This window comes from Lampris incognitus, chromosome 17 (assembly GCF_029633865.1).
Source record: "Lampris incognitus isolate fLamInc1 chromosome 17, fLamInc1.hap2, whole genome shotgun sequence".
In the NCBI taxonomy this organism is placed as follows: Eukaryota; Metazoa; Chordata; class Actinopteri; order Lampriformes; family Lampridae; genus Lampris; species Lampris incognitus.
In genome coordinates this window covers 947,301-1,019,389 of record NC_079227.1, presented here as the reverse complement: position 1 = coordinate 1,019,389, position 72,089 = coordinate 947,301, and the positions used below count along the sequence as shown (strand labels likewise).

Genomic DNA, 72,089 nt, shown 5'->3' with positions numbered 1-72,089 from the left:
TGGTACTGACTATGTTTCATATGGTAAAACATCTGGTACTGACTATGTTTCATATGGTAAAACATCTGGTACTGACTATGTTTCATATGGTAAAACATCTGGTACTGATTATGTTTCATATGGTAAAGCATCTGGTACTGATTATGTTTCATATGGTAAAGCATCTGGTACTGACTATGTTTCATATGGTAAAACATCTGGTACCGACTATGTTTCATATGGTAAAACATCTGGTACTGATTATGTTTCATATGGTAAAGCATCTGGTACTGATTATGTTTCATATGGTAAAGCATCTGGTACTGACTATGTTTCATATGGTAAAACATCTGGTACTGATTATGTTTCATATGGTAAAACATCTGGTACTGATTATGTTTCATATGGTAAAACATCTGGTACTGACTATGTTTCATATGGTAAAGCATCTGGTACTGACTATGTTTGATATGGTAAAACATCTGGTACTGATTATGTTTCATATGGTAAAACATCTGGTACTGATCATGTTTCATATGGTAAAACATCTGGTACTGACTATGTTTCATATGGTAAAACATCTGGTACTGATTATGTTTCATATGGTAAAACATCTGGTACTGACTATGTTTCATATGGTAAAGCATCTGGTACTGACTATGTTTCATATGGTAAAACATCTGGTACTGATTATGTTTCATATGGTAAAGCATCTGGTACTGACTATGTTTCATATGGTAAAACATCTGGTACTGATTATGTTTCATATGGTAAAACATCTGGTACTGATTATGTTTCATATGGTAAAAAATCTGGTACTGATTATGTTTCATATGGTAAAGCATCTGGTACTGACTATGTTTCATATGGTAAAACATCTGGTACTGACTATGTTTCATATGGTAAAACATCTGGTACTGACTATGTTTCATATGGTAAAACATCTGGTACTGACTATGTTTCATATGGTAAAACATCTGGTACTGATTATGTTTCATATGGTAAAGCATCTGGTACTGATTATGTTTCATATGGTAAAACATCTGGTACTGACTGTGTTTCATATGGTATAACATCTGGTACTGGCTATGTTTCATATGGTAAAACATCTGGTACTGATTATGTTTCATATGGTAAAACATCGGGTACTGATTATGTTTCATACGGTAAATCGTCTGGTACTGATTATGTTTCATATGGTAAAACATCTGGTACAGACTATGTTTCATATGGTAAAACATCTGGTCCTGATTATGTTTCATATGGTAAATCATCTGGTACTGATTATGTTTCATATGGTAAAACATCTGGTACTGACTGTTTCATATGGTAAAACATCTGGTACTGACTATGTTTGATATGGTAAAACAGCTGGTACTGATCATGTTTCATATGGTAAAACATCTGGTACTGACTGTGTTTCATATGGTAAAACATCTGGTACTGACTGTTTCATATGGTAAAACATCTGGTACTGACTATGTTTCATATGGTAAAACATCTGGTACTGACTATGTTTGATATGGTAAAACATCTGGTACTGACTATGTTTCATATGGTAAAACATCTGGTACTGACTGTTTCATATGGTAAAACATCTGGTACTGACTATGTTTCATATGGTAAAACATCTGGTACTGACTATGTTTCATATGGTAAAACATCTGGTACTGACTATGTTTCATATGGTAAAACATCTGGTACTGACTGTTTCATATGGTAAAACATCTGGTACTGATCATGTTTCATATGGTAAAACATCTGGTACTGATCATGTTTCATATGGTAAAACATCTGGTACTGATCATGTTTCATATGGTAAAACATCTGGTACTGACTATGTTTCATATGGTAAAACATCTGGTACTGATCATGTTTCATATGGTAAAACATCTGGTCCTGACTATGTTTCATATGGTAAAACATCTGGTACTGATTATGTTTCATACGGTAAAACATCTGGTACTGACTATGTTTCATATGGTAAAACTCTGGTACTGACTATGTTTCATATGGTAAAACATCTGGTACTGACTGCGTTTCATATGGTAAAACATCTGGTACTGATCATGTTTCATATGGTAAAACATCTGGTACTGATCATGTTTCATATGGTAAAACATCTGGTACTGACTATGTTTCATATGGTAAAACATCTGGTACTGACTATGTTTCATATGGTAAAACATCTGGTACTGACTATGTTTCATATGGTAAAACATCTGGTACTGACTGTTTCATATGGTAAAACATCTGGTACTGATCATGTTTCATATGGTAAAACATCTGGTACTGATCATGTTTCATATGGTAAAACATCTGGTACTGATCATGTTTCATATGGTAAAACATCTGGTACTGACTATGTTTCATATGGTAAAACTTCTGGTACTGATCATGTTTCATATGGTAAAACATCTGGTCCTGACTATGTTTCATATGGTAAAACATCTGGTCCTGACTGTGTTTCATATGGTAAAACATCTGGTACTGACTATGTTTCATATGGTAAAACATCTGGTACTGATTATGTTTCATATGGTAAAGCATCTGGTACTGATTATGTTTCATATGGTAAAGCATCTGGTACTGATTATGTTTCATATGGTAAAACATCTGGTACTGACTGTGTTTCATATGGTAAAACATCTGGTACTGGCTATGTTTCATATGGTAAAACATCTGGTACTGATTATGTTTCATATGGTAAAACATCTGGTACTGATTATGTTTCATACGGTAAATCGTCTGGTACTGATTATGTTTCATATGGTAAAACATCTGGTACTGACTATGTTTCATATGGTAAAACATCTGGCCCTGATTATGTTTCATATGGTAAAACATCTGGTACTGATTATGTTTCATATGGTAAAACATCTGGTACTGACTGTTTCATATGGTAAAACATCTGGTACTGATTATGTTTCATATGGTAAAACATCTGGTACTGACTATGTTTCATATGGTAAAACATCTGGTACTGATTATGTTTCATATGGTAAAACATCTGGTACTGACTGTTTCATATGGTAAAACATCTGGTACTGACCAAGTTTGATATGGTAAAACATCTGGTACTGACTATGTTTGATATGGTAAAACATCTGGTACTGACTATGTTTCATATGGTAAAACATCTGGTCCTGATTATGTTTCATATGGTAAAACATCTGGTACTGATTGTGTTTCATATGGTAAAACATCTGGTACTGACTGTTTCATATGGTAAAACATCTGGTACTGACTATGTTTGATATGGTAAAACATCTGGTACTGACTATGTTTGATATGGTAAAACATCTGGTACTGACTATGTTTCATATGGTAAAACATCTGGTACTGATTATGTTTCATACGGTAAAACATCTGGTACTGACTATGTTTCATATGGTAAAACTCTGGTACTGACTATGTTTCATATGGTAAAACATCTGGTACTGACTGCGTTTCATATGGTAAAACATCTGGTACTGATCATGTTTCATATGGTAAAACATCTGGTACTGATCATGTTTCATATGGTAAAACATCTGGTACTGATCATGTTTCATATGGTAAAACATCTGGTACTGATCATGTTTCATATGGTAAAACATCTGGTACTGATCATGTTTCAAATGGTAAAACATCTGGTACTGACTATGTTTCATATGGTAAAACATCTGGTACTGATCATGTTTCATATGGTAAAACATCTGGTCCTGACTGTTTCATATGGTAAAACATCTGGTACTGACTATGTTTCATATGGTAAAACATCTGGTCCTGACTATGTTTAATACGGTAAAACATCTGGTACTGACTGTGTTTCATATGGTAAAACATCTGGTACTGACTATGTTTCATATGGTAAAACATCTGGTACTGACTATGTTTCATATGGTAAAACATCTGGTACTGACTGTGTTTCATATGGTAAAACATCTGGTACTGATTATGTTTGATATGGTAAAACATCTGGTACTGATTATGTTTCATTCATCTGCAAAACCACGTGAACCTTACCGCATCCAAAGCTACACCACGTAGACCTACAGTCTCCAAAGCCTCTTCACCATATAAACCTACACTCTCCAACGCTTCTTCACTACTTAAAGCTACAGTCTCCAAAGCCTCTTCACCACTTAAACCTACAGTCTATAAAACCCTTTCATCACTTAAAACTACAGTCTCCAAAGCCTCTTATCCACGTAGACCTACAGTCTCCAAAGCCGCTCCACCACGTAGACCTACAGCCTCCAAAGCCTCTTCACCACGTAGGAATACAGTCTCAAAAGCCTCTTCACCACTTAAAGTTACAGTCTCCAAATCACCACGTAGACCTGCAGTCTCAAAAGCCTCTTCCCCACGTAGACCTACAGTCTCCAAAGCCTCTTCACCAATTAAACCTACAGTCTCCAAAGCGTTTTCAATTCAATTCAATTCAATTTTATTGTCATTAAAAACAATGTGCAGGCACATGTTAAAAATGAAATGAGGCCGTACTACGTACACCTACAGCCTCCAAGACCTCTTCACCACGTAGATGTACAGTTTCCAAAGCCTCGTCACCACTTAAACCTACAGTCTCCAAAGCCTCGTCACCACTTAAACCTACAGTCTCCAAAGCCTCGTCACCACTTAAACCTACAGTCTCCAAAGCCCCTTCACCACTTAAACCTACAGTCTCCAAAGCCTCGTCACCACTTAAACCTACAGTCTCCAAAGCCTCGTCACCACTTAAACCTACAGTCTCCAAAGCCCCTTCACCACTTAAACCTACAGTCTCCAAAGCCTCGTCACCACTTAAACCTACAGTCTCCAAAGCCTCGTCACCATTTAAACCTACGGTCTCCAAAGCCTCGTCACCACTTAAACCTACAGTCTCCAAAGCCCCTTCACCACTTAAACCTACAGTCTCCAAAGCCTCGTCACCACTTAAACCTACAGTCTCCAAAGCCTCGTCACCACTTAAACCTACAGTCTCCAAAGCCTCGTCACCACTTAAACCTACAGTCTCCAAAGCCTCTTCAACACGTAGACCTGTAGTCTCCAAAGCCTCTTCACCACTTAAACCTACAGTCTCGAAAGCCGCTTCACCACGTAGACATACAGCCTCCAAAGCCTCTTCACCACGTAGGAATGCAGTCTCAAAAACCTCTTCACCACTTAAAGTTACAGTCTCCAAATCACCACGTAGACCTGCAGTCTCAAAAGCCTCTTCCCCACGTAGACCTACAGTCTCCAAAGCCTCTTCACCACTTAAACCTACAGTCTCCAAAGCGTTTTCAATTCAATTCAATTCAATTTTATTGTCATTAAAAACAATGTGCAGGCACATGTTAAAAATTAAATGAGGCCGTACTACGTACACCTACAGCCTCCAAGACCTCTTCACCACGTAGATGTACAGTTTCCAAAGCCTCTTCACCACTTAAACCTACAGTCTCCAAAGCCTCGTCACCACTTAAACCTACAGTCTCCAAAGCCCCTTCACCACTTAAACCTACAGTCTCCAAAGCCCCTTCACCACTTAAACCTACAGTCTCCAAAGCCTCGTCACCACTTAAACCTACAGTCTCCAAAGCCCCTTCACCACTTAAACCTACAGTCTCCAAAGCCTCGTCACCACTTAAACCTACAGTCTCCAAAGCCTCGTCACCACTTAAACCTACAGTCTCCAAAGCCTCTTCAACACGTAGACCTGTAGTCTCCAAAGCCTCTTAACCACTTAAACCTAGTCAAGTCAAGTTTATTTATATAGCACATTTAAAACAACCACAGTTGAACCAAAGTGCTGCACAAGCTTAAAATGCAATACAAAATAAGTGACACATTGTGGCAGGATGAGGAAAAACACAGGAGACGAAGGAGAGTTTGAACTTTATTCCTCAGCTCCAAAACCAACCTGAAAGAGGAACAACCCTGCACCAGAGAGCCCGGGAACGTAAACCAGGCCCCCAGCTCACAGCCCTGCTCGGTGAGAGGCACAGCCCCTAGTGTCCGCCACAACATATAAATATAAAAATATATGTAAAAAAATACATAATAAAATTAAAATGTAAACAATAAAACATAAGAGTAAAAGTACATTTCCACAATAGAATCACATTGTCAAGCTCAACTTGAATCGAATGCCAGCGAGAAGAGATAGGTCTTTAACAAAGATGTAAAAGTCTCTAGGGTCTGAGCAGACCTTATGTGTATTGGTAGTTTGCTCCAGAGATCAGGGGCAGCTACTGCAAAGGCTCTGTTGCCCCTATTCTTAAGCCTGGATCTGGGAACATGTAAGAGCATCTGGTTTGTTGACCTGAGTGCTCTGGCTGGTGTATGATGATGCATTAGCTCAGATAAATAAGATGGTGCCAGCCCATTTAACGACTTAAAAACAGTAATAAAATCTTAAACTGGATCCTAAAACAAAGCTGTCACCACATAGGCTCCAAAGCCTACGTGGTGAAGAGGCTGTGGAGACTGTAAACCCTCAGCCTAAAAGTCTCTTTGCCACATAGACCTACAGCCTCCAAAACCTCTTCATCATGTAGCTTTACAGTCTCCAAAGCTTCTTCACCACTTAACCCTACAGCCTCCAAATCCTCTTAACCAAGTAGATTTACAGTCTCCAAAGCCTCTTCACCACTTAACCCTACAGCCTCCAAATCCTCTTCATGACATAGACCTACTGTCTCCAAAACCTCTTCACCACCTAAACCTACAGTGCCTCTTCACCATGTAGACCTTGTCTCCAAAGCCTCTTCACCACTTAAACCTACAGTGCCTCTTCACCATGTAGACCTTGTCTCCAAAGCCTCTTCACCACTTAACCCTACAGCCTCCAAATCCTCTTCACCAAGTAGATTTACTGCCTCCAAGGCCTCTTTGCCATGTTGACCTACTCTCCAAAGCCTCTTCACCACGTAGACCCACAGTCTCCAAATCCTCTTCACCAAGTAGATTTACTGTCTCCAAAGCCTCTTCACAACTTAAACCTACAGTCTGCAAAGCCACTTCATCACATCGACCTACAGTCTCTAAAGCTTCTTTGCCATGTTGACCTAGTCTCCAAAGCCTCTTCAACACTTAAAGTTACAGCCTCCAAATCCTCTTCGCCACGTAGACCTACTGTCTCCAAAGCCTCTTCACCACTTAAACCTACAGTCTGCAAAGCCTCCTCATCACATAGACATACAGTCTCCAAAGCCTCTTTGCCATGTTGACCTAGTCTCTAAAACCTCTTCACCACTTAAACCTACAGTGCCTCTTCACCATGTAGACCTACAGTCTCCAAAGCCTCTTCACCACTTAAACTTACACTCTCCAAAGCTGTTTCACCACATAGACATACAGCCTCCAAAACCTCTTCACTATGTAGACCTACAGCCTCCAAAACCTCTTCACCACGTAGACCTACAGCCTCCAATACCTCTTCGCCGTGTAGACCTACTGTCTCCAAAGCCTCTTCACCACTTAAACCTACAGCATCCAAAGCTTCACCACGTAGACCTACAGTCTCCAAAGCCTCTTCACCACTTAAAGCTACAGTCTGCAAAGCCTCTTCATCACGTAGACCTACAGTCTCCAAAGCCTCTTCGCCACTTAAACCTACAGCCTCCAAATCCTCTTCGCCACGTAGACCTACAGTCTCCAAAGCCTCTTCACCACTTAAACCTACAGCATCCAAAGCTTCACCACGTAGACCTACAGTCTCCAAAGCCTGTTCAACACTTAAACCTACAGCATCCAAAGCTTCACCACGTAGACCTACAGTCCAAAGCCTGTTCACCACTTAAACCTACAGCATCCAAAGCTTCACCACGTAGACCTACAGTCTCCAAAGCCTCTTCACCACTTAAACCTACAGCATCCAAAGCTTCACCACGTAGACCTACAGTCTCCAAAGCCTCTTCACCACTTAAAGCTACAGTCTGCAAAGCCTCTTCATCACGTAGACCTACAGTCTCCAAAGCCTCTTCACCACTTAAAGCTACAGTCTGCAAAGCCTCTTCATCACGTAGACCTACAGTCTCCAAAGCCTCTTCACCACTTAAACCTACAGCCTCCAAAGCTGTTTCACCACATAGACCTACAGCCTCCAAAACCTCTTCACTATGTAGACCTACAGCCTCCAAAACCTCTTCACCACGTAGACCTACAGCCTCCAATACCTCTTCGCCGTGTAGACCTACTGTCTCCAAAGCCTCTTCACCACTTAAACCTACAGCATCCAAAGCTTCACCACGTAGACCTACAGTCTCCAAAGCCTCTTCACCACTTAAACCTACAGCATCCAAAGCTTCACCACGTAGACCTACAGTCTCCAAAGCCTCTTCATCACGTAGACCTACAGTCTCCAAAGCCTCTTCACCACTTAAACCTACAGCATCCAAAGCTTCACCACGTAGACCTACAGTCTCCAAAGCCTGTTCACCACTTAAACCTACAGCATCCAAAGCTTCACCACGTAGACCTACAGTCTCCAAAGCCTCTTCACCACTTAAACCTACAGCATCCAAAGCTTCACCACGTAGACCTACAGTCTCCAAAGCCTGTTCACCACTTAAACCTACAGCATCCAAAGCTTCACCACGTAGACCTACAGTCTCAAAAGCCTCTTCACTACTTAAAGCTACAGTCTGCAAAGCCTCTTCATCACGTAGACCTACAGTCTCCAAAGCATCTTCACTACTTAAAGCTACAGTCTGCAAAGCCTCTTCATCACGTAGACCTACAGTCTCCAAAGCCTCTTCGCCACTTAAACCTACAGCCTCCAAATCCTCTTCATCACGTAGACCTACAGTCTCCAAAGCCTCTTCACCACTTAAACCTACAGCATCCAAAGCTTCACCACGTAGACCTACAGTCTCCAAAGCCTCTTCACCACTTAAACCTACAGCATCCAAAGCTTCACCACGTAGACCTACAGTCTCCAAAGCCTCTTCACCACTTAAAGCTACAGTCTGCAAAGCCTCTTCACCACGTAGACCTACAGTCTCCAAAGCCTCTTCGCCACTTAAACCTACAGCCTCCAAATCCTCTTCGCCACGTAGACCTACAGTCTCCAAAGCCTCTTCACCACTTAAACTTACAGCATCCAAAGCTTCACCACGTAGACCTACAGTCTCCAAAGCCTCTTCGCCACTTAAACCTACAGCCTCCAAATCCTCTTCGCCACGTAGACCTACAGTCTCCAAAGCCTCTTCACCACTTAAACCTACAGCATCCAAAGCTTCACCACGTAGACCTACAGTCTCCAAAGCCTGTTCACCACTTAAACGTGCCTTAAACACGGCATCCCACAAGCAGCAGAAATACCCTCCCTTCTTCTCAGTTCTGTCATGGGATCAGTGGGCAGATCTGCACCTTAAGGCAGCGCAGTGTGTGCTGCTCATATGCCAAGTATAACACACCTTCAGCATTTCCCACACTGACACCTCATGAAACCTCCATACACACACACTCACACACACACACACACACACACACACACACACACACACACACACACACACACACACACACACACACACACACACACACACCAATAAATACACACACACACACACTCACTCCAAAAATACATACTCACATACACACTCACACACACACACTCACACACACACACACACACACACACACACACACACACACACACACACACACACACACACACACACACTGGCGTCATGGCATCAAAGCTAAAAATAGCTCGGTGCTCCCGCAGGTTCAGCTCCTTTCATTGCTTTACATGGACAACGGCTGTAACCAAGACAACAGGCAGCCGTTTCCTTTTTTCCCCGTCACAGCTTTGCCATGGCAACAAGGAAAATTGTGTAAAATAATCATGAGATGGAGTGGGATGCAAGTGTATGTGGCTACATTAATAAATTACGGGTGCAGGTGAAGTGATAGCAGCTGAGTTACAGTGGAGATGTGTTACCAGCAGGACTGTGTGAAGAAGATCTACCAGCAGGACTTTGTGACGAAGATCTGTCAGCAGGACTGTGTGACGAAGATCTGTCAGCAGGACTGCGTGACGAAGATCTGTAAACAGGACTGTGTGATGAAGATCTGTCAGCAGGACTGTGTGAAGAAGATCTGTCAGCAGGACTGTGTGAAGAAGATCTGTCAGCAGGACTGTGTGAAGAAGATCTGTCAGCAGGATTGTGTGATGAAGATCTGTCAGCAGGACTGTGTGAAGAAGATCTGTCAGCAGGACTGTGTGAAGAAGATCTGTCAGCAGGACTGTGTAACGAAGATCTGTCAGCAGGACTGTGACGAAGATCTGTCAGCAGGACTGTGTGATGAAGATCTGTCAGCAGGACTGTGTGAAGAAGAGCTGTCAGCAGGACTGTGTGAAGAAGATCTGTCAGCAGGACTGTGTGATGAAGATCTGTCAGCAGGACTGTGTGACGAAGATCTGTCAGCAGGACTGTGTGAAGAAGATCTGTCAGCAGGACTGTGTGACAAAGATCTGTAAACAGGACTGTGTAACGAAGATCTGTCAGCAGGACTGTGTGACGAAGATCTGTCAGCAGGACTGTGTGATGAAGATCTGTCAGCAGGACTGTGTGAAGAAGAGCTGTCAGCAGGACTGTGTGAAGAAGAGCTGTCAGCAGGACTGTGTGATGAAGATCTGTCAGCAGGACTGTGTGAAGAAGAGCTGTCAGCAGGACTGTGTGAAGAAGATCTGTCAGCAGGACTGTGTGATGAAGATCTGTCAGCAGGACTGTGTGAAGAAGAGCTGTCAGCAGGACTGTGTGACGAAGATCTGTAAACAGGACTGTGTAACGAAGATCTGTCAGCAGGACTGTGTGACGAAGATCTGTCAGCAGGACTGTGTGATGAAGATCTGTCAGCAGGACTGTGTGAAGAAGAGCTGTCAGCAGGACTGTGTGATGAAGATCTGTCAGCAGGACTGTGTGAAGAAGAGCTGTCAGCAGGACTGTGTGAAGAAGATCTGTCAGCAGGACTGTGTGATGAAGATCTGTCAGCAGGACTGTGTGAAGAAGATCTGTCAGCAGGACTGTGTGACAAAGATCTGTAAACAGGACTGTGTAACGAAGATCTGTCAGCAGGACTGTGTGACGAAGATCTGTCAGCAGGACTGTGTGATGAAGATCTGTCAGCAGGACTGTGTGAAGAAGAGCTGTCAGCAGGACTGTGTGAAGAAGATCTGTCAGCAGGACTGTGTGATGAAGATCTGTCAGCAGGACTGTGTGACGAAGATCTGTCAGCAGGACTGTGTGAAGAAGATCTGTCAGCAGGACTGTGTGACGAAGATCTGTAAACAGGACTGTGTGACGAAGATCTGTCAGCAGGACTGTGTGACGAAGATCTGTCAGCAGGACTGTGTGAAGATGTTCTATCAGCAGGACTGTGAAAACCTACAGTCTATAAAGCCTCTTCACTACTTAAACCTCCAGTCTCCAAAGCCCCTTCACCACTTAAACCTCCAGTCTCCAAAGCCCCTTCACCGCTTAAACCTACAGTCTCCAAAGCCCCTTCACCGCTTAAACCTACTGTCTCCAAAGCCCCTTCACCGCTTAAACCTACAGTCTGCCAAGCCTCTTCACCACGTAGACCTACAGTCTCCAAAGCCTCTTCACCACTAAAACCTACAGCATTCAAAGCTTCACCATATAGACCTAGACGCCAAAGACTCTTCACCACTAAGGTCTACAGTCTGCAAAGCCTCTTCACCACGTAGACCCACAGTCTCCAAAGTATCTTCACCACTTAAAGCTACAGTGCCTCTTCACCACATAGACCATGGCTCCAAAGCCTCTTCATCACTTAAACCTACAGCATTTAAAGTTTCGCCATGTAGACCTACAGTCTGCAAAGCCTCTTCGCCATTTAAACCTACAGTCTCCAAAATACTTTCACCACTTAAACCTACACTCTCCAAACCCTTTCACAACTTAAACTTTCAGTCTCCAAAGCCCCTTCACTGCTTCAACCTCCAGTCTCCAAAGCTGTTTCACCACATAGACATACAGTCTCCAAAGCCCCTTCACCGCTTAAACCTACAGTCTCCAAAGCCCCTTCACCGCTTAAACCTACAGTATCCAAAGCCCCTTCACCGCTTAAACCTCCAGTCTCCAAAGCCCCTTCACCACTTAAACCTCCAGTCTCCAAAGCCCCTTCACCGCTTAAACCTACAGTCTCCAAAGCCCCTTCACCGCTTAAACCTACAGTCTCCAAAGCCCCTTCACCGCTTAAACCTACAGTCTCCAAAGCCCCTTCATCACTTAAACCTCCAGTCTCCAAAGCCCCTTCACCGCTTAAACCTACAGTCTCCAAAGCCCCTTCACCGCTTACACCTACAGTCTCCAAAGCCCCTTCACTGCTTAAACCTACAGTCTCCAAACCCCCTTCACCGCTTAAATCTACAGTCTGCCAAGCCTCTTCACCACGTAGACCTACAGTCTCCAAAGCCTCTTCACCACTAAAACCTACAGCATTCAAAGCTTCACCATATAGACCTAGACGCCAAAGACTCTTCACCACTAAGGTCTACAGTCTGCAAAGCCTCTTCACCACGTAGACCCACAGTCTCCAAGGTATCTTCACCACTTAAAACTACAGTGCCTCTTCACCACATAGACCATGGCTCCAAAGCCTCTTCACCACTTAAACCTAAAGCATTTAAAGTTTCGCCATGTAGACCTACAGTCTGCAAAGCCTCTTCACCATGTAGACCTACAGTCTCCAAAGCCTCTTCACCATTTAAACCTACAGTCTCCAAAATACTTTCACCACTTAAACCTACAATCTCCAAACCCTTTCACAACTTAAACCTTCAGTCTCCAAAGCCCCTTCACCGCTTAAACCTACAGTCTCCAAAGCCCCTTCACCGCTTAAACCTCCAGTCTCCAAAGCCCCTTCACCACTTCAACCTCCAGTCTCCAAAGCCCCTTCACCGCTTAAACCTCCAGTCTCCAAAGCCCCTTCACCGCTTAAACCTCCAGTCTCCAAAGCCCCTTCACCGCTTAAACCTCCAGTCTCCAAAGCCCCTTCACTGCTTAAACCTCCAGTCTCCAAAGCTGTTTCACCACATAGACATACAGTCTCCAAAGCCCCTTCACCACTTAAACCTACAGTCTCCAAAGCCCCTTCACCACTTAAACCTCCAGTCTCCAAAGCCCCTTCACCGCTTAAACCTCCAATCTCCAAAGCCCCTTCACCACTTAAACCTACAGTCTCCAAAGCCCCTTCACCGCTTAAACCTACAGTCTCCAAAGCCCCTTCACCGCTTAAACCTACAGTCTCCAAAGCCCCTTCACCGCTTAAACCTACAGTCTCCAAACCCCCTTCACCGCTTAAACCTACAGTCTGCCAAGCCTCTTCACCACGTCGACCTACAGTCTCCAAAGCCTCTTCACCACTAAAACCTACAGCATTCAAAGCTTCACCATACAGACCTAGACGCCAAAGACTCTTCACCACTAAGGTCTACAGTCTGCAAAGCCTCTTCACCACGTAGACCCACAGTCTCCAAAGCCTCTTCACCATTTAAACCTACAGTCTCCAAAATACTTTCACCACTTAAACCTACAGTCTCCAAACCCTTTCACAACTTAAACCTTCAGTCTCCAAAGCCCCTTCACTGCTTAAACCTCCAGTCTCCAAAGCTGTTTCACCACATAGACATACAGTCTCCAAAGCCCCTTCACCGCTTAAACCTACAGTCTCCAAAGCCCCTTCACCGCTTAAAACTCCAGTCTCCAAAGCCCCTTCACCGCTTAAACCTACAGTCTCCAAAGCCTCTTCACCACGTTGACCTACAGTCTCCAAAGCCTCTTCACCACTAAAAACTACAGCATTCAAAGCTTCACCATATAGACCTAGACGCCAAAGACTCTTCACCACTAAGGTCTACAGTCTGCAAAGCCTCTTCACCACGTAGACCCACAGTCTCCAAAGTATCTTCACCACTTATAGCTACAGTGCCTCTTCACCACATAGACCATGGCTCCAAAGCCTCTTCACCACTTAAACCTACAGCATCCAAAGCTTCACCACATAGACCTACAGTCTCCAAAGCCTGCACCTTAAGGCAGCACAGTGTGTGCTGCTCATATGCCAAGTATAACACACCTTCAGCATTTCCCACACTGACACCTCATGAAACCTCCATACACACACACTCACACACACACACACACACACACACACACACACACACACACACACACGCACACACACACACACCAATAAATACACACACACACACACACAAACACTCACAGACACACACTCACACACACCAATAAACACACACACACACACACACACACACACACACACACACACACACACACACACACACACACACACACACACACACACACAGACACACACACACACACACACACACACACACACACACACACACAGCTCTTCATCCACACATATGGACTGGCGTCATGGCGTCAAAGCTAAAAATAGTTCGGTGCTCCCACAGGTTCAGTTCCTTTCATTGCTTTACATGGACAACGGCTGTAACCAAGACAACAGGCAGCCGTTTCCTTTTCCCCCCGTCACAGCTTTGCCATGGCAACAAGGACAAATGTGTAAAATAAACATAAGATGGAGTGGGATGCAAGTGCATGTGGCTACATTAACAGATTATGGGTGCAGGTGAGGTAACAGCAGGAATGTGTGAAGAAGTTCTATCAGCAGGACTGTGTGAAGATGTTCTATCAGCAGGACAGTTAAGATGTTCTATCAGCAGGACTGTGTGAAGATGTTCTATCAGAAGGATTGTGTGAAGATGTTCTATCAGCAGGACTGTGTGAAGATGTTCTATCAGCAGGACTGTGTGAAGATGTTCTATCAGCAGGACAGTTAAGATGTTCTATCAGCAGGACTGTGTGAAGATGTTCTATCAGCGGGACTGTGTGAAGATGTTCTATCAGCAGGACTGTGTGAAGATGTTCTATCAGCAGGACTGTGTGAAGATGTTCTATCAGCAGGACTGTGAAGATGTTCTATCAGCAGGACTGTGTGAAGATGTTCTATCAGCAGGACTGTGTGAAGAAGTTCTATCAGCAGGACTGTGTGAAGATGTTCTATCAGCAGGACTGTGTGAAGATGTTCTATCAGCGGGACTGTGTGAAGATGTTCTATCAGCAGGACAGTTAAGATGTTCTATCAGCAGGACTGTGTGAAGATGTTCTATCAGAAGGATTGTGTGAAGATGTTCTATCAGCAGGACTGTGTGAAGATGTTCTATCAGCAGGACTGTGTGAAGATGTTCTATCAGCAGGACAGTTAAGATGTTCTATCAGCAGGACTGTGTGAAGATGTTCTATCAGCGGGACTGTGTGAAGATGTTCTATCAGCAGGACTGTGTGAAGATGTTCTATCAGCAGGACTGTGTGAAGATGTTCTATCAGCAGGACAGTGAAGATGTTCTATCAGCAGGACTGTGTGAAGATGTTCTATCAGCGGGACTGTGTGAAGATGTTCTATCAGCAGGACTGTGTGAAGATGTTCTATCAGCAGGACTGTGTGAAGATGTTCTATCAGCAGGACTGTGAAGATGTTCTATCAGCAGGACTGTGTGAAGATGTTCTATCAGCAGGACTGTGTGAAGAAGTTCTATCAGCAGGACTGTGTGAAGATGTTCTATCAGCAGGACTGTGTGAAGATGTTCTATCAGCGGGACTGTGTGAAGATGTTCTATCAGCAGGACAGTTAAGATGTTCTATCAGCAGGACTGTGTGAAGATGTTCTATCAGAAGGATTGTGTGAAGATGTTCTATCAGCAGGACTGTGTGAAGATGTTCTATCAGCAGGACTGTGTGAAGATGTTCTATCAGCAGGACAGTTAAGATGTTCTATCAGCAGGACTGTGTGAAGATGTTCTATCAGCGGGACTGTGTGAAGATGTTCTATCAGCAGGACTGTGTGAAGATGTTCTATCAGCAGGACTGTGTGAAGATGTTCTATCAGCAGGACAGTGAAGATGTTCTATCAGCAGGACTGTGTGAAGATGTTCTATCAGCGGGACTGTGTGAAGATGTTCTATCAGCAGGACTGTGTGAAGATGTTCTATCAGCAGGACTGTGTGAAGATGTTCTATCAGCAGGACTGTGTGAAGATGTTCTATCAGCAGGACTGTGAAGATGTTCTATCAGCAGGACTGTGTGAAGATGTTCTATCAGCAGGACTGTGTGAAGAAGTTCTATCAGCAGGACTGTGTGAAGATGTTCTATCAGCAGGACTGTGTGAAGATGTTCTATCAGAAGGACTGTGTGAAGATGTTCTATCAGAAGGACTGTGTGAAGATGTTCTATCAGCAGGACTGTGTGAAGATGTTCTATCAGCAGGACAGTGTGAAGATGTCCTATCAGAAGGACTGTGTGAAGATGTTCCATCAGCAGGACTGTGTGAAGATGTTCTATCAGCAGGACTGTGTGAAGATGTTCTATCAGCAGGACTGTGTGAAGATGTTCTATCAGCAGGACTGTGTGAAGATGTTCTATCAGCAGGACTGTGTGAAGATGTTCTATCAGCAGGACTGTGTGAAGATGTTCTATCAGCAGGGCTGTGTGAAGATGTTCTATCAGCGGGACTGTGTGAAGATGTTCTATCAGCAGGACTGTGAAGATGTTCTATCAGCAGGACTGTGTGAAGATGTTCTATCAGCAGGACTGTGAAGATGTTCTATCAGCAGGACTGTGTGAAGATGTTCTATCAGCGGGACTGTGTGAAGATGTTCTATCAGCGGGACTGTGTGAAGATGTTCTATCAGCAGGACTGTGTGAAGATGTTCTATCAGCAGGACTGTGTGAAGATGTTCTATCAGCAGGACAGTTAAGATGTTCTATCAGCAGGACTGTGTGAAGATGTTCTATCAGCAGGGCTGTGTGAAGATGTTCTATCAGCAGGACTGTGTGAAGATGTTCTATCAGCGGGACTGTGAAGATGTTCTATCAGCAGGACTGTGTGAAGATGTTCTATCAGCAGGACTGTGTGAAGATGTTCTATCAGCGGGACTGTGTGAAGATGTTCTATCAGCGGGACTGTGTGAAGATGTTCTATCAGCGGGACTGTGTGAAGATGTTCTATCAGCAGGACAGTTAAGATGTTCTATCAGCGGGACTGTGTGAAGATGTTCTATCAGCAGGACAGTTAAGATGTTCTATCAGCGGGACTGTGTGAAGATGTTCTATCAGCAGGACTGTGTGAAGATGTTCTATCAGCGGGACTGTGTGAAGATGTTCTATCAGCAGGACTGTGTGAAGATGTTCTATCAGCGGGACTGTGTGAAGATGTTCTATCAGCGGGACTGTGTGAAGATGTTCTATCAGCGGGACTGTGTGAAGATGTTCTATCAGCAGGACTGTGTGAAGATGTTCTATCAGCAGGACTGTGAAGATGTTCTATCAGAAGGACTGTGTGAAGATGTTCCATCAGCAGGACTGTGTGAAGATGTTCTATCAGCGGGACTGTGTGAAGATGTTCTATCAGCGGGACTGTGTGAAGATGTTCTATCAGCAGGACAGTTAAGATGTTCTATCAGCGGGACTGTGTGAAGATGTTCTATCAGCAGGACTGTGTGAAGATGTTCTATCAGCGGGACTGTGTGAAGATGTTCTATCAGCAGGACTGTGTGAAGATGTTCTATCAGCAGGACTGTGTGAAGATGTTCTATCAGCAGGACTGTGTGAAGATGTTCTATCAGCGGGACTGTGTGAAGATGTTCTATCAGCGGGACTGTGAAGATGTTCTATCAGCAGGACTGTGTGAAGATGTTCTATCAGCAGGACTGTGTGAAGATGTTCTATCAGCGGGACTGTGTGAAGATGTTCTATCAGCAGGACTGTGTGAAGATGTTCCATCAGCAGGACTGTGTGAAGATGTTCTATCAGCAGGACTGTGTGAAGATGTTCCATCAGCAGGACTGTGTGAAGATGTTCTATCAGCAGGACTGTGTGAAGATGTTCTATCAGAAGGACTGTGAAGATGTTCTATCAGCAGGACTGTGTGAAGATGTTCTATCAGCAGGACTGTGTGAAGATGTTCTATCAGCAGGACTGTGTGAAGATGTTCTATCAGCAGGACAGTTAAGATGTTCTATCAGCGGGACTGTGTGAAGATGTTCTATCAGCAGGACTGTGTGAAGATGTTCTATCAGAAGGACTGTGTGAAGATGTTCTATCAGCAGGACTGTGTGAAGATGTTCTATCAGCAGGACAGTTAAGATGTTCTATCAGCAGGACTGTGTGAAGATGTTCTATCAGCGGGACTGTGTGAAGATGTTCTATCAGCAGGACTGTGTGAAGATGTTCTATCAGCAGGACTGTGTGAAGATGTTCTATCAGCAGGACTGTGTGAAGATGTTCTATCAGCAGGACTGTGTGAAGATGTTCTATCAGAAGGACTGTGTGAAGATGTTCTATCAGCAGGACAGTTAAGATGTTCTATCAGCAGGACTGTGTGAAGATGTTCTATCAGCAGGGCTGTGTGAAGATGTTCTATCAGCAGGACTGTGTGAAGATGTTCTATCAGCGGGACTGTGAAGATGTTCTATCAGCAGGACTGTGTGAAGATGTTCTATCAGCAGGACTGTGTGAAGATGTTCTATCAGCGGGACTGTGTGAAGATGTTCTATCAGCGGGACTGTGTGAAGATGTTCTATCAGCGGGACTGTGTGAAGATGTTCTATCAGCGGGACTGTGTGAAGATGTTCTATCAGCGGGACTGTGTGAAGATGTTCTATCAGCAGGACTGTGTGAAGATGTTCTATCAGCAGGACAGTTAAGATGTTCTATCAGCGGGACTGTGTGAAGATGTTCTATCAGCAGGACTGTGTGAAGATGTTCTATCAGCGGGACTGTGTGAAGATGTTCTATCAGCAGGACTGTGTGAAGATGTTCTATCAGCAGGACTGTGTGAAGATGTTCTATCAGCAGGACAGTTAAGATGTTCTATCAGCAGGACTGTGTGAAGATGTTCTATCAGCAGGACTGTGTGAAGATGTTCTATCAGCAGGACTGTGTGAAGATGTTCTATCAGCAGGACTGTGTGAAGATGTTCTATCAGCGGGACTGTGAAGATGTTCTATCAGCAGGACTGTGTGAAGATGTTCTATCAGCAGGACTGTGTGAAGATGTTCTATCAGCAGGACTGTGAAGATGTTCTATCAGCAGGACTGTGTGAAGATGTTCTATCAGCAGGACTGTGTGAAGATGTTCTATCAGCAGGACTGTGTGAAGATGTTCTATCAGCGGGACTGTGTGAAGATGTTCTATCAGCAGGACTGTGTGAAGATGTTCTATCAGCGGGACTGTGTGAAGATGTTCTATCAGCAGGACTGTGTGAAGATGTTCTATCAGCGGGACTGTGAAGATGTTCTATCAGCAGGACTGTGTGAAGATGTTCTATCAGCAGGACTGTGTGAAGATGTTCTATCAGCAGGACTGTGTGAAGATGTTCTATCAGCGGGACTGTGAAGATGTTCTATCAGCAGGACTGTGTGAAGATGTTCTATCAGCAGGACTGTGTGAAGATGTTCTATCAGCAGGACTGTGTGAAGATGTTCTATCAGCAGGACTGTGTGAAGATGTTCTATCAGCAGGACTGTGTGAAGATGTTCTATCAGCAGGACTGTGAAGATGTTCTATCAGCAGGACTGTGTGAAGATGTTCTATCAGCAGGACTGTGTGAAGATGTTCTATCAGAAGGACTGTGTGAAGATGTTCTATCAGCAGGACTGTGAAGATGTTCTATCAGCAGGACTGTGTGAAGATGTTCTATCAGCAGGACTGTGTGAAGATGTTCTATCAGCAGGACTGTGTGAAGATGTTCTATCAGCAGGACTGTGTGAAGATGTTCTATCAGCAGGACTGTGTGAAGATGTTCTATCAGCAGGACTGTGTGAAGATGTTCTATCAGCAGGACTGTGTGAAGATGTTCTATCAGCGGGACTGTGAAGATGTTCTATCAGCAGGACTGTGTGAAGATGTTCTATCAGCAGGACTGTGTGAAGATGTTCTATCAGCAGGACTGTGTGAAGATGTTCCATCAGCGGGACTGTGAAGATGTTCTATCAGCAGGACTGTGTGAAGATGTTCTATCAGCAGGACTGTGTGAAGATGTTCTATCAGCAGGACTGTGTGAAGATGTTAAGATAGAAAGAACTGTAACACAACATGTGAGCATTGCATTTCCACAAGTGACAGCACAAACGACTACATCACAGTGCACCAGCTGACAGCTAGATACTTGTGCTGAAGAGTGGTTTAAAAACCAACATTCATGGCATCCGCTGACTACCAGTCCTTAAGTACTCATACTTATTTTAGAAACATCCTCTCCCACTGTGCTGTGTGACAAACTTTCTTCTAAGACCACCTGAAGCCATCTGCATGGTGTCTCATTGAGGGAACCGGTCCACATTTAATATGCAGTGCATTGTATAGAGGGAGGCACTTCTAATGAACTGCTGGACAAATTCAGGTGCCTCGTAGCAGAACAGGAAGAGGCTTTTACTCAGTCGGGCTCTGAGCATTCCTCTCCAAACATCCTCCACTGTGGCCCACCTTACCCCAGAGACAGTACACAAGGTGAATCTGATGTGGTTTTCTTTCAAAACATTCACATCAATTAGCATAAGACCATTTTTAATGCTCATTACATGATATGGAATGGTGTCATGCATAATCACACACGTGTGTGTGTGTGTGTGTGTGTGTGTGTGTGTGTGTGTGTGTGTGTGTGTGTGTGATATGATAGGGCATGAGATGGCTTAGGAAAGAACATATATGAGCTGTTTCCGACATGAAGCAGGTTTCCTCAGGTAACTCAGACCTGCAGGTGACAGAGAAACTTTCTATTAACGAGCTTTTAAAAGTTGAAATTTTAATGATTAACCGTTAACTAACAAACCCATCAGCAATGGGGGCAACAGTGGCTCAGGAGGCAGAGCAGGTCGTCTGGTCTCTGGAGGGTTGTCGGTTCCTTCCTCAGCTCCTCCTTGCAAAACGTCCAGGTGTCCTTCAACAAGACACCTGACCCCTAACTGCTCCTGATGAGTTGCTTGTCACCTTGCACGGCACACTCCGGCGTGGTGGTGGTGTGTGTGTGTGTGTGTGTGTGTGTGTGTGTGTGTGTGTGTGTGTGTGTGTGTGTGTGTGTGTGATTCATTGATTGTAAAGTGCTTGAGTGGCTGTTTCAGCTAGAGAAGTGTTGTACATATGCATAAATCCACTATGTGGATTTGAAAAGAGGATCTGCGCCTCTTTTCAAATCCAGACAACATTTTAAAAACTTCCTCAACCATGATCATCTTTTAAGATAGTGCTATTCTTCATTTTTATTATACGTCATCCTACTGACAGGAGATTGATCTTTTGGTTGCTTGTAAACTAGCCAGCACTGAACACATTGCTCACTCCTCTGAGGAGGTACTGGACTGCGTGGTGCTGAGCTGTAGTTCATGTAAGCTCCCTGCTAATACTCCTCACACGTCCAGAGGAGAAGACGTGGACAAAGAGGAGGAAGAGATTTGGGTGCCATTGCCAAAGTTGCAACGGCACCCAAATGTCACCCAAATCTCTCATGAGAGAATCTTCATGGGGCCAAAGTCCCTGCAGCACCAAGACAGAGTCCCTGCAGGATGCAATCACACAATTACAATGCTGCTAGCTTGCTGGGAGGTTTCAGCTGTCGCCACGGTAATGGGCAGCATGGGGGCAGACCAGAGCTGAGGTATGCAAAAAGCAGGTCATGTGTATGAATGAGAGTTTATTCATCCCCACGTCAACTGCCTCACTATGGAAACCAAATCAGAGTCCTACCACGCCACCTCTGTATCCTCTGAACAACAGCTGATCAGGACTCCTGCTTCATGCAATGCCCTCACTGAAAATACATGCAATGCCCTGCACTGAAAATACATGCATTGCCCTCACTGAAAATACATGCAATGCCCTGCACTGAAAATACATACAATGCCCTCACTGAAAATACATGCAATGCCCTGCACTGAAAATACATGCAATGCCCTCACTGAAAATACATGCAATGCCCTGCACTGAAAATACATGCAATGCCCTGCACTGAAAATACATGCAATGCCCTCACTGAAAATACATGCAATGCCCTGCACTGAAAATACATGCAATGCCCTCACTGAAAATACATACAATGCCCTCACTGAAAATACATGCAATGCCCTGCACTGAAAATACATGCAATGCCCTCACTGAAAATACATGCAATGCCCTCACTGAAAATACATGCAATGCCCTGCACTGAAAATACATGCAATGCCCTCACTGAAAATACATGCAATGCCCTGCACTGAAAATACATGCAATGCCCTCACTGAAAATACATGCAATGCCCTGCACTGAAAATACATACAATGCCCTCACTGAAAATACATGCAATGCCCTCACTGAAAATACATGCAATGCCCTGCACTGAAAATACATGCAATGCCCTCACTGAAAATACATGCAATGCCCTCACTGAAAATACATGCAATGCCCTGCACTGAAAATACATGCAATGCCCTCACTGAAAATACATGCAATGCCCTGCACTGAAAATACATGCAATGCCCTCACTGAAAATACATGCAATGCCCTCACTGAAAATACATGCAATGCCCTCACTGAAAATACATGCAATGCCCTGCACTGAAAATACATGCAATGCCCTGCACTGAAAATACATGCAATGCCCTGCACTGAAAATACATGCAATGCCCTGCACTGAAAATACATGCAATGCCCTCACTGAAAATACATGCAATGCCCTGCACTGAAGAGAGTTTTAGTAGAGTGCAGTTTGGTCTGCCTCAGTCTCTACCCTCTGATAATAAAGCCTGTAATAAAAAATCTGAAACGACCAAACCTGAAATAACCAAATCTGTATTTACCAATTATGTCAACCAAATCTGTAACAACATTGATCTGTAATAACCAAACCTGAAATAACTAAACCTTGGCCATCAAATGCAACATTACGTTTCAGTTCCCAGTAAACCAGAGAACATGAAGAAGTCTGAAGTTCCTTTAATCCCAGTTTAAAGCTCTCTAAATAGCAGACATGTCTAACTGGGGTTTCTTATGGAACTCCACTGTGAGATTTTCCAGCTCTTATTTACAAGCATCAGTGAAAGCTAAAATGTCTGTGAACTGGGCTAAACGCTGATCTAGACACAGCTTTGACTTGGAGAGAAACATTTAGTACGAGAAGTGAGCATCCAGCAGAGTGCGGATCCCCACCAAGCGTATCTCGCCACGTCCAGTGCTCAGAATGGGTGACAAACCACCCCTTTTTTCGCCTACATATCTCCCCTTCGCTGGTGCTTGGGCTTAGGCAAAAAACCAGCTGAGGAGTTAGCACTCAATTGCGGTATAAAACGGGTTTTTGAAATGAGTTTGAATCACTGCAATTACAAGAGGTCCTTGATCATACAGTCATAACTATGCACAAAAATGATTAGGCTGACAGCCCCAGTAGTACGTGAGATTAGCAACGGACAGATACACGCACACACAAGGACAGACAAACCAGTGTTTTTCCTGCCATTATAACACTTTTGTACGGCACCCAAGTCGATTGAATGGGAAATATGGAACAAAGAGTTTTTAATATGAGGAGTTGTTCCTTATCCGATGTGAGGGACTAAGGACAGGGTGTTGTGTTGCTGTAAAGCCCCTTGAGGCAAATTTGTAATTTGTGATATTGGGCTACACAAATAAAATTGATTTGACTTAATATGCAGCAAGCTAAAATATTTACCTAATAAAAAGGTTTTGCCTGTCAGTCTGTGGATGTGCAGCCTCCTAGGCGGGCCCTCGGACAAACGCGAGCAAGTCTACTAACTAACAACTTGCACATTCCAAAATGCAAAGGTTTGCTATGTGACCATTTTGGTCTAACCATAACCCTGTCATTATTTCATAATATAATAAAGCTGGAGAACCGTTTACGCTCACGCATGACTCACATCTACAGTTGACTCAGATAGGACAGAGACAAGAATATTCAACACTTGCTGTTTTAACGTTGACTGGGTACAGACCATTGTATCCGCCCACTACACCGAGCTGACTGGTTCTGGTAGACTGGGTACAGACCATTGTATCTGCCCACTACACCGAGATGACTGGTTGTGGTAGACTGGGTACAGACCATTGTATCTGCCCACTACACCGAGCTAACTGGTTCTGGTAGACTGGGTACAGACCATTGTATCTGCCCACTACACCGAGCTGACTGGTTCTGGTAGACTGGGTAGACCTTTGTATCTGCCCACTACACCGAGCTGACTGGTTCTGGTAGACTGGGTACAGACCATTGTATCCGCCCACTACACCGAGCTGACTGGTTCTGGTAGACTGGGTACAGACCATTGTATCTGCCCACTACACCGAGATGACTGGTTGTGGTAGACTGGGTACAGACCATTGTATCTGCCCACTACACCGAGCTGACTGGTTCTGGTAGACTGGGTACAGACCATTGTATCTGCCCACTACACCGAGCTGACTGGTTCTAGTAGACTGGGTACAGACCATTGTATCTGCCCACTACATCGAGCTGACTGGTTCTGGTAGACTGGGTACAGACCATTGTATCTGCCCACTACACCGAGCTGACTGGTTCTGGTAGACTGGGCACAGACCTTTGTATCTGCCCACTACACCGAGCTGACTGGTTCTGGTAGACTGGGTACAGACCATTGTATCTGCCCACTACACCGAGATGACTGGTTGTGGTAGACTGGGTACAGACCATTGTATCTGCCCACTACACCGAGCTGACTGGTTCTGGTAGACTGGGTACAGACCATTGTATCTGCCCACTACACCGAGCTGACTGGTTCTAGTAGACTGGGTACAGACCATTGTATCTGCCCACTACACCGAGCTGACTGGTTCTGGTAGACTGGGTACAGACCATTGTATCTGCCCACTACACCGAGCTGACTGGTTCTGGTAGACTGGGTAGACCTTTGTATCTGCCCACTACACCGAGCTGACTGGTTCTGGTAGACTGGGTACAGACCATTGTATCTGCCCACTACACCGAGCTGACTGGTTCTGGTAGACTGGGTAGACCTTTGTATCTGCCCACTACACCGAGCTAACTGGTTCTGGTAGACTGGGTAGACCTTTGTATCTGCCCACTACACCGAGCTGACTGGTTCTGGTAGACTGGGTACAGACCATTGTATCCGCCCACTACATCGAGCTGACTGGTTCTGGTAGACTGGGTACAGACCATTGTATCTGCCCACTACACCGAGCTGACTGGTTCTGGTAGACTGGGTACAGACCTTTGTATCTGCCCACTACACCGAGCTGACTGGTTCTGGTAGACTGGGTACAGACCATTGTATCTGCCCACTACACCGAGCTGACTGGTTCTGGTAGACTGGGTAGACCTTTGTATCTGCCCACTACACCGAGCTGACTGGTTCTGGTAGGCTGGGTAGACCTTTGTATCTGCCCACTACACCGAGCTGACTGGTTCTGGTAGACTGGTGGTAGACTGGGTAGACCTTTGTATCTACCCACAACACCGAGCTGACTGGTTCTGGTAGACTGGGTACAGACCTTTGTATCTGCCCACTACACCGAGCTGACTGGTTCTGGTAGACTGGGTACAGACCATTGTATCTGCCCACTACACCGAGCTGACTGGTTCTGGTAGACTGGGTAGACCTTTGTATCTGCCCACTACACCGAGCTGACTGATTCTGGTAGACTGGGTACAGACCTTTGTATCTGCCCACTAGATCGAGCTGACTGGTTCTGGTAGACTGGGTACAGACCTTTGTATCCGCCCACTACACCGAGCTGACTGGTTCTGGTAGACTGGGTACAGGCCCTTGTATCCGCCCACTAGACCGAGCTGACTGGTTCTGGTATGGCATCGTGACACCGTGACATGGAACGTATCGTCTCGGTTGAAAAAGCGATTATCCAGTGAGTGCTGCGGGGGCGGGGCGGGGGCGGGGCTAATGATAGTCAGGGCTGGACTACCGCCCCTGTCAAGCGTTGTCAGGTTGCGCGCTGGAACCAAGGAGGCGCAATAACAACAATGGCGACCTCTATACACAAGACAGACGCTGCTGTCGGCGCTGTTGTAAATGGATTAAAGAAATCGCTCTGCATCTTACTTTGTTTTTCTTTGCTCCTCCGTTCCAGTCTATAACCCCTGGCAAAACCAGTACGTCGGCATAGCTTACATGTCAGATCCAGGCAGATAGTGTCTAGTGGTTGGCCAGGAAAAACAAAGCCCCTCCCCCATGGACACCAGGTGGCGTCAGGGCCAGACTAAATGGATGGATACAATAGACCCTATTTTTCGGGGGGCCTGAATGCACATTTTGATATTTGGTAAACAACAAAATGACCTTTAACTGCCGCATGGCAACTATGCTCATTAATTTAGTTAGGTATATGTTCTAGCTTATCCACTGACATTGCGGTATTCGTACGCAATTTCTTAGGCATTTGTTTATTTATTCATACTGGAAAGCATAGTGTTATATCGTTTATTATATTGTTTGTTGTTGTTTATTATATTGTTTGTTGTTGTTTATTATATTGACGACAGCCATGGGAGCAAGTCCATGAACACTGGGTGTTAAGTTTGTTACGTTAACTTTTGTTGGTGCCTATAATACGGTTATTACGGTAGCCTGTTTTGTTAGTCTCTTCTACTGCAGCCTTTACGGTAACCCTCCTGTTAGGAGGAAGGCGCGCTGCTAGTGAAAGGCACTTGTTGAAATGTTCGGTAGGCTGTGGCCACTTGCTGTTGAGAGCGCAAATAAAACTCAGTTAAATAAGTACAGTTGTCTTATTTGAAACTAACATTGGTAGCAGAGGATGGTGGCCTCGAATGACTTCAGACAGCCTCCTGGATTTGATGAAAAGAAGCCGTATGAAAACTGGAAAAATGAAGTGGAAATATGGAGACGGGTGACGAACTTGGACAAGAAAAAGCAAGCGTTGGCTGTGGCTCTATCGTTGACAGGTAGAGCGAGGGATACTGCTTTAGGAATAAATGTGGATGATCTAAATAAGGATGATGGAATGACCACTTTGATTGGGGAACTTGACAAGGTTTTTTTGAGAGAAGAGAAGGACCGGGCCTACGAAGCCTATTCTGAGTTTGATCGAATATTGAGGGAAAATGGCGTCTCGATGGTGGACTTTATTGTTGATTTTGAACAGAAATACAACAGGATCCATAAATTCGAGATGGTTCTGCCCAACGCTGTTTTGGCGTTTAAACTACTGGATACAGCAGGTCTTGATGTGAAAGACAAGCAACTGGCATTGACTGCATGTGGTAAGCACACTTTTGATGATATGAAGTCAGCACTGAAACGCATATTCGGAGAAAAACATGAGCAGAAGGCGGGAGCCATTAACGTGAGTCAGGATGCAGCCTACTACACAGATCAAAGAAAACCGCATCCACGAACCCAAAGTGTGCAAGCTAGAGGACCACTCGCAGGCACAAACCCACTTGATAAGTACGGAAGACCAACAAAGTGTGGGATTTGTCAAAGCACATTCCACTGGGTGAAAGATTGCCCACATAAGAAAGAACACGTAAAGATGACAGAAGAAAATAAATGCACAGAACCTGATGAGTGTAATGTAACGCTGTTTTCTAAGGAATCGGATACGGAAATATTCATGGTTGAGGCTCTGGGATCAGCTGTCATTGACACGGAGTGCACAAGGACTGTCTGTGGTGAAAAATGGCTGAATAACTATGTAGGGGGACTAAATGAGAAAGAAGTACAGAAAATAGTTAACACAGAGAGTAGCAAGCCTTTCAAGTTTGGGGATGGGCGAGTTGTACATTCGACAAAAAAGGTCAAGATACCAGCCAAGATAGGAGAAACAAAATGCTGCATAGAAACAGAAGTGGTCCCATCTGACATCCCTTTACTGCTGAGTAAAACGTCGCTAAAGAGAGCAGGAGCTGTGCTGAACTTGGAGAACGATACAGCGATAATGTTTCAGCAACCGATAGCTCTGGAGATGACCTCCTCAGGACACTACTGTCTGAACATAATGGATAATGAGTCCCCATGCGATACATATGAGAATGTGGTCCTGGCCATCACAGAGAATATGACTAAGGAACAAACACACAAAGCCTTACTGAAACTTCACAAGCGATGTGGACATGCATCAGTTGACAAACTGAAGAAGCTGCTGATAAATGCTGGAAACACTGATGATGAGAGCACTGCTATTCTAGAAGAGATAGTAGGAAAATGTGAGATATGTCTTAAGTACAGCAAGCCTAAGCCCAAGCCTGCTGTTGGTCTGCCCATGGCCTCCCGATACAATGAGACTGTGGCAGTAGATTTACATGGGTTAGAACCGAATGTGTGGTACCTGCACATTATCGATCACTTCACACGCTTCAGTGCGGGTGGCATTGTGACTTCAAAGAAACCAAGTGTGATAGTGAAATGCTTTGTACATTCCTGGATCAGTGTCCATGGTCCACCGGAGCGTCTCTTCAGCGACAATGGCGGCGAGTTCAATAATGAGGAAATAAGAGACATGGCAGAGAACTTCAACATCGAGATAAAGACGACTGCTGGCTATAGTCCATGGAGCAATGGCTTGCTGGAACGCCATAACCAAACGCTCACAGAGATAATGCTGAAGGTAAAACTTGACAACGGAGTTGACTGGAAAACTGCACTGGATTGGGCACTCATGGCAAAGAACACAGTGCAGAACGTACATGGCTTCAGCCCACATCAGCTGGTGTTTGGACAGAATCCGAACCTTCCCTCCCTCTGTATTAGTGGATCAGCCACCTGCTTTGGAGGGAACTACTATGAGTGCATGGGTGGGACAGCACATAACAGCATTACATGCAGCAAGGAAAGCTTTCACAGAGGCAGAGTGCTCAGAGAGAATTGGAAGAGGTCTACAAAAGCAACTTCGCCCAACAGATGAGAAGTATGAAACTGGGGACAAGGTGTTCTACAAAAGGACAGACTGTGTTGAGTGGAAAGGTCCTGGAGTCGTGATAGGACAAGATGGGGTGGTGATCTTTGTATGCCATGGTGGGACTTATGTCAGGGTTCATCATTCTAGACTGCGGAAGGTTGATAAGAGTGAAGTAGGTGCTAGTGGGGGTCTAGAGCACCCTGGGGAGAATGTTACTGAGGGCAATATGAATGTACCTGTTACTGATAGTGATGTGGATGTTGTTAACAATGACAGTGGGAACATACCTGGTACTGATTGTGACATAGATGTTGATATGAACAATGACGGTGAGGCTGGGGGTGTTACAGACAATGATACAGATGTCACTGAAGGTAACAATCATAAGAATAATCAACAGACAGACATAAGGGTAGGAGCCTCCCTAGGGCTGAAAACAGGTCAAACAACCAGCTTTGTGGATAATGTAACAGGTGCGTCTTACAGAGCTAAAGTGAAGGGAGGAGCAGGAAAGGCTACAGGAAATAACAGAAACTGGTACAACCTACAGTACTTAGAACCATCTGACATCGCTGGTACTATGGGGTCAGCTGATCTTACTAAGGTAGACAATCTTCAGGTTAATCCACTGGATATTGTAGAACTATGCTTTGATATGCAGGAAAATGATGTATTAGTCACAGATGGTGTTTCATTTGATAAGGCTAAACTAGATGAAATCAGTAGCTGGAAAAATAATGGGGTGTTTGAGGAGGTAAAAGATATGGGTCAAAGGCATGTGTCCACTAGATGGGTATGTACACTGAAAGAAACCCCTGATGGTATAATACCCAAAGCGCATCTTGTGGCTAGGGGTTTTGAAGAATTCAACACTAAAGATCTACAGAAGGACTCACCTACATGCTCATCAGAGTCCCTCAGACTACTCATGTCAGCTCTATGTCAGAAAGGTGGACATTAAACTCTATGGACATCAAGTCAGCTTTTCTTCAGGGAATGGAGCTGTCTTGGGACATCCACGTTGGCCCACCTCCTGAGGCTAAAAGTGAGGGAGCATTGTGGAAGCTCAAAAAATTTGTCTATGGACTCGCTGATGCATCACTCTACTGGTACAACAGAGTCAAAGCAACGATGCTGAAAACAGGGGCCACAATGTCACAAGTTGATCCTGCTGTTTTCTACTGGGTTGATGAAGATTGTAATGTGACTGGTGTCCTTGCCTGTCATGTGGATGATTTTATCTGGGGTGGCTCTCACAAATTTGCCACCACAATCATTCCCCATCTCAATACAGTTTTCCAAGTGGGACGTGAAGAACAGGACAACTTTCGCTATGTGGGGATGGAACTAGCCACAGTAGATGGATGGAGAAGTGCACATGCAACAAGAGATCTACATAAAGAGTCTTCAGCCCATTCTCATAGACTCATCAAGAGCGTTGCAGCGTGATGCTCTTCTCACAGAGTGTGAGACTGACAAACTAAGGTCAAAGATAGGACAACTCCTATGGGTGGCTAGACAGAGTAGGCCAGATATCATGTTTGATACATGCGCCCTTGCAGCCAATCTAAAACATGCTACTGTACAGACCATGCATGAAGCAAATAAGGTAGTAAGAAAACTGAAATCAGAATGTGTCACCCTAAAGTTTCAGAACTTAGGAAATGAGGACTCTTTGAAGTTTGTTGTTTTCAGTGACGCTTCCATGGGAAACCTCCCAGATGGGGGAACACAAGGAGGACACCTCATCGTGCTGATGGGCGAGGTAGGAAGATTCTCGCCAATCTGCTGGCAATCAAAAAGGATCAGAAGAGTGGTTCAGAGCACGCTGGCAGGAGAGACACTTGCCCTTGCTGATGGTATTGATAATGCCATATTTCTGTCCTCCCTCTACTCTGAACTTACCACAGGAAAGGTCCAACAGCACACCCTACCTGTGATGAGTGTAACAGACAACTACTCCCTTGTGGATGCCATCAAGTCCACTAAGTCAGTGACTGAGAAACGACTGAGACTAGAAATAAGTGGCATCAAAGAACTTATCCAGAACAAAAGGATTCATCGTATTCTGTGGTCAGCTACAAAGGAACAGCTGGCAGACTGTCTGACCAAAGGGGAGCCACTTCCCTGGTATTGCTTAAGGCACTGAATAATGGACAATGGAAGCTAGACGACTGAGTCTGACTGTTGATAACTGAACATTGGTTTTGTTTTCCTGAAATATTATCCTTGCAGTTTTTGTTTTTAAAAAAAAGAGGGGAGATTGTTAAGTTTGTTAAGATAACTTTTGCTGGTGCGTATAATACAGTTAATACGATAGCCTGTTTTGTTAGTCACTTCTACTGCAGTCTTTACGGTAACCCTCCTGTTAGGAGGAAGGCGCGCTGCTAGTGAAAGGCACTTGTTGAAATGTTCGGTAGGCAATAAGTGCACTTGTCTTTTTTGAAACTAACACTGGGAGGGCATGCAGCGGGCCCCCTGTGCCCCCCGTCCATAGGGTCAGTGGTTGTGTCAGGAAGGGCATCCGACGTAAAACTTTGCCAAATCATTATGCGGACTGACAAGCCCATACCGGCTCGGTCGTGGCTCCATGCCAAACTCGGTCGAGGCCCAGGTTAACACCGACCGCCATTGGTGCTGTGCCCGGTATGCTCTTGTCAATCCGCATGATGATTTGGCAAATTTGTACATTGGATGCCCTTCCTGACACAACCACTGACCCTATCAGAGGAGGTTTCTAAAAGACAACAGGTGAAGCAGGGCTTCACCAAAAAACAAACAATAACCTCATCCTAAACCCCACAAAAACAAAAGAACTCATAATTGACTTCAGAAAACACAACACCCCCCCCCCCCAGCCTCTCTCCATAAATGGTGAGTGCGTGGAGGGAGTCCACTCATTTAAATGCACTTTATCCCATTGCTGCTCCTTTATTAATCTTGTCTTGCTATGGTGTACTTTATCCCATTGCTTTTTTAAAAATCCTTCTTGTCTTTTTAACGTGTGCTTTTTATTTATTTTATTGTTGCACCACAGTGGAGTTGCACTCCCAGTTTTGTTGTATTGAAAAGTACGATGACAATAAAGGCATTCAATTCAATTCAATTCTTTTCTCGACCTGAAAATGATTGACACCCGTCTAACCAATCAGAGAACACCAGTTCAGCCTCTCCGATCCTATATTGACTCCTCCAATCTTCATCCCACCTTTTGGTATTTGAAGCACGGGGAAAGATAAGAAAGATAAGAAAAATAGATTAGCCTAAGATAAATTACTGGTTACTGTAGTAGTTTTTGGTGGTTCTTGTGTGTGTGTGTGTGTGTGTGTGTGTGTGTGTGTGTGTGTGTGTATATATATATAGTAAATATTATAATAATTAATTTATCCGTTCAGATCTTTATTGTTCAACTTTATTGTTCATCTTTGTATTTGCATTTTTGATCTTGCCCTTGTGCAGTAGCCCTGTACTGTACGCTCACGTTAGTTGTTCTAACTAGCTTAGCTAGCTGCTAGCTAAGCTAGCTTCTGTCCTGTTGCAATTTGTGCAAAGAAGAGTTATGATGGGCCGCAGGGATGCTGGAGCCTACGACTCTGAGAGCAGGATAAGCGGTTTGGATAATGGAATGGAATTACGATGGATGCAAACTTCGTGGACCGGATCCTACGGGAATCTTTTCTCCTATGAGGAAAAGCTTGGAGTGACAGGAGGCACAGGACAGACCAGAGCCCCCATCCAGCTGGTGCAGAGAGTGGGCTCGGTAAGTCAGAGGTTTAAGTGTTCTGGGTATGACAAGGTGGCGTGGCTGACAGGCAGTGTGCTAACAAACCACTTGTGTTGCTGGCCTTGTGTGATGTGTAGGAGTCCTGCTGCAGCAGATGGGTGGTCTTCAGGCTGCAAGAGCTGCATCTGAGGAGGATCTGCCACATGTTGACGGATCTGTTAAGCTTCATGAAGAATCAAAGCAGCGTGTCAGTGCTGCCGTGCAGTCAAGTCTGTTGGGAAATGACAGGGTTGATACTCGCGAAGCATAAGGACAGGGTCCGGAAACACCGGGACATTGTGAGCAGGTTGACTGACTCGGTGTTGTTATTGGGTCGTCGGGAGCAGCATTTAGGGGGCATGATGAGAGTGAAGAGTCCGATAATAAAGGAAACTACAGAGAGACGGTAGAAGTGTTTTCCCACTATGATGATGTTCTGGCTGCTCATTTAAAATCAGTGAGGGATGTGTTAAACATATAACGGGCGGGGGGGGGGGGTTGGGGGGGGTTGCTTCACCAAAAATGTTGGCCAACAGCTGCCACTGAACCGATGAACGGGGGCACAGGTGAAGCGCTGAATGCCATCCCAGTTTTCATGGCCTTGCACCCATGTCTGTCGCCTGTCACTAACGTTCAGTACGTAAAAGAAATAAATATATATATATATATCCATCCATCCATCCATCCATCCATCCATCCATCCATCCATCCATCCATCACCCCAACCGCTTATCCTGCTCTCAGGGTGGCGGGGATGCTGCAGCCTATCCCAGCAGTCACTGGGCGGCAGGCGGGGAGACACCCTGGACAGGCCGCCAGGCCATCACACACACACACACACACACACACACACACACACACACACACACACACACACACACACACACACACACACACATTCACACCTCGGGACAATGGAATATGGCCGTTTCACCTGACCTACATGTCTTTGGACTGTGGGAGGAAACCGGAGCACCCGGAGGAAACCCACACAGACACGGGGAGAACAGGCAAACTCCACACAGGGGACCACCCGGGACTCAAACCGAGGACCTTCTTGCTTTGAGGCGACTGCACTAACCACTGCGCCACCGTGCTGCCCAGTATATATATATATATATATATATATATACACACACACACACATATATATATATATATACACACATAGTATGTTGAAATAAAGTTTTAGATTAGATTTTATAATTTTAAAATAACCTATTTTAAAATATATCTACTACTACTACTACTACTACTACTACTTTCAGCTGCTCCCGTTAGGGGGCGCCACAGCAGATCATCCGTTTCCATCTCTTCCTGTCCTCTGCATCTTCCTCTGTCACACCAGCCACCTGCATGTCCTCCCTCACCACCTCCATAAACCTCCTCTTTGGCCTTCCTCTTCTCCTCTTCCCTGGCAGCTCCATATTCAGCATCCTTCTCCCAGTATACCCAGCATCTCTCCTCCACACATGTCCACACCATCTCCATCTTGTCTCTCTTGCTTTGTCTCCAAAGCGTCCAACCTGAGCTGTCCCTCTAATATACTGGTTCCTCATCCTGTCCTTCTTCATCACTCCCGATGAAAATCTTATCATCTTCATCTCTGCCACCTCCAGCTCCACCTCCTGTCTTTTCATCAGTGCCACTGTCTCCAAACCATACAACATAGCTGGTCTCACTACCATCTTGTAAACCTTCCCTTTAACTCTTGCTGGTACCCTTCTGTCACAAATCACTCCTGACACACTTCTCCACCCACTCCACCCTGCCTGCACTCTCTTCTTCACCTCTCTTCTGCACTCCCCGTTACTTTGGACAGTTGACCCCAAGTATTTAAACTCATACACCTTCATCACCTCCACTCCTTGCATCCTCACCATTCCACTGTCCTCCCTCTCATTCACACATAGGTGTTCTGTCTTGCTCCTGCTGACTTTCATTCCTCTTCTCTCCAGTGCATACCTCCACCTCTAGGCTCTCCTCCACCTGCACCCTACTCTCACTACAGATCACAATGTCATCCGCGAACATCATCGTCCATGGAGACTCCTGCCTGATCTTGTCCATCAACCTGTTCATCACCACTGCAAACAAGAAGGGGCTCAGAGCCGATCCTTGAACCCATCTGTCATTCCGCGAACCCCGGTCTCCATTGGGCAACTGCATCGACACAAAGCTGATGCTTAGACCGCTACACCACCGCGGACCCCATCATCTCTCCTCTTGACCAAGTCTATTTTAAAATATATGCTAAACATTATTTATCCATCCATTATCTAAACTGCTTATCAGCAGGCATTGGGCGGCAGGCGAAGAGACACCCTGGACTGGCTGCCAGGCCATCACAGGGCCCCACACACACACACACACACACACACACACACACACACACACACACACACACACACACACACACACACACACACACACACACACACATTCATACCTAGGGACAAGTTAGTACGGGCGATTCATCTGACCTACATGTCTTTGGACTGTGGGAGGAAACCGGAGCACCCGGAGGAAACCCTGGTGACACCATGATGTCATACTTCTACGCAGGCAGAGAGATAGAACTGATGGTGGATGCTAGCCCTGTTGGACTTGGTGCAATCCTCTGTCAGAAAGATGAAAAAGGGGTGAAGAACAGAATAGCATATGCTAGATGGTCTCTCGGCGATGTGGAGAGGAGATACTCACAGACAGAAAAGGAAGTGCTGGCTATTGTGGGCAGCTGTGAGCATTTCCACCTGTACATCTACAGTCATCCTTTAACTCTTTTGACTGAGCATATAGTGCTGGAAATCATATGGAACAATCCCAGGTCAAAACTACCCGTCAGCATTGAGCGATGGGGAATGAGGCTTCAGCCCTACAGCTTTCTAGTGGAATATAGAAAGGGAGCTGAAAATCCAGCTGACTACATGTCGCGTCACCCCATCCAATCTCAGACAGGTGACAGCACCCGTGCAGCAAAAGTAGCAGAGGAGTATGTGAACTTCATTGTGAGTCATGCAACACCTAAAGCCATGACACTCACACTGAGATCAAGACAGAGATACTTAAAGAGCCAATCCTTCAAGAGGTTAGTGCTCATGTCAGACACAACCCATGGCACAAAACTGACAAGTCACAACATGCTGACATATTAAAGCAGTTCAGACAAGTTGGCAGTGAACTAACAACCTCACATGCATGAGACATTGTGCTGCGGGGCACTAGAATAGTGATTCCCACTGCCCTACAGGGTAGAGTGTTACAGCTAGCCCATGAAGGACACCAGGGCATTGTCAAAACTAAAGCACTACTCAAAACTAAGGTTTGGTTTCCAGACAGTGATCGCAAAGCAAAGCAGTAGTACACAGTTGTCTCGCATGTCAGGTAAATATACCAGTTGCACATACTGGGCCACTAAAATTTGCTTGTCATCGCAGATGATTATACACGCTGCCCAGTTGTCGAGAGTGTGAAGTCAACTTCAGCTAACACAGTCATTCTGGTGATTGACAAAGTTTTCTCCATGTTTGGCATCTTCAGAATTGTGAAAACTGACAATGGTCCACCATTCAAAAGTGACCAGTTTCCCAGTTTGCAGAATATCTAGGACTCCATCACCGCCGGATCACACCACTTTGGCCTCAAGTCAATGCTACAGCTGAAAGATTCATGCGCATGCTGGGCAAATCTGTTGGTGTGGCCAAAACACAAGGAATTCCCTGGAAACAACATCTGAACATATTCCTACGTGAGTATCGATCCACACCTCACAGCACAACAGAAAGCGCACCTGCCGAACTGTTGTTTCAACGCAAGGTGTATACAGAGAGTCCTTCACTCACACTGTAAGTAACAGTTCAGACTCTAAAGTGAGAGCAAGGGACGATAAGGCTAAAGCCAAGTTGAAACCTCATGCAGACTCTCATCGTCGGGCTACACCACACGCATAATAAGCTCACCACACCATATAACTGCAAACCATACACTGTGACCAAAGTCAAAGGCTCCATGGTTACAGCAGCCAGAAATGGACACTTCATCATCAGGAATTCTTCATTCTTCAAGAAGATAGCTTCAAAGCTATTGGACATCCCACCAGATCCTGGCGATGATGATTGTAATTACAGTGATGTTTCTACTATCACACAAATGCCAAGGTGTCCCTCAAGGCAGAACACATGCCCTCCCGCTTACCTACAGGACTATATCTAGCTTATGTACTATTAAGCATGTGGACAATCTCTTCGCTATATATAATACACGTGTTTAGAGATATGGACACAACTTGAAATGTTGTGAACTTAAAAGGGGCTGATTGAGTCATATTTGAGAGAGTAAGTGATGTTCCATTACAAAAATAGTTGTAAGGCATCTTTATTATATATTTTATTCTGTGACTTATGTGTTCAGGCCTATAGTGTGAAGGCAAAGCATCAGAGTGGTAATTGCTCAAAAAAAAGGCAACGTTATATTCACAGCATACAGCATAGATGGCATTGTTCACAATGACACTATGCTACCCTGTGGACGTAGAGAAGAAGGACAGGTGGTCATTCACGAGCCAGAGCGAACCACGTTAATAAAGTACGTTGTTGTTCAGTAAGAAGTCGTCCGTCTGGTGCATAAGCACAAAACAGAAACGTTACAGCTCATAGAATAAAGAACAGCTCACAGAATATGAATAAAGAACAATGGTGAAGCACGAGAACAACGTTTATATGGCAATACCTGGCCTAGTAATACATCGCCATTATAAGTCAGTCACTCACCATTACACGTCTTCATTGAAGAGCAATGCATGTTATTTTGATTGTCGGCAAAGGCATTGATGATTTCATCAGTGTCCAGATCGTTTGTCCTCCTGGTGTTTAGGGCCAACAATGCCAGCTTACTGTTCCTGCTTCATTGTGAATTCCATCCATGCCGCCATTGAAAATGTGTGCCCCACACTTCCGTTATGAGCCTTAAACTTGGCTGTAGCTTTTTAACTCAAGTCAATTTTATTTGTATAGGCCAATACCAGTTTTGGAAGCCAGTGATGGTGAATGATGACTCCGAACGAAATCTGTGCTGACATGGTCATAAAAAATGCCTGCATGCCAAACAAACAGCTACGTCTTTGGTGATGCTATATTCCAGCCAGACATCTGCCCCACTAGGGACAATACACCCTGGACTAACTATCCCTATACGAACATAAAGGACTCATATAAAGTGACTCCCTGCCCCCACCTGGGGCAGTCTGGCCATCCCTGCCTGTTCCTGGTCCCAGCCTACAAACCCCTAACAAAACGGGTCAAGCCAGCAGTAAAGACAATCACTGTCTGGCCAGAAGGAGCAGTCTCTGAACTCCAGGACTTTTTTGACAACACAGACTGGAGTATTTCTGCACATTCAGCTACCCATGGCTCCCATATAGACATTAATGAACAGACATCTGCCATACTAGCCTACATTAACTTTTGCATTGAGTGTCACAACAAAAAAATCAGTCCGCACCTTTCCAAACCAGAAACCCCGGATGACCAGTGAGGTCCGGCAGCTGCTGAAAGTCCGGAATGCAGCGTTCAAGTCAGGTACCTGTGAGGCCTACAGCGCAGCCAGATCCAACTTCAAAAAGGGCATCAGAACAGCCAAACATAAATATTCCCTACGAATAGAGGACCACTTTCACAATAACTCTGATCCTCGGCAAATGTGGCAAGGCATTCAGTCTATCACAGACTACAAAAGCTCCAATAGCAGTCCCACTGTCCATGATGCCTCCCTGCCAGACAAGCTAAATCATTTCTATGCCCGCTTCGACAAGGACAATACTGACCCAGACACAAAAATCCCCAGCCACCCAGAAAACCAGGTGCTCACTCTATCAGTCGCAGAGGTCAGAGAATCACTGTGCAGAGTGAACACACGGAAGGCCACCGGACCAGATGGCATACCGGGTTGGGTCTACTGGGAATGGTCTGACCAGCTGGCTGAGGTCTTCACAACCATATCTAACCTCTCACTGTCCCAATCCATAGTCCCAGCATGCTTTAAGACCACCTCTATCATTTCTGTCCCCGAGAAATCAACATCCACATGTCTGAATGACTACCAACCCATAGCACTCACCCCCATTGCCATGAAGTGCTTTGAGAGACTGGTTCTGGCTCACATCAAACCCCCCCCACACACACATTCAACCCAAATCAGTTCTCCTACCGTCCCAAAAGGTCTACGGAGGATGCCATTGCCACTGCCCCGCACTTTGTTCTGACCCACGTTGAACTTAAAAACACATACATTCGGATGCTGTTCATACAAACCCCAATTCCAATGAAGTTGGGACGTTGTGTAAAACGTGAATAAAAACAGAATACAATGATTTGCAAGTCCTTTTCCACCTATATTCAATTGAATACACTACAAAGACAAGATATTTAATGTTCACACTGATAAACTTTATTGTTTTTTGCAAATATTCACCCATTTTAAATTGATGCCTGCAACATGTTCCAAAGAAGCTGGGACAGGGGCAACAACAGACTGGGAAAGTTGAGGAATGCTCAAAAACACCTGTTTGGAACGTTCCACAGGTGAACAAGTTAACTGGAAACAGGCGAGTGTCATGATTGGGTATAAAAGGAGCCTCCCTGAAGAAAGGCTCAGCCGTTCACAAGCAAGGATGGGGCAAGGTTCACCACTTTGTGAACAACTGTGTGAGCAAATAGTCCAGCAGTTTAAGAACAACGTTTCTCAACGTACAACTGCAAGGAATTTAGGGATTTCATCATCTCCAGTCCATAATATCATCACAAGATTCAGAGAATCCAGAGAAATCTCTGCACGTAAGCGGCAAGGCTGAAAATCAACACTGAATGCCCGTGACCTTCGACCCCTCAGGCGGCACTGCATTAAAAACGGACATCGCCCTGTAAAGGATATGACCACGTGGGCTCAGGAGCACTTGGGAAAACCATCATCAGTTAACACAGTTGGTTGCTACATCTACAAGTGCAAGTTAAAACTCTACCATGCAAAGCCAAAGCCAGATATCACCACCACCCAGAAACACCGCCGGCTTCTCTGGCCCGAGCTCCTCTGAGATGGACTGACGCAAAGTGGACAAGTGTGCTGTGGTCTGACGAGTCCACATCTCACATTGTTGTTGGAAATCATGGACGTCGTGTCCTCCAGGTTAAAGAGGAAAAGGACCATCCAGATTGTTATCAGCCCAAAGTCCAAAAGCCAGCATCTGTGATGGTATGGGGGGGGGTGTTAGTGCCCATGGCATCATGGGTAACTTGCACATCTGTGAAGGCACCATTAATGCTGAAAGGTACATACAGGTTTTGGAGCAACATATGCTGCCATCCAAGCGACGTCTTTTTCAGGGACGTCCCTGCTTATTTCACAAGACAATGCCAAGCCACATTCTGCAGGTGTTACACCAGCGGGGCTTCGTAGTAAAAGAGTGCAGGTACTGGACTGGCCTGCCTGCAGTCCAGACCTGTCTCCCATTGAACATGTGCGGCGTATTATGAAGCACAAAATACGGCAACGGAGACCCCGGACTGTTTAGCAACTGAAGTCGTACATCAAGCAAGAATGGGAAAGAATTCCACCTACAAAGCTTCAACAATTAGTGTCCTCAGTTCCCAAACGCTTATTGAGTGTTGTTAAAAGGAAAGGTGGTGTGACACAGTGGTGAACATGCCCGTCCCAGCTTCTTTGGAACGTGTTGCAGGCATCACATTCACAATGAGTGAATATTTGCAAAAATACAAAGTTTATCAGTTTGAACATTAAATATCTTGTCTTTGTAGTGGATTCAATTGAATATAGGTGGAAAAGGATTTGCAAATCATTGTGTTCAGTTTTTATTTACGTCTTACACAACGTCCCAGCTTCATTGGTAACGGGGTTTGTAGATTACAGCTCTGCTTTCAACTCTATCATCCCCGCCAAACTAACCACCAAACTCCTCTCCCTTGGCCTCAACCCCTCCCTCTGTAACTGGATCCTGGACTTCCTGACCAACAGACCTCAGTCTGTTAGGTTAGGTGACCACTCCTCCTCCACCCTGACCCTCAGCACAGGTGCCCCTCAAGGCTGTGTTCTGAGCCCCCTCCTTTTCTCCCTCTTTACACACGACTGCCTGCCAACTCACCCTTCAAATGTTATAGTTAAGTTTGCGGATGACACCACAGTCATTGGCCGTATCTCCACCAATAATTAGATGGCCTACAGGGACAAGATTCAACACCTCACATCATGGTGCACTACCAACAATCTGTTTCTCAATGTGCAGAAGATGAAGGAGCTGATTGTGGACTTCAGGAGGTCTAGAAGCTGCAGCCATTCCCCCATACACATCAATGGGGTGGAAGTGGAGCGTATTTCCAGCTTTAAATTCCTTGGAGTCCACATCAGCGAGGAATGTTTCTGGACATCAAACACCCAGGCCCTTGTGATAAAGGCCCAACAACGCCTGCATTTCCTGAGGAGGCTGAGGAGCGCCCGTCTAGCCCCCAAAATTCTCACCAACTTCTACCACTGCACCATAGAGAGCATGCTGACCATCTGCATCTCAGTGTGGTACAGCAGCTGCACCTCAGTAGACCAGAAAGCTCTGCAGCGGGTCGTCAAGGCGGCCCAACATATCACCGGTACCCAGCTCCCAGTCATAAAAGACATTTATCACAAACGCTGCCTTCGAAGGGGTCTGAGAGAGAGAGAGAGGGAGAGGAGAGGAGAGGAGAGGAGAGGAGAGGAGAGGAGAGGAGAGGAGAGGAGAGGAGAGGAGAGTTGGCCTGAGACAGCAGCATCCCTGGTCGAGCAAGATGCAGTCACTCTTTACAGACGAAGCTAAGCGAGACGCAACGAGAACGAAAACTAATTTACATATAAACAGTAAATTCATAACAGAGTAGCACTGATCTGAAAACAGAACTTTAGTCTAAACTTGTAAAGAAAAAAGAGACGCACTGACAATGAAAACCAATTGACATGCAAAATGTGAATACAACCATAATGGCAACGCACTGGACATCGAGTTAAACAAAAAATTACGATAGCAAATGTTTTAATGCTGCAAATTTAAGTTACATTTACAATTTCCGACTGAAAGTTTTCTTTTCATTTATGTATTTATTTATTTTTGCCTAATTCCAAACTAGTGAGATACATGTGCCTATCGGTGCTCGCATATCTTTTTAATTCTTGGTGGTGCTGAAGAGAGGACCACTCGCAAGTCCTGTTCAACAGAGAGCCGTGACCTCCTGTTGTTCATGTGAAGCAGAGTAGAGAATGCCAACTCACACAGGTAGGTAGACCTCCTGTTGTCCTTCATGTGAACCAGAGTAGAGAATGCCAACTCACACAGGTAGGTAGACCTCCTGTTGTCCTTCATGTGAACCAGAGTAGAGAATGCCAACTCACACAGGTAGGTAGACCTCCTGTTGTTCATGTGAAGCAGAGTAGAGAATGCCAACTCACACAGGTAGGTAGACCTCCTGTTGTCCTTCATGTGAACCAGAGTAGAGAATGCCAACTCACACAGGTAGGTAGACCTCCTGTTGTCCTTCATGTGAACCAGAGTAGAGAATGCCAACTCACACAGGTAGGTAGACCTCCTGTTGTCCTTCATGTGAACCAGAGTAGAGAATGCCAACTCACACAGGTAGGTAGACCTCCTGTTGCTCTTCATGTGAAGCAGAGTAGAGAATGCCAACTCACACAGGTAGGTAGACCTCCTGTTGCTCTTCATGTGAACCAGAGTAGAGAATGCCAACTCACACAGGTAGGTAGACCTCCTGTTGCTCTTCATGTGAACCAGAGTAGAAAATGCCAACTCACACAGGTAGGTAGACCTCCTGTTTTCCTTCATGTGAACCAGAGTAGGGAATGCCAACTCACACAGGTAGGTAGACCTCCTGTTGTTCATGTGAAGCAGAGTAGAGAATGCCAACTCACACAGGTAGGTAGTGGGGGAAAGGAAGACGTTGCTCAATAGCGTGGCTGGAGATGGCTGGGTACTCTGATGCAGAAGCCAGCCCAAACTGATCCAGTGGGAGCTCACTAAATTTGAGCTTCAATGTGTGGTCCATATGGAGCTCTGCACATTCCTCTCTCTCTCTCTCTCTCTCTCTCTCTCTCTCTCTCTCTCTCTGGGGCAAATTTGTGATATTGGGCTATACAAATAAAATTGACTTGACTTGACTTGACTCTCTCTCTCCAAATGAGCTTTTCTGTCCTTGTCCTCTATGTCGGCCACATGTGGAAAATAGTGCTCAAACCTCTCTTTTAATGTCTGAAGGTGTGCGGCAAATACAGCGCGCTCCCTGGTTGCCTGCGGCGTGGCTGATGCCAGTGGAAACATGTCCATGGAGCCCTGCTCCAAAACCTCGAGCCACAGGGTAAGCTTGCCCATAAACCCCTGAATCTTGTCTGTGGATGACAGAATGTTTTCATTCCTGCCCTGAAGCTTGGAGTTCAACTCGTTAAGATGCCCAAATATGTCTGCAAGGTAAACCAGCTTGGTACACCACCTCTCACAAGTCTGGAGCTGCAGTTAAATCCAGCTGTTCGTCCAGTTGTGCAGCACATCATCTAACAGAGGAAGGTCATGGTCTGTCTCCTCATGTCAAAACACATTTCAAGCCACTACAACACACACTTCCCTTCTGTTCTGCGATGTCTTCCTGGCAATGGCTTGTTAACAGTCTGTAACTTATTACATATGACTGACATGAAAGTGAAACTAATGGAAAGTGTGTATCTTCTGTGAGGCACTGACGAGCCCCTCACACATCACTGGACACATTCTACAAAAATTCACATGTATGATGTTGTACTACATGTAAATCAAATCAAATCAATTTTATTTGAATAGTCCAATATGACAAATTATAAATTTGCCTCAGGGGGCTTAACAGCAACACAACATCCTGTCCTTAGACTCTCTCGTCGGGTAAGGAACAGCTCCTTAAAAAACCCTTAACAGAGAGAAAAACGGGAAGAAAGCTCAAGGAGAGCAACAGAGGAGGATCTCTCTCCCAAGACGGACAACATGCAGTGATGTTGTGTTTACGCAATTTACACAATACAGCTTTGAAAGAGGATAACACAATTATAATGGGCTTATAATTTTATGAAGAATATGATGAGCAGGATGCCAAGCAGAGTCCAGACGCTATGTTGTACTATGTTGTACTACATGTACTATATTTTACATGTCCCACAGTGTGTGCACTAACATCGGGTGTGTAGTGTATATAATGTAGTTTAGTGTAGTGTAGTGTAGGTAATGAAGTGTATACTGTAATGTAGTGTAGTGTGGTGTAGGTAATGTAGTGTAGTGTAGTGTAGTCTACTGTAGTGTAGTGTATGCAGTGTAATGTAGTGTAGTGTGGTGTAGGTAATGTAGTGTATATAATGTAGTGTAGTGTAGTGTAGTCTAGTGTAGTGTATGCAGTGTAGTGTATGTAGTGTGGTGTATGTAGTGTAGTGTATATAATGTGGTGTAGTGTATGTAGTGCAGTACAGTGTATGTACTACAATGACCACGACCATCCTAAGAAACTCTTTGAAACCTTCTCTACACTTCTTCAACCCCACCTCCTCCTCCTACTTCCTCCCTCCTCCCTGATGACTTTGCTAACTTTTTTGACAAGAAGGTAAATCACATCAGATCCTCCTTTTCTCACCACCCAGTTAGCGCTCCTTGCACTAGCCCACCCTCTGCATCCTCCCTCGCCTGTCCATGTTCCACCCTATCCCACCTTGCTCCCCTCTCCCCCGACGAGGTCCTCAACCTCATCACATCCAGTCACCCCACTACATGCTCCCTTGACCAGGTCCCCCCCCCTCTTCTTCAGTCTATAGCACCTGAACTCCTTCCCTTTCTAACCCACCTCATCAACACCTTCCTCCAGGTAGGATGCTTTCCATCTGCCTTCAAGACTGCTAGAGTCACCCCCCTTCTCAAGAAACCATCACTTAACCCCTCTGACGTCAAAAACTACAGACCGGTTTCCCTTCTACCCTTTCTATCCAAAACTCTCGAACATACCATCTTTAACCAACTTTCTTTGTACTTCCACCAGAACAGCCTCCTGGACTCCAACCAGTCTGGGTTCAGGGTGGGTCACTCAACAGAGACGCCCCTCCTTGCAGTGACAGAATCGCTGCAATCTGCGAGAGCAAACTCTCTCTCCTCTGTCCTGATACTCCTGGACCTGTCAGCTGCGTTGACACAGTGAACCACCAGATCCTCCTCTCTACCCTCGAGGGGCTGGGTGTCACAGGCTCTGCACTCTCAATGTTTACATCCAACCTGACGGGTTGCTCCTACCAGGTGACATGGAGGGGATCTGTGTCAGAGCCTCGCAGACTGACTACAGGCGTTCCACAGGGTTCGGTTCTGGGTCCTCTCCTTTTCTCCCTGTACACGACATCCCTGGGTTCTGTTAATCACTCGCATGACTTCTCGTACCATTGTTATGCCGATGACACCCAGCTGATCTTGTCCTTTCCTCCCTCTGACACACAAGTAGAGACATGCATTGCTGCGTGCTTGACTGGCATCTCAGAGTGGCTGGTGACACACCACCTGAAGCTCAGTCTGGACAAGACAGATCTGATGTTCCTCCCGGGGAACGGTTGCCCTCACCGAGACCTGGCCATCACCATTGACAACACCGTGGCGACGCCAACTCGGACTGTGAGGAATCTGGGTGTGATCCTGGACGACCAACTGTCGTTTGCTGCAAACATTGCATCGGTTGCTCGCTCCTGCAGATTTCTCCTCTATAACATCAGGAGGATTTACCCATTCCTCACCGACGAGACGGCACAGGTGCTCATCCAGACTCTGGTCATCTGGACAGCTGGACTACGGCAACTCCCTCCTTGCTGTTGACCCGGCGTCGACCATCAGACCTCTGGAGCTTGTTCAGGAAGCTGCAGCTCGTCTGGTGTTCAACCGCCCTAAGTTCTCCCACACAACTCCCCTTCTCATGTCCCCACACTGGCTCCCAGTAGCTGCTCACATCCAGTTTAAGACTCTGGTGCTAGCCTACAGGGCAGTGAAAGGAACAGCTCCTTCCTATCTCCAGCCCATGGTCAAACCCTACACCCCCGTCTGACCACTTCGCTCTGCTGCCTCGGGACACCTGGGTGCCCCGTCGCTCAGAGGCCCCTGCTGCCGATTGGCCCAATCACGGCTCTTTTCTGTCCTGGCCCCACAGTGGTGGAATGAACTCCCCACTGAAGTCAGGACAGCGGAGTCGCTGCCCATCTTTCGATGCAGGTTGAAAACTCACCTCTTCAAGAACTACTACCCTGTTACTTGTTCTTAGCACTTATTGTATTCACTCATTAAAGAAAAAAAATCTCTTTCTTGCACTTTTACTTTAGCACTGGTTTTGCTCTTAGATGCTTGTTTAGATGCACTTATGACCTCTGATGACTAGTAGTTCTCCTGATCTCCTACGTGACATGATGCACTTATTGTAAGTCGCTTTGGATAACAGCGTCGGCTAAATGACTGTAATGTCATGTAATGTAATACAGTGTATGTAGTGTAGTGTCGTGTATGTAGTGTAGTGTAGTGTAGTGTGGTATATGTAGTGTCGTGTATGTAGTGTAGTGTAGTGTAGTGTGGTATATGTAGTGTAGTGTAGTGTAATGTAGTGTATGTAGTGTGGTGTATGTAGTGTAGTACAGTGTATGTAGTGTAGTGTAGTGTAGTCTAAGTCTCTGACTAGTTCTGTTGTGACCTCTGATGGACTCGTGACTGTGTCTAAAGAGTTTCATGCAGCATAAAGCCCAACCACAACATGACCACAACATGACTGTAGTATATGGGTTTGAACATGTACACGGAGTAATACGGTGGTGAGCCTATACTATAGGTAACACGGCGAGAGGCCAGTAGGCGTGCTCTAAGGCGGATGTACGTAAGCAGAACTGTCGGTTAGGATACGCATGCACGGTTGTTGTTCTTTATTCCTGAATAAAGTTCATAAAAAGGACTACCCGCCAGTCTCCTCATCAGTAAAAACCACAACATGACCACAACATGGAGCATGAAGCCCAACCACAACATGACCACAACATGCAGCATGAAGCCCAACCACAACATGACCACAACATGACCACAGTATGCAGCATGAAGCCCGACCACAACATGACCACAACATGACCACAACATGCAGCATGAAGCCCGACCACAACATGACCACAACATGCAGCATGAAGCCCAACCACAACATGACCACAACATGACCACAACATGCAAGATGAAGCCCAACCACAACATGACCACAACATGACCACAGCATGCAGCATGAAGCCCAACCACAACATGACCACAACATGACCACAGCATGCAGCATGAAGCCCAACCACAACATGACCACAGCATGCAGCTTGAAGCCCGACCACAACATGATCACAGCATACAGCATGCAGCCCAACCACAACATGACCACAACATGCAGCATGCAGCATGTAGCCCAACCACAACATGACCACAGCATGCAGCATGCAGCCCAGCCGCAACATGACCACAGCATGCAGCATGCAGCATGAAGCCCAACCACAACATGACCACAGCATGCAGCATGAAGCCCAACCACAACATGACCACAACATGCAGCATGCAGCATGAAGCCCAACCACAACATGACCACAGCATGCAGCATGAAGCCCAACCACAACATGACCACAGCATGACCACAGCATGCAGCATGAAGCCCGACCACAACATGACCACAGCATGCAGCATGAAGCCCAACCACAACATGACCACAGCATGCAGCATGAAGCCCAACCACAACATGACCACAGCATGACCACAGCATGCAGCATGAAGCCCGACCACAACATGACCACAGCATGCAGCATGAAGCCCAACCACAACATGACCACAACATGACCACAGCATGCAGCATGAAGCCCAACCACAACATGACCACAACATGACCACAGCATGCAGCATGAAGCCCAACCACAACATGACCACAGCATGCAGCTTGAAGCCCGACCACAACATGATCACAGCATACAGCATGCAGCCCAACCACAACATGACCACAACATGCAGCATGCAGCATGTAGCCCAACCACAACATGACCACAGCATGCAGCATGCAGCCCAGCCGCAACATGACCACATCATGCAGCATGCAGCATGAAGCCCAACCACAACATGACCACAGCATGACCACAGCATGCAGCATGAAGCCCAACCACAACATGACCACAGCATGCAGCATGAAGCCCAACCACAACATGACCACAACATGCAGCATGCAGCATGAAGCCCAACCACAACATGACCACAGCATGACCACAGCATGCAGCATGAAGCCCGACCACAACATGACCACAGCATGCAGCATGAAGCCCAACCACAACATGACCACAGCATGCAGCATGAAGCCCAACCACAACATGACCACAACATGACCACAGCATGCAGCATGAAGCCCAACCACAACATGACCACAGCATGCAGCATGAAGCCCAACCACAACATGACCACAGCATGCAGCATGCAGCATGAAGCCCAACCACAACATGACCACAACATGACCACAGCATGCAGCATGAAGCCCAACCACAACATGACCACAGCATGCAGCTTGAAGCCCGACCACAACATGATCACAGCATACAGCATGCAGCCCAACCACAACATGACCACAACATGCAGCATGCAGCATGTAGCCCAACCACAACATGACCACAGCATGCAGCATGCAGCCCAGCCGCAACATGACCACATCATGCAGCATGCAGCATGAAGCCCAACCACAACATGACCACAGCATGCAGCATGAAGCCCAACCACAACATGACCACAACATGCAGCATGCAGCATGAAGCCCAACCACAACATGACCACAGCATGACCACAGCATGCAGCATGAAGCCCGACCACAACATGACCACAGCATGCAGCATGAAGCCCAACCACAACATGACCACAGCATGCAGCATGAAGCCCAACCACAACATGACCACAACATGACCACAGCATGCAGCATGAAGCCCAACCACAACATGACCACAGCATGCAGCATGAAGCCCAACCACAACATGACCACAGCATGCAGCATGCAGCATGAAGCCCAACCACAACATGACCACAACATGACCACAGCATGCAGCATGAAGCCCAACCACAACATGACCACAACATGACCACAGCATGCAGCATGAAGCCCAACCACAACATGACCACAACATGACCACAGCATGCAGCATGCAGCATGAAGCCCAACCACAACATGACCACAGCATGCAGCATGAAGCCCAACCACAACATGACCACAGCATGCAGCATGCAGCATGAAGCCCAACCACAACATGACCACAACATGACCACAGCATGCAGCATGAAGCCCAGCCACAACATGACCGCAGCTCTGAGAAGATAGCTGAGAGAAGGAAGGTCAGAAGAACACCTAACATCATAGCAGAACTTGCAGAAACATCAGAGCTGGACATCTTCACGTACACGTGTCAAACATGTTGAGTCCCGTTTTCCTCGCAAACACGCAACAAGTCTGGAACTTTAATTCTTTGTCAATCCAAATGGCTCAGAAGCTGAACAAGTCTAAGACGTGCTTCTGCTGAACCCGGTTTTTAGATTTGTACATGGCGAAGAGGCCAAACACACCACGGCACCGGAGATGCCGAAACATTCAATTCAGTGCAGCTTCTCGTACCATCTGCTGCCGAGCCGTGACCAGTGTGCGCACGCGCAATGACCACGAGCAGGTGCACGTCGGCGCCTGATGTCCACGTCAGTGTTAAACATCATTCGTTTCGAAATTCAGATGAATGAAATATGCTACATCAGTATCGACATGTCAGCACGGCTGCAGAGCAGCCCGGGTTCACACGTGACGGCAGTTCATCTCCACCAGCGGAATTAAAAAGCCGCCGGTGCGACATGAGAAATCCATTTAAACACCAGCAGACTCAAGTTACTGAAGGAATCGTGGAGGTCGTGTATGGTCGTGTAGTGAGGAATGAGGATGTGCAGGAACAAGGCGGACTCTGCCGGGAAATGCACTTCATCGTCCGTTTCATTTCAAATCTTTGGATTTTTCGTGTAAATCGGCTTCGCGTTTCAAACGAAACGGTAATATTAAAGCACGTGGCGACGCCGTCGCCCGGCCGCCGAAGGCGGCAAAGCAATAAGCAGAGGAGGAAAGCTGCGATGGAGGACTCACCTGCTGCTCGCTGCCTCCTGCACTCCGTCAGAGATGCTGCACAATGCTCACGCTGCTGGAAACGAGCCGACGCCTCAGACACGTTCACAGCCCACTGACCGAGACTACAGCCAGCAGCATGTCCAGCACCGAGTCACAGACAGCAACCGACACCAGGTCAGCTCTGTGCCGAGTCCGTCCGACCACACCGGACGTAAGAGGGGAAACTATCACGACTGTCGCGTCGTTTACGATTTGGTTTCCAGTTGCGCTCCAGAAACTTGGAGAGCTGTGGGCTGGTGTATGTCGCCATCCAGTGGCCAGAAGAGGCAACGTAACGTAGTACAGTACAGTACAGGTGCAGTACATGTGCAACAGTCCTACCTGTTCACATGCAGTAATACGTCCCTAACATTTCTCAATTATAAAACAAAGTGATAGGTTTTTTAATCTAATCATGTTTACTGAGATTTAGTGAATAAATCAGACCCCAGAAAGCAAGTCTCCCTTCAGTCGTGTTCGATTCCTTCAGTCATGTCCGATTCCTTCAGTCACGTCCGATTCCTTTAGTCACGTCCGATTCCTTTAGTCGTGTCCGATTCCTTCAGTCGTGTCCGATTCCTTCAGTCGTGTCCGATTCCTTCAGTCGTGTCCGATTCCTTCAGTCATGTTCAATTCCTTCAGTCACGTCCGATTCCTTTAGTCATACCCGATTCCTTCAGTCATGTCCGATTCCTTCAGTCGTGTCCGATTCCTTTAGTCGTGTCCGATTCCGATTCCTTCAGTCATGTCCGATTCCTTCAGTCGTGTCCGATTCCTTCAGTCGTGTCCGATTCCTTCAGTCGTGTCCGATTCCTTCAGTCATGTCCGATTCCTTCAGTCATGTCCGATTCCTTCAGTCGTGTCCGATTCCTTTAGTCGTGTCCGATTCCTTCAGTCATGTCCGATTCCTTCAGTCATGTCCGATTCCTTCAGTCATGTCCGATTCCTCGTTACAGAAAAAAAAAAACAAGCATCCTAACAGGCGGCTGTTCATTAGCTGAGAAGGTTCAGCAGGGGTAAGGGATTTGACTTCGGACAAAGTGCCAGAGTTCAGCATGTATTAAAACCTTTATTTTGAAGTGATTTTGTTAAAAATTATTTACACTTTTTAGCCAAGAACAAAGAAAAATACAGTGAGCAAAAATGACAGTCAGATAGATGAACAGAGAGAGGGGGGGAGAGGGGGAGAGAGAGAGAGGGGAGAGAGACAGGGAGAGAGGAGAGAGAGAGGGGAGAGAGAGAGAGGGGGGGGAGAGAGAGAGGGGGGAGAGAGAGAGAGAGAGAGAGAGAGAGAGACAGGGAGAGAGGGGAGAGGGGGAGAGAGAGAGAGAGAGAGGGGAGAGAGACAGGGAGAGAGGGGCGAGAGAGAGGGAGAGAGGGGCGAGAGAGAGGGAGAGAGGGGAGAGAGAGAGGGAGAGAGGGGAGAGAGAGAGAGGGGAGAGAGAGGGGGGGGAGAGAGAGAGAGAGAGAGAGAGAGAGAGAGAGAGAGAGAGAGAGAGAGAGAGAGAGAGAGAGAGAGAGAGAGAGAGTGATTTGCATGCACATCAGATCATCATACATGGAGGCTGCAGCATCTCCTCGTGTCTGGTCGTGGTCATGGTTCGTTACCACTGATCGCTGAACTCCACCCTGCAAGACAACAAACAGCAGCTTCACCAGTGCATCCTCATCCTGTCCCACTGCACCTCCACGCACAGACACACAACAGATGGTCATCTCAAACATCACGGCACGGGTCAACGGAAGCTACACAAAACAGTAAGATTCTGAATTCCTCCTGGGAGGACAAATACAGTCACAGCAACACAGAAGCAGCAACCAACTGCGCTGTGTGCTGCAAGGGCACTGCTGCTCAGGGCCCCGTTCAGACCCGTTCATCCTGCTCTGCTTACCGAGGTCCGCGGTCTTGATCCGGCTCAGCTCGGAAGAGCAGCCAGGCCAGAGCCTCTTCCGGAGTGGACCTCTTCCCATACCTGCATCATGTGACACATCAAGTACATGACACACAGTACATGTACATGTAACAACAGAGGACATCAGTATACACAGTACACATACAGTACATGTAACAACAGTGGACATCAGTATACACAGTACACATACAGTACATGTAACAACAGTGGACATCAGTATACAGAGTACACATACAGTACATGTAACAACAGTGGACATCAGTATACAGAGTACACATACAGTACATGTAACAACAGTGGACATCAGTATACAGAGTACACATACAGTACATGTAACAACAGTGGACATCATCAGTGACTGGTGTCATGTTGCTGACGACCTCCTCACTTCCACCGTCGACGTGTCAGTCTGATCGTGTGATGCTCCCTGTGACACTTTAACGCTTCCTCCCGTCTTTCCTTTCTTTCTGTCTTTCCTTCCTTCTTGTTCTTTCTTTCTTTCTGTCTTTCCTTGTTCTTTCTCTTTGCCTTGCTTTCCTTCTTGTTATTTCTTTCTCTTTCTTCTTGCTCTTCCTTTCTCTCTTTCCTTCTTGTTATTTCTTTCTGTCTTCCCTTCTTGTTCTTTCTTTGTCTTCCCTTCTTGTTCTTTCTTTCTGTCTTCCCTTCTTGTTCTTTCTGTCTGTCATCCCTTCTTGTTCCTTCTTTCTGTCTCTTCCCTTCTTGTTCTTTCTTTGTCTTCCCTTCTTGTTCTTTCTTTCTGTCTTCCCTTCTTGTTCTTCTTTCTGTCTCTTCCCTTCTTGTTCCTTCTTTCTGTCTCTTCCCTTCTTGTTCTTTCTGTCTCTTCCCTCCTTTCTACTCTTTCTGTCTCTTCCCTTCTTGTTCTTTCTGTCTGTCTTCCCTTCTTGTTTTTTCTTTCTCTTTCTCTCTTCCCTTCTTGCTCCTCTTTCTGTCTGTCTTCCCTTTTTGTTCTTCTTTCTGTCTCTTCCCTTCTTGTCCTTTCTTTCTCTTTTCCCTTCTTGTTCTTCTTTCTGTCTCTTCCCTTCTTGTTCTTTCTTTCTGTCTCTTCCCTTCTTGTTCTTCTTTCTGTCTCTTCCCTTCTTGTTCTTTCTTTCTGTCTTCCCTTCTTGTTCTTTCTTTCTGTCTTCTCTTCTTGTTCTTCTTTCTGTCTCTTCCCTTCTTGTTCTTTCTGTCTGTCTTCCCTTCTTGTTTCTTTCTTTCTCTTTCTCTCTTCCCTTCTTGTTCTTCTTTCTGTCTCTTCCCTTCTTGTTCTTTCTTTCTCTCTTCCCTTCTTCTTCTTTCTGTCTCTTCCCTTCTTGTTCTTTCTTTCTGTCTTCCCTTCCTGTTCCTCTTTCTGTCTCCTTCCTTCTTGTTCTTTCTTTCTGTCTCTTCCCTTCTTGTTTCTTCTTTCTGTCTCTTTCCTTCTTGTTCTTTCTGTCTCTTTCCTTCTTGTTCTTTCTTTCTGTATTCCCTTCTTGTTCTTCTTTCTGTCTCTTTCTTTCTTTCTCTTCCCTTCTTGTTCTTCTTTCTGTCTCTTTCCTTCTTGTTCTTTCTGTCTGTCTTCCCTTCTTGTTTCTTTCTTTCTCTTTCTGTCTTTCCTTCTTGTTCTTTCTTTCTCTTTCTCTCTTCCCTTCTTGTTCTTCTTTCTGTCTCTTTCCTTCTTGTTCTTCTTTCTGTCTCTTTCCTTCTTGTTCTTCTCTCTGTCTCTTCCCTTCTTGTTCTTTCTTTCTGTCGTCCCTTCTTGTTCTTTCTTTCTGTCTTCCCTTCTTGTTCTTTCTTTCTGTCTCTTCCCTTCTCGTTCTTTCTGTCTGTCTTCCCTTCTTGTTTCTTTCTTTCTGTCGTCCCTTCTTGTTCTTTCTTTCTGTCTTCCCTTCTTGTTCTTTCTTTCTTTCTGTCTCTTCCCTTCTCGTTCTTTCTGTCTGTCTTCCCTTCTTGTTTCTTTCTCTTTCTCTCTTCCCTTCTTGTTCTTCTTTCTGTCTCTTCCCTTCTTGTTCTTTCTTTCCCTTCTTGTTCTTTCTTTCTGTCTCTTCCCTTCTTGTTCTTTCTTTCTGTCTCTTCCCTTCTTGTTCTTTCTGTCTGTCTTCCCTTCTTGTTTCTTTCTTTCTCTTTCTCTCTTCCCTTGTTTCTTTCTTTCTCTTTCTCTCTTCCCTTCTTGTTCTTCTTTCTGTCTCTTCCCTTCTTGTTCTTTCTTTCTCTCTTCCCTTCTTGTTCTTCCTTGTCTCTTCCCTTCTTGTTCTTCTTTGTCTCTTCCCTTCTTGTTCTTCTTTCTGTCTCTTTCCTTCTTGTTCTTCTTTCTGTCTCTTCCCTTCTTGTTCTTTCTTTCTGTCTCTTCCCTTCTTGTTCTTCTTTCTGTCTCTTCCCTTCATGTTCTTTCTTTCTGTCTTCCCTTCTTGTTCTTCTTTTTGTCTCTTTCCTTCTTGTTCTTCTTTCTGTCTCTTTCCTTCTTGTTCTTTCTTTCTGTCTTCCCTTCTTGTTCTTTCTTTCTGTCTTCCCTTCTTGTTCTTCTTTCTGTCTCTTCCCTTCTTGTTCTTTCTGTCTGTCTTCCCTTCTTGTTTCTTTCTTTCTCTTTCGCTCTTCCCTTCTTGTTCTTCTTTCTGTCTCTTCCCTTCTTGTTCTTTCTTTCTCTCTTCCCTTCTTCTTCTTTCTGTCTCTTCCCTTCTTGTTCTTTCTTTCTGTCTTCCCTTCTTGTTTCTTTGTTTCTGTCTCTTCCCTTCTTGTTCTTCTTTCTGTCTCTTTCCTTCTTGTTCTTTCTGTCGCTTTCCTTCTTGTTCTTTCTTTCTGTATTCCCTTCTTGTTCTTCTTTCTGTCTCTTTCTTTCTTTCTCTTCCCTTCTTGTTCTTCTTTGTCTCTTTCCTTCTTGTTCTTTCTGTCTGTCTTCCCTTCTTGTTTCTTTCTCTTTCTGTCTTTCCTTCTTGTTCTTTCTTTCTCTTTCTCTCTTCCCTTCTTGTTCTTCTTTCTGTCTCTTTCCTTCTTGTTCTTCTTTCTGTCTCTTTCCTTCTTGTTCTTCTCTCTGTCTCTTCCCTTCTTGTTCTTTCTTTCTGTCGTCCCTTCTTGTTCTTTCTTTCTGTCTTCCCTTCTTGTTCTTTCTTTCTGTCTCTTCCCTTCTCGTTCTTTCTGTCTGTCTTCCCTTCTTGTTTCTTTCTTTCTGTCGTCCCTTGTTCTTTCTTTCTGTCTTCCCTTCTTGTTCTTTCTTTCTGTCTCTTCCCTTCTTGTTTCTTTCTCTTTCTCTCTTCCCTTCTTGTTCTTCTTTCTGTCTCTTCCCTTCTTGTTCTTTCTTTCTGTCTTCCCTTCTTGTTCTTTCTTTCTGTCTCTTCCCTTCTTGTTCTTTCTTTCTGTCTCTTCCCTTCTTGTTCTTTCTGTCTGTCTTCCCTTCTTGTTTCTTTCTTTCTCTTTCTCTCTTCCCTTCTTGTTTCTTTCTTTCTCTTTCTCTCTTCCCTTCTTTTTCTTCTTTCTGTCTCTTCCCTTCTTGTTCTTTCTTTCTCTCTTCCCTTCTTGTTCTTCTTTGTCTCTTCCCTTCTTGTTCTTCTTTGTCTCTTCCCTTCTTGTTCTTCTTTCTGTCTCTTTCCTTCTTGGTCTTCTTTCTGTCTCTTCCCTTCTTGTTCTTTCTTTCTGTCTCTTCCCTTCTTGTTCTTCTTTCTGTCTCTTCCCTTCATGTTCTTTCTTTCTGTCTTCCCTTCTTGTTCTTCTTTTTGTCTCTTTCCTTCTTGTTCTTCTTTCTGTCTCTTTCCTTCTTGTTCTTTCTTTCTGTCTTCCCTTCTTGTTCTTCTTTCTGTCTCTTTCCTTCTTGTTCTTTCCTTCTGTCTTCCCTTCTTGTTTCTTTGTTTCTGTCTCTTCCCTTCTTGTTCTTCTTTCTGTCTCTTTCCTTCTTGTTCTTCTTTCTGTCTCTTTCCTTCTTGTTCTTTCTGTCTTTCTTCCCTTCTTGTTCTTCTTTCTGTCTCTTTCCTTCTTGTTCTTTCTTTCTCTCTCTTTCCTTCTTGTTCTTTCTGTCTGTCTTCCCTTCTTGTTCTTCTTTCTGTCTCTTCCCTTCTTGTTCTTTCTTTATGTCTTCCCTTCTTGTTCTTTCTTTCTGTCTTCCCTTCTTGTTCTTCTTTCTGTCTCTTCCCTTCTTTTTCTTTCTGTCTGTCTTCCCTTCTTGTTTCTTTCTTTCTCTTTCTCTCTTCCCTTCTTGTTCTTCTTTCTGTCTCTTCCCTTCTTGTTCTTTCTTTCTCTCTTCCCTTCTTGTTCTTTCTTTCTGTCTTCCCTTCTTGTTCTTTCTTTGTCTCTTCCCTTCTCATTCTTTCTGTCTGTCTTCTCTTCTTGTTTCTTTCTTTCTCTCTTCCCTTCTTGTTCCTCTTTCTGTCTCTTCCCTTCTTGTTCTTTCTTTCTGTCTTCCCTTCTTGTTCTTCTTTCTGTCTCTTTCCTTCTTGTTCTTCTTTCTGTCTCTTTCCTTCTTGTTCTTTCTGTCTGTCTTCCCTTCTTGTTCTTCTTTCTGTCTCTTTCTTTATTGTTCTTTTTCTCTCTTTCCTTCTTGTTCTTTCTGTCTGTCTTCCCTTCTTGTTCTTCTTTCTGTCTCTTTCCTTCTTGTTCTTTCTGTCTGTCTTCCCTTCTTGTTTCTTTCTTTCTCTTTGTCTTTCCTTCTTGTTCTTTCTTTCTCTTTCTCTCTTCCCTTCTTGTTCTTCTTTCTGTCTCTTTCCTTCTTGTTCTTTCTTTCTCTTTCTCTCTTCCCTTCTTGTTCTTCTTTCTGTCTCTTTCCTTCTTGTTCTTCTCTCTGTCTCTTCCCTTCTTGTTCTTTCTTCCCTTCTTGTTCTTTCTTTCTGTCTCTTCCCTTCTTGTCCTTTCTGTCTGTCTTCCCTTCTTGTTTCTTTCTCTTTCTGTCTCTTCCCTTCTTGTTCTTCTTTCTGTCTCTTCCCTTCTTGTTCTTTCTTTCTGTCGTCCTTTCTTGTTCTTCTTTCTGTCTCTTCCCTTCTTGTTCTTTCTTTCTGTCTTCCCTTCTTGTTCTTTCTTTCTGTCTCTTCCCTTCTTGTTCTTTCTTTCTGTCTTCCCTTCTTGTTCTTTCTGTCTGTCTCTTCCCTTCTTGTTCTTCTTTCTGTCTCTTCCCTTCTTGTTCTTTCTGTCTGTCTATTCCCTTCTTGTTCTTTCTGTCTGTCTTCCCTTCTTGTTTCTTTCTTTCTCTTTCTCTCTTCTCTTCTTGTTTCTTTCTTTCTCTCTTCCCTTCTTGATCCTTCTTTCTGTCTCTTCCCTTCTTGTTCTTTCTTTCTGTCTCTTCCCTTCTTGTTCTTTCTGTCTGCCTTCCCTTCTTGTTTCTTTGTTTCTCTTTCTCTCTTCTCTTCTTGTTCTTCTTTCTGTCTCTTCCCTTCTTGTTCTTTCTTTCTCTCTTCCCTTCTTGTTCTTCTTTGTCTCTTCCCTTCTTGTTCTTCTTTGTCTCTTCCCTTCTTGTTCTTCTTTCTGTCTCTTTCCTTCTTGTTCTTCTTTCTTTCTCTTCCCTTCTTGTTCTTCTTTCTGTCTCTTCCCTTCTTGTTCTTCTTTTGTCTCTTTCCTTCTTGTTCTTCTTTCTGTCTCTTTCCTTCTTGTTCTTTCTTTCTGTCTTCCCTTCGTGTTCTTCTTTCTGTCTCTTTCCTTCTTGTTCTTTCCTTCTGTCTTCCCTTCTTGTTTCTTTGTTTCTGTCTCTTCCCTTCTTGTTCTTCTTTCTGTCTCTTTCCTTCTTGTTCTTCTTTCTGTCTCTTTCCTTCTTGTTCTTTCTGTCTGTCTTCCCTTCTTGTTCTTCTTTCTGTCTCTTTATTGTTCTTTCTCTCTCTTTCCTTCTTGTTCTTTCTGTCTGTCTTCCCTTCTTGTTCTTCTTTCTGTCTCTTTCCTTCTTGTTCTTTCTGTCTGTCTTCCCTTCTTGTTTCTTTCTTTCTCTTTGTCTTTCCTTCTTGTTCTTTCTTTCTCTTTCTCTCTTCCCTTCTTGTTCTTCTTTCTGTCTCTTTCCTTCTTGTTCTTTCTTTCTCTTTCTCTCTTCCCTTCTTGTTCTTCTTTCTGTCTCTTTCCTTCTTGTTCTTCTCTCTGTCTCTTCCCTTCTTGTTCTTTCTTCCCTTCTTGTTTCTTTCTCTTTCTGTCTCTTCCCTTCTTGTTCTTCTTTCTGTCTCTTCCCTTCTTGTTCTTTCTTTCTGTCGTCCTTTCTTGTTCTTCTTTCTGTCTCTTCCCTTCTTGTTCTTTCTTTCTGTCTTCCCTTCTTGTTCTTTCTTTCTGTCTCTTCCCTTCTTGTTCTTTCTTTCTGTCTTCCCTTCTTGTTCTTTCTGTCTGTCTCTTCCCTTCTTGTTCTTCTTTCTGTCTCTTCCCTTCTTGTTCTTTCTGTCTGTCTCTTCCCTTCTTGTTCTTTCTGTCTGTCTTCCCTTCTTGTTTCTTTCTTTCTCTTTCTCTCTTCCCTTCTTGTTCTTCTTTCTGTCTTCCCTTCTTGTTCTTCTTTCTGTCTCTTCCCTTCTTGTTCTTTCTGTCTGTCTTCCCTTCTTGTTTCTTTCTTTCTCTTTCTCTCTTCCCTTCTTGTTCTTCTTTCTGTCTCTTCCCTTCTTGTTCTTTCTTTCTCTCTTCCCTTCTTGTTCTTCTTTGTCTCTTCCCTTCTTGTTCTTCTTTGTCTCTTCCCTTCTGGTTCTTCTTTCTGTGTCTTTCCTTCTTGTTCTTCTTTCTGTCTCTTCCCTTCTTGTTCTTTCTTTCTGTCTCTTCCCTTCGTGTTCTTCTTTCTGTCTCTTCCCTTCTTGTTCTTTCTTTCTGTCTTCCCTTCTTGTTCTTCTTTCTGTCTCTTCCCTTCTTGTTCTTTCTGTCTGTCTTCCCTTCTTGTTTCTTTCTTTCTCTTTCTCTCTTCCCTTCTTGTTCTTCTTTCTGTCTCTTCCCTTCTTGTTCTTTCTTTCTCTCTTCCCTTCTTGTTCTTCTTTGTCTCTTCCCTTCTTGTTCTTCTTTGTCTCTTCCCTTCTGGTTCTTCGTTCTGTCTCTTTCCTTCTTGTTCTTCTTTCTGTCTCTTCCCTTCTTGTTCTTTCTTTCTGTCTCTTCCCTTCGTGTTCTTCTTTCTGTCCCTTCCCTTCTTGTTCTTTCTTTCTGTCTTCCCTTCTTGTTCTTCTTTCTGTCTCTTTCCTTCTTTTTCTTCTTTCTGTCTCTTCCCTTCTTGTTCTTCTTTCTGTCTTCCCTTCTTGTTCTTTCTTTCTGTCTTCCCTTCTTGTTCTTCTTTCTGTCTCTTCCCTTCTTGTTCTTTCTTTCTCTCTTCCCTTCTTGTTCTTCTTTCTGTCTCTTTCCTTCTTGTTCTTCTCTCTGTCTTCGCTTCTTGTTCTTTCTTTCTGTCTTCCCTTCTTGTTCTTTCTTTCTGTCTCTTCCCTTCTTGTTCTTTCTGTCTGTCTTCCCTTCTTGTTTCTTTCTCTTTCTCTCTTCCCTTCTTGTTCTTCTTTCTGTCTCTTCCCTTCTTGTTCTTTCTTTCTCTCTTCCCTTCTTGTTCTTCTTACTGCCTCTTCCCTTCTTGTTCTTTCTTTCTGTCTTCCCTTCTTGTTTCTTTCTTTCTCTTTTCCCTTCTTGTTCTCCTTTCTGTCTCTTCCCTTCTTGTTCTTCTTTCTGTCTCTTTCCTTCTTGTTCTTTCTTTCTGTCTTCCCTTCTTGTTCTTCTTTCTGTCTCTTTCCTTCTTGTTCTTTCTTTCTGTCTTCCCTTCTTGTTTCTTTGTTTCTGTCTCTTCCCTTCTTGTTCTTTCTTTCTGTCTTCCCTTCTTGTTCTTCTTTCTGTCTCTTTCCTTCTTGTTCTTTCTGTCTGTCTTCCCTTCTTGTTCTTCTTTCTGTCTCTTTCTTTCTTGTTCTTTCTTTCTCTCTTTCCTTCTTGTTCTTTCTGTCTGTCTTCCCTTCTTGTTCTTCTCTCTGTCTCTTTCCTTCTTTTTCTTTCTGTCTGTCTTCCCTTCTTGTTTCTTTCTTTCTCTTTCTGTCTTTCCTTCTTGTTCTTTCTTTCTCTTTCTCTCTTCCCTTCTTGTTCTTCTTTCTGTCTCTTCCCTTCTTGTTCTTTCTTTCCGTCTTCCCTTCTTGTTCTTCTTTCTGTCTTCTCTTCTTGTTCTTTCTTTCTGTCTCTTCCCTTCTTGTTCTTTCTGTCTGTCTTCCCTTCTTGTTTCTTTCTCTTTCTGTCTCTTCCCTTCTTGTTCTTCTTTCTGTCTCTTCCCTTCTTGTTCTTCTTTCTGTCTCTTTCCTTCTTGTTCTTTCTTTCTGTCTTCCCTTCTTGTTCTTCTTTCTGTCTCTTCCCTTCTTGTTCTTTCTTTCTGTCTTCCCTTCTTGTTTCTTTGTTTCTGTCTCTTCCCTTCTTGTTCTTTCTTTCTGTCTTCCCTTCTTGTTCTTCTTTCTGTCTCTTCCCTTCTTGTTCTTTCTGTCTGTCTTCCCTTCTTGTTCTTCTTTCTGTCTCTTTCTTTCTTGTTCTTTCTTTCTCTCTTTCCTTCTTGTTCTTTCTGTCTGTCTTCCCTTCTTGTTCTTCTTTCTGTCTCTTTCCTTCTTGTTCTTTCTGTCTGTCTTCCCTTCTTTCTTTCTCTTTGTCTTTCCTTCTTGTTCTTTCTCTCTTTCTCTCTTCCCTTCTTGTTCTTCTTTCTGTCCCTTTCCTTCTTGTTCTTTCTTTCTCTTTCTCTCTTCCCTTCTTGTTCTTCTTTCTGTCTCTTTCCTTCTTGTTCTTCTCTCTGTCTCTTCCCTTCTTGTTCTTTCTTTCTGTCTTCACTTCTTGTTCTTTCTTTCTGTCTCTTCCCTTCTTGTTCTTTCTGTCTGTCTTCCCTTCTTGTTTCTTTCTCTTTCTGTCTCTTCCCTTCTTGTTCTTCTTTCTGTCTCTTCCCTTCTTGTTCTTTCTTTCTGTCATCCTTTCTTGTTCTTCTTTCTGTCTCTTCCCTTCTTGTTCTTTCTTTCTGTCTTCCCTTCTTGTTCTTTCTTTCTGTCTCTTCCCTTCTTGTTCTTTCTTTCTGTCTTCCCTTCTTGTTCTTCTTTCTGTCTCTTCCCTTCTTGTTCTTTCTGTCTGTCTTCCCTTCTTGTTTCTTTCTTTCTCTTTCTCTCTTCCCTTCTTGTTCTTCTTTCTGTGTCTTCCCTTCTTGTTCTTTCTTTCTCTCTTCCCTTCTTGTTCTTCTTTGTCTCTTCCCTTCTTGTTCTTCTTTGTCTCTTCCCTTCTGGTTCTTCTTTCTGTCTCTTTCCTTCTTGTTCTTCTTTCTGTCTCTTCCCTTCTTGTTCTTTCTTTCTGTCTCTTCCCTTCGTGTTCTTCTTTCTGTCTCTTCCCTTCTTGTTCTTTCTTTCTGTCTTCCCTTCTTGTTCTTCTTTCTGTCTCTTTCCTTCTTGTTCTTCTTTCTGTCTCTTTCCTTCTTGTTCTTTCTTTCTGTCTTCCCTTCTTGTTGTTCTTTCTGTCTCTTTCCTTCTTGTTCTTTCTTTCTGTCTTCCCTTCTTGTTTCTTTGTTTCTGTCTCTTCCCTTCTTGTTCTTTCTGTCTGTCTTCCCTTCTTGTTCTTCTTTCTGTCTCTTTCCTTGTTGTTATTTCTGTCTGTCTTCCCTTCTTGTTTCGTTGTTTTCTGTCTCTTCCCTTCTTGTTCTTTCGTTCTTTCTCTCGTCAACTCAAGTCAGAATGGGAAGTCAGGGCTTTTTGCGTGCTGCCGACTTTCCATCCGGAAGTTGTTTTGTGTAAGCGCACGTCCAGCCCTTCTCCATGTTCCTACCGCGGGTGGTCCAGAGCACGCAGGTTTCTCCATCAGCTTCATGTGGACTGCACCGCTTCTTTCTTTCACAACTGTCGTGCTGTGATCAGTCTTCCCAGACCTTACACATTTTTTTTTTCTTTTAGGGAGTTGTTCCTTACCTGGTGTGAGGGTCTAAGGACAGGATGTTGTGTAGCTGTAAAGCCCTTGAGGCACATTTGTGTTTTGTGATATTGGACTATACAAATAAAACTGACTTGACTCTTCACAGCCTCCAGCTGACCTCTGAAAGAGTCTTCTTCAGCCGAGTCAACGTGACCGCTGCCTTTCCAAGGTTCTCTTTTAGCCTTCGCTAATTAAGACCAATGGCTGTGCAGAAGACCTGCCGTTGTGAGTGGATGGAGAAGCTCAAGTAGAAGACTGGCAGCTCATTGTGGCACAGTGACAAATCAAGAGTCCACATCTTGTGAGGAGGAAGACCTCACACACGTTTCTCAGGAGGTTTGTGTTGTTCTGAAGAATTCTACTCCATCATGAAGAGCCGTTCATCTGATCTACGTGTGACCCAGTTGAACTCCTGGATGGCTTGTTCACAGCCATTCAGTGCAGCACGACAGGATGTGGCCGACCCTGAAACTCACTCGTCTGCTGGTTCAGGTCTGTCTCAAGTCTTCCAGGAGCCGTTACACACTTGTGTTAAGTCTGAACAGCAGACGAACCACACAGGCTCATATTTCTCATGACATCAATGAAGCATGTCTGCAGGATTCCAGTTGAACTGGTGTGAAGAATCACGTCTGACCTCACCTGACGTGATCTGACCTCACCTGAAGTGGTCTGACCTCACCTGACGTATTCTGACCTCACCTGACGTGATCTGACCTCACCTGACGTGATCTGAACTCACCTGAAGTGATCTGACCTCACCTGACGTGATCTGACCTCACCTGATGTGATCTGACCTCACCTGACGTGATCTGAACTCACCTGAAGTGATCTGACCTCACCTGACGTGATCTGACCTCACCTGACGTGATCTGAACTCACCTGAAGTGATCTGACCTCACCTGACGTGATTTGACCTCACCTGACGTGATCTGACCTCACCTGATGTGATCTGAACTCACCTGAAGTGATCTGACCTCACCTGACGTGATCTGACCTCACCTGACGTGATCTGAACTCACCTGACGTGATCTGACCTCACCTGACGTGATCTGCTCAGCTAAAGAGCAACTTGATTTGAAAAGAGCTTTTATGATTTTTCTTCTTTTTAAATCAGATTCTATTACAATAATACTGATGTGTGCTGTGTTTACCCATTGTTCATCTCAACATGTATGCAGACTGTGTGTTCTCGTGGAGGGTACCTCTGCCTGGTGATCAGGTTGACGTAGTGCCGCAGGGCCGTGTGGTACTTGGCCCACTCCTCCGGCGGGGCGTCACTGCCTGGACTCTCCGGTTTGGGTGGATAGGCGTCGGCCAGACAGAGCAGTAACACAACCACGAGGGCTGCAAACAACACCCACCTCCTCGACAGGCTGGCCATCTGATGAGAAATGAAACAATGCAACAGCTTCTGGATAGTTGGCATGCAGAGTTTTCATTTGTCAAAGTTACACAAATACATGAGTTGGTTTTTATGGGATCGAAAATGGGCGACTGAGTTTGAATGATCCCAATTTATTCCCAAGTTCACAAATACTTTCCTGAAGGTGAATTCAAGATTTTGTTCTCAAGTTATATTTTAACAAATCTGCCCAAAACAACCTCGGTGTGTCTAAAATAGGGGATGTGAATAGTAAAAAGTAGACACTCACTTTCTTTGTTGTCGTCCTGTCGGAGTGATGCTGACTGATGCTCCGCTGCACTGAAAGGCTTTTATAAGAGGCAGCGAGGCCGGCCACTCCTCCCCCCCGTCACTCCACACACCCTTCACATGTCGTCACTTCTGATTTACATGTCGTTGTGGTGGCCAGTGATACAGAGAAATTGCAAAAAAAAAAGTCAATGAGACGAGGATCCTTCAAAATAAGACTTATTGACGTATCAACAAAGTCTGAGTCAGGTCTGCAGAGTGACTGAAGAGCAGACAAAAGCCTCCCTGCCTTTATGCCATCTACAAATCTAGTGCACAGTCCACTGGTGTCAGTCCATGTCTTGCTTTTAATCAGGGACCTTGCTGATCGGGACATGTTGGCGGAGGAGGAGCCTCTCTATCGATGCAAGGATGACGTTAGGGTGTCTTCAGGCATCCCCCTCTGACGGTCTAATGGCTGTCTGGACATGCTGCTGCTACTGCTGCTACTGTTTCCTGCATCATCATGGTGACCCGTACATGATGCCATGTCACTTGTCCTGCTTTTGGGCATAAACAACTTTGTCTTCTACTGACGTTCTGTCCTGCTTATATGGCCTTGTGCTACTTGCCACACTTGTTCATCACTCTAGTCACATGAGATGACAGACACCCACATGTGCCCTTACGTACTACCATATCCTCACATCTCATGTACATGTCATTCACATCTCATGTACATCTCATGTACATGTCATTCACATCTCATGTACATCTCATGTACATGTCATTCACATCTCATGTACATCTCATGTACATGTCATTCACATCTCATGTACATCTCATGTACATGTCAGGTACATGTCATTCACATCTCATCGCATGCCATCTCATCACGTCATTTACATGATGACAAATGAGACAGTACGAGTTCATTTTTCAATCACAAACTAATTAATAACTGATGTCTGTACTTTCCTTCAGCTTCACATTAGGGTTTGAACAAATGTGTGTGTGTGTGTGTGTGTGTGTGCGTGTGTGTGTGTGGTGTGTATGTGTGTGTTTAGAGGTTTCATGTGGTGTCAGTGTGGGAAGTGCTGAAGGTGTGTTAGGGTGTGTGTGTGTCTTCTGGTGTTTGTTGCAGCACCACAAACAGCACCCTGGTGTCTTGCCTCCTCTCTGCTTTGAGCAGTGGTGAAGTGTCCAGGTTGAAAGGTGGCTCATGAGCATGTCTCACTGCAGCAGGACTCATGCCGAGGACTTGTCATTATAGCGCTTAACATTCATCATCAGTAGTGCCTAGCGCACCACACACTACCTGAAACTGAAAGTGAAACTTGAAGAGACCTGATGTTCACATACATTAGCTGTTTCTCTTCTTCTTCTTCTTCTTCTTCTTCTGGCTTGTTCCCTGTTTCTCAGCGGCTGCCACAGAGGGTTTTAGAGTTTCCATCAGGACCCTGTGAGGGCACAACACCAATGGTGGTCATTGCTAACCCGGCCCTCCACTGCTCCGCTATGGACTTCTCAATCCACGTAATGCTCTGGCAAAATGTTCCATCAGGTGTCCTTCCTGACACCACCACTAACCCTGTGGACGGGCCACGGGTGACGTCAGATGTCCTTCCTGACACCACCACTAACCCTGTGGCCGGGCCACGGGTGGCGTCAGATGTCCTTCCTGACACCACCACTAACCCTGTGGACGGGCCACGGGTGACGTCAGATGTCCTTCCTGACACCACCACTAACCCTGTGGACGGGCCACGGGTGATGTCAGATGTCCTTCCTGACACCACCACTAACCCTGTGGACGGGCCACGGGTGACGTCAGATGTCCTTCCTGACACCACCACTAACCCTGTGGACAGGCCACGGGTGACGTCAGATGTCCTTCCTGACACCACCACTAACCCTGTGGACGGGCCACGGGTGATGTCAGATGTCCTTCCTGACACCACCACTAACCCTGTGGACGGGCCACGGGTGACGTCAGATGTCCTTCCTGACACCACCACTAACCCTGTGGACGGGCCACAGGTGACGTCAGATGTTCTTCCTGACACCACCACTAACCCTGTGGACGGGCCACAGGTGACGTCAGATGTCCTTCCTGACACCACCACTAACCCTGTGGACGGGCCACAGGTGACGTCAGATGTCCTTCCTGACACCACCACTAACCCTGTGGACGGGCCACGGGTGACGTCAGATGTCCTTCCTGACACCACCACTAACCCTGTGGCCGGGCCACGGGTGGCGTCAGATGTCCTTCCTGACACCACCACTAACCCTGTGGACGGGCCACGGGTGGCGTCAGATGTCCTTCCTGACACCACCACTAACCCTGTGGACGGGCCACGGGTGACGTCAGATGTCCTTCCTGACACCACCACTAACCCTGTGGACGGGCCACGGGTGACATCAGATGTTCTTCCTGACACCACCACTAACCCTGTGGACGGGCCACGGGTGATGTCAGATGTCCTTCCTGACACCACCACTAACCCTGTGGACAGGCCACGGGTGACGTCAGATGTCCTTCCTGACACCACCACTAACCCTGTGGACGGGCCACGGGTGATGTCAGATGTCCTTCCTGACACCACCACTAACCCTGTGGACGGGCCACGGGTGACGTCAGATGTCCTTCCTGACACCACCACTAACCCTGTGGACGGGCCACAGGTGACGTCAGATGTTCTTCCTGACACCACCACTAACCCTGTGGACGGGCCACAGGTGACGTCAGATGTCCTTCCTGACACCACCACTAACCCTGTGGACGGGCCACAGGTGACGTCAGATGTCCTTCCTGACACCACCACTAACCCTGTGGACGGGCCACGGGTGACGTCAGATGTCCTTCCTGACACCACCACTAACCCTGTGGCCGGGCCACGGGTGGCGTCAGATGTCCTTCCTGACACCACCACTAACCCTGTGGACGGGCCACGGGTGGCGTCAGATGTCCTTCCTGACACCACCACTAACCCTGTGGACGGGCCACGGGTGACGTCAGATGTCCTTCCTGACACCACCACTAACCCTGTGGACGGGCCACGGGTGACATCAGATGTTCTTCCTGACACCACCACTAACCCTGTGGACGGGCCACGGGTGATGTCAGATGTCCTTCCTGACACCACCACTAACCCTGTGGACAGGCCACGGGTGACGTCAGATGTCCTTCCTGACACCACCACTAACCCTGTGGACGGGCCACGGGTGATGTCAGATGTCCTTCCTGACACCACCACTAACCCTGTGGACGGGCCACGGGTGACGTCAGATGTCCTTCCTGACACCACCACTAACCCTGTGGACGGGCCACAGGTGACGTCAGATGTTCTTCCTGACACCACCACTAACCCTGTGGACGGGCCACAGGTGACGTCAGATGTCCTTCCTGACACCACCACTAACCCTGTGGACGGGCCACAGGTGACGTCAGATGTCCTTCCTGACACCACCACTAACCCTGTGGACGGGCCACAGGTGACGTCAGATGTTCTTCCTGACACCACCACTAACCCTGTGGACGGGCCACAGGTGACGTCAGATGTCCTTCCTGACACCACCACTAACCCTGTGGACGGGCCACAGGTGACGTCAGATGTCCTTCCTGACACCACCACTAACCCTGTGGACGGGCCACGGGTGACGTCAGATGTCCTTCCTGACACCACCACTAACCCTGTGGACGGGCCACGGGTGACGTCAGATGCCCTTCCTGACACCACCACTAACCCTGTGGACGGGCCACGGGTGACGTCAGATGTCCTTCCTGACACCACCACTAACCCTGTGGACGGGCCACGGGTGACGTCAGATGCCCTTCCTGACACCACCACTAACCCTGTGGACGGGCCACGGGTGACGTCAGATGTTCTTCCTGACACCACCACTAACCCTGTGGACGGGCCACAGGTGACGTCAGATGTCCTTCCTGACACCACCACTAACCCTGTGGACGGGCCACAGGTGACGTCAGATGTCCTTCCTGACACCACCACTAACCCTGTGGACGGGCCACGGGTGACGTCAGATGTCCTTCCTGACACCACCACTAACCCTGTGGACGGGCCACGGGTGATGTCAGATGCCCTTCCTGACACCACCACTAACCCTGTGGACGGGCCACGGGTGACGTCAGATGTCCTTCCTGACACCACCACTAACCCTGTGGACGGGCCACGGGTGACGTCAGATGTCCTTCCTGACACCACCACTAACCCTGTGGACGGGCCACGGGTGACGTCAGATGTCCTTCCTGACACCACCACTAACCCTGTGGACGGGCCACGGGTGACGTCAGATGCCCTTCCTGACACCACCACTAACCCTGTGGACGGGCCACGGGTGGCGTCAGATGTCCTTCCTGACACCACCACTAACCCTGTGGACGGGCCACGGGTGACGTCAGATGTCCTTCCTGACACCACCACTAACCCTGTGGACGGGCCACGGGTGACGTCAAATGTCCTTCCTGACACCACCACTAACCCTGTGGACGGGCCACGGGTGACGTCAGATGCCCTTCCTGACACCACCACTAACCCTGTGGACGGGCCACGGGTGACGTCAGATGTCCTTCCTGACACCACCACTAACCCTGTGGACGGGCCACGGGTGACGTCAAATGTCCTTCCTGACACCACCACTAACCCTGTGGACGGGCCACGGGTGACGTCAGATGTCCTTCCTGACACCACCACTAACCCTGTGGACGGGCCACGGGTGACGTCAGATGTCCTTCCTGACACCACCACTAACCCTGTGGACGGGCCACGGGTGACGTCAGATGTCCTTCCTGACACCACCACTAACCCTGTGGACGGGCCACGGGTGACGTCAAATGTCCTTCCTGACACCACCACTAACCCTGTGGACGGGCCACGGGTGACGTCAGATGTCCTTCCTGACACCACCACTAACCCTGTGGACGGGCCACGGGTGACGTCAGATGTCCTTCCTGACACCACCACTAACCCTGTGGACGGGCCACGGGTGACGTCAGATGTCCTTCCTGACACCACCACTAACCCTGTGGACGGGCCACGGGTGGCGTCAGATGTCCTTCCTGACACCACCACTAACCCTGTGGACGGGCCACAGGTGATGTCAGATGTCCTTCCTGACACCACCACTAACCCTGTGGACGGGCCACGGGTGACGTCAAATGTCCTTCCTGACACCACCACTAACCCTGTGGACGGGCCACGGGTGACGTCAAATGTCCTTCCTGACACCACCACTAACCCTGTGGACGGGCCACGGGTGACGTCAAATGTCCTTCCTGACACCACCACTAACCCTGTGGACGGGCCACGGGTGACGTCAGATGTCCTTCCTGACACCACCACTAACCCTGTGGACGGGCCACGGGTGACGTCAGATGTCCTTCCTGACACCACCACTAACCCTGTGGACGGGCCACGGGTGACGTCAGATGTCCTTCCTGACACCACCACTAACCCTGTGGACGGGCCACGGGTGACGTCAGATGCCCTTCCTGACACCACCACTAACCCTGTGGACGGGCCACGGGTGACGTCAAATGCCCTTCCTGACACCACCACTAACCCTGTGGACGGGCCACGGGTGACGTCAGATGTCCTTCCTGACACCACCACTAACCCTGTGGACGGGCCACGGGTGACGTCAGATGTCCTTCCTGACACCACCACTAACCCTGTGGACGGGCCACGGGTGACGTCAGATGTCCTTCCTGACACCACCACTAACCCTGTGGACGGGCCACGGGTGACGTCAGATGTCCTTCCTGACACCACCACTAACCCTGTGGACGGGCCACGGGTGACGTCAGATGTCCTTCCTGACACCACCACTAACCCTGTGGACGGGCCACAGGTGATGTCAGATGTCCTTCCTGACACCACCACTAACCCTGTGGACGGACGGGCCACAGGTGACGTCAGATGTCCTTCCTGACACCACCACTAACCCTGTGGACGGGCCACGGGTGGCGTCAGATGTCCTTCCTGACACCACCACTAACCCTGTGGACGGGCCACAGGTGATGTCAGATGTCCTTCCTGACACCACCACTAACCCTGTGGACGGGCCACGGGTGACGTCAGATGTCCTTCCTGACACCACCACTAACCCTGTGGACGGGCCACGGGTGATGTCAGATGTCCTTCCTGACACCACCACTAACCCTGTGGACGGGCCACGGGTGACGTCAAATGTCCTTCCTGACACCACCACTAACCCTGTGGACGGGCCACGGGTGACGTCAGATGTCCTTCCTGACACCACCACTAACCCTGTGGACGGGCCACGGGTGACGTCAGATGTCCTTCCTGACACCACCACTAACCCTGTGGACGGGCCACGGGTGACGTCAGATGTCCTTCCTGACACCACCACTAACCCTGTGGACGGGCCACGGGTGACGTCAGATGCCCTTCCTGACACCACCACTAACCCTGTGGACGGGCCACGGGTGACGTCAGATGCCCTTCCTGACACCACCACTAACCCTGTGGACGGGCCACGGGTGACGTCAGATGTCCTTCCTGACACCACCACTAACCCTGTGGACGGGCCACAGGTGATGTCAGATGTCCTTCCTGACACCACCACTAACCCTGTGGACGGGCCACGGGTGACGTCAGATGCCCTTCCTGACACCACCACTAACCCTGTGGACGGGCCACGGGTGACGTCAGATGTCCTTCCTGACACCACCACTAACCCTGTGGACGGACGGGCCACAGGTGACGTCAGATGTCCTTCCTGACACCACCACTAACCCTGTGGACGGGCCACGGGTGGCGTCAGATGTCCTTCCTGACACCACCACTAACCCTGTGGACGGGCCACAGGTGATGTCAGATGTCCTTCCTGACACCACCACTAACCCTGTGGACGGGCCACGGGTGACGTCAGATGTCCTTCCTGACACCACCACTAACCCTGTGGACGGGCCACGGGTGACGTCAGATGCCCTTCCTGACACCACCACTAACCCTGTGGACGGGCCACGGGTGACGTCAGATGTCCTTCCTGACACCACCACTAACCCTGTGGACGGGCCACAGGTGATGTCAGATGTCCTTCCTGACACCACCACTAACCCTGTGGACGGGCCACGGGTGACGTCAGATGCCCTTCCTGACACCACCACTAACCCTGTGGACGGGCCACGGGTGACGTCAGATGTCCTTCCTGACACCACCACTAACCCTGTGGACGGACGGGCCACAGGTGACGTCAGATGTCCTTCCTGACACCACCACTAACCCTGTGGACGGGCCACGGGTGATGTCAGATGTCCTTCCTGACACCACCACTAACCCTGTGGACGGGCCACAGGTGATGTCAGATGTCCTTCCTGACACCACCACTAACCCTGTGGACGGGCCACGGGTGACGTCAGATGTCCTTCCTGACACCACCACTAACCCTGTGGACGGGCCACGGGTGATGTCAGATGTCCTTCCTGACACCACCACTAACCCTGTGGACGGGCCACGGGTGACGTCAGATGTCCTTCCTGACACCACCACTAACCCTGTGGACGGGCCACAGGTGACGTCAGATGTCCTTCCTGACACCACCACTAACCCTGTGGACGGGCCACGGGTGACGTCAGATGCCCTTCCTGACACCACCACTAACCCTGTGGACGGGCCACAGGTGGCGTCAGATGTCCTTCCTGACACCACCACTAACCCTGTGGACAGGCCACGGGTGGCGTCAGATGTCCTTCCTGACACCACCTCTAACCCTGTGGACGGGCCTGCCCTTCCTGACACCACCACTAACCCTGTGGACGGGCCACGGGTGACGTCAGATGTCCTTCCTGACACCACCACTAACCCTGTGGACGGGCCACGGGTGACGTCAGATGTCCTTCCTGACACCACCACTAACCCTGTGGACGGGCCACAGGTGGCGTCAGATGTCCTTCCTGACACCACCACTAACCCTGTGGACGGGCCACGGGTGACGTCAGATGCCCTTCCTGACACCACCACTAACCCTGTGGACGAGCCACAGGTGGCGTCAGATGTCCTTCCTGACACCACCACTAACCCTGTGGACGGGCCACGGGTGACGTCAGATGTCCTTCCTGACACCACCACTAACCCTGTGGACGAGCCACAGGTGGCGTCAGATGTCCTTCCTGACACCACCACTAACCCTGTGGACGGGCCACAGGTGACGTCAGATGCCCTTCCTGACACCACCACTAACCTTGTGGACGGGCCACAGGTGACGTCAGATGTCCTTCCTGACACCACCACAAACCTTGTGGACGGACGGGCCACAGGTGACGTCAGATGTCCTTCCTGACACCGACACTAACCCTGTGGACGGGCCACGGGTGACGTCAGATGTCCTTCCTGACACCACCACTAACCCTGTGGACGGGCCACGGGTGACGTCAGATGTCCTTCCTGACACCACCACTAACCCTGTGGACGGGCCACAGGTGACGTCAGATGCCCTTCCTGACACCACCACTAACCTTGTGGACGGGCCACGGGTGACGTCAGATGTCCTTCCTGACACCACCACTAACCCTGTGGACGGGCCACGGGTGACGTCAGATGTCCTTCCTGACACCACCACTAACCCTGTGGACGGGCCACGGGTGACGTCAGATGCCCTTCCTGACACCACCACTAACCCTGTGGACGGGCCACGGGTGACGTCAGATGCCCTTCCTGACACCACCACTAACCCTGTGGACGGGCCACGGGTGACGTCAGATGTCCTTCCTGACACCACCACTAACCCTGTGGACGGGCCACGGGTGACGTCAGATGCCCT

General features: G+C 46.5%; 1 protein-coding gene across 1 annotated transcript; it reads right to left on the bottom strand.

The window, feature by feature from the left end:
* Positions 1–51,003: 51,003 nt before the first annotated feature.
* Positions 51,004–63,316, bottom strand: LOC130127764 (peptide Y-like). The gene is made up of 4 exons (XM_056297487.1): positions 63,304–63,316; positions 62,854–63,032; positions 51,839–51,919; positions 51,004–51,575 (listed from the first exon to the last, which is right to left on the bottom strand). The coding sequence occupies exons 2-4, from the start codon at positions 63,030–63,032 to the stop codon at positions 51,551–51,553; spliced, it is 285 nt and encodes a 94-aa protein (XP_056153462.1). The 5' UTR covers positions 63,304–63,316; the 3' UTR covers positions 51,004–51,550.
* Positions 63,317–72,089: the final 8,773 nt, after the last annotated feature.

Coding starts and splice junctions, on each gene's coding strand:
- LOC130127764 (XM_056297487.1), bottom strand. CDS start 63,032: ATGGCCAGCCTGTCGAGGAGGTGGGTGTTGTTTGCAGCCCTCGTGGTT. Junction 51,920..62,853: donor AACCTGATCACCAGGCAGAG/GTACCCTCCACG, acceptor CACATGATGCAG/GTATGGGAAGAGGTCCACTC. Junction 51,576..51,838: donor GATCAAGACCGCGGACCTCG/GTAAGCAGAGCA, acceptor GTTGTCTTGCAG/GGTGGAGTTCAGCGATCAGT.